At 33.3% G+C, this 62,915-nt stretch overlaps 2 protein-coding genes across 2 annotated transcripts; both read left to right on the top strand.

The window, feature by feature from the left end:
* Window positions 1-8,924: 8,924 nt before the first annotated feature.
* Window positions 8,925-34,730, top strand: LOC127727753 (DBH-like monooxygenase protein 1 homolog). Its single transcript, XM_052234869.1, has 9 exons — window positions 8,925-9,206; window positions 11,001-11,147; window positions 18,797-18,970; window positions 26,625-26,727; window positions 30,920-31,086; window positions 32,301-32,492; window positions 33,024-33,083; window positions 33,784-34,059; window positions 34,613-34,730. Exons 1-9 carry the CDS (start codon window positions 8,925-8,927, stop codon window positions 34,688-34,690), a joined length of 1,479 nt encoding a protein of 492 aa, XP_052090829.1. The 3' UTR covers window positions 34,691-34,730.
* Window positions 34,731-47,687: 12,957 nt separating this feature from the next.
* On the top strand, window positions 47,688-61,365 carry LOC127727752 (DBH-like monooxygenase protein 1 homolog). The gene is made up of 12 exons (XM_052234868.1): window positions 47,688-47,706; window positions 48,455-48,624; window positions 49,478-49,624; window positions 50,944-51,117; window positions 51,922-52,005; window positions 52,259-52,429; window positions 53,147-53,249; window positions 55,515-55,681; window positions 56,627-56,818; window positions 57,343-57,402; window positions 59,063-59,338; window positions 60,893-61,365. Exons 1-12 carry the CDS (start codon window positions 47,688-47,690, stop codon window positions 60,968-60,970), a joined length of 1,641 nt encoding a protein of 546 aa, XP_052090828.1. The 3' UTR covers window positions 60,971-61,365.
* Window positions 61,366-62,915: the final 1,550 nt, after the last annotated feature.

Genomic DNA, 62,915 nt, shown 5'->3' with positions numbered 1-62,915 from the left:
ATAAAATGGGTATAAGGATGATCAGTTTTATCGAAATAATTTAATGATGAATGAAAAAGATAATTGTGGAACACATGACTAGTTCTTAGTAAAACGTGGAGAATTTATAAAAACTGATACAAATCAAACGTACTGGATCAGTAATGACGTGTATATTACTAAAATGGCAAAGTTAAAGGTTAGAAATCTGCAGTGTACTATTTCTAATAAGTTTCTCTTCGTTATTATAAAAAAAGTATGAGCTTAAAATATTTTCTCACGAATAGGACACATAATTGTCAATCATATATTATAAAGGTTTGAATACTGAAAAAAAAATACTGAAAGCATGTGCATTTGATATAATAAAAAAAACTATAGGCATGTTAGTTATATAGTAACTTGAAAACCGTCGCATGGCACTACCGCCTTTCGCGTCAAGAAAAATTCGTTACACGTGAATCTAATTGTTATCCGTGTTAATTGTCTGGTGTAGCAAACACATTTAAATTCTAGTTCATTGTATTGCAAGTATTTCTTGGTTTTTGAGAGAGAAAACAAACATTTGATTAAAGAACCTTCTTTAAATTACGGGTTCAGTTCTTTGACAATTAAACATACAACTAAATTCTGTGTACTGAATTAATTTTTATCTGTGTCCAATTTTAGGTATGGTTATTTTATTAAGTTTTTTCCATTAATAATGGATTTTAACATTAGATAAGGTCTCAGTTACTCTGTGCATCAAATGACTTACGTGTTTAAAACAACATATCTGGAAAATGTAAAAAAAAAATCTACCTGTTGTGCGCATGTCTGTAGCATATCTGTTGTAGTACTTACAGATGACCTAGAAATGACTGGTTTATTGATATTCAACAGCAATGCATGAATACATATATAACAACTTCACTACCGGTTCATGCAATGCAGAAGGAACAGTTTTTGAACTGTAAGGGGTACCAGTGGTATACTGTTCTTGCAACGATGACCAGGATGAACAGTAATTGTAAACGGATAAGAATCAAATGATAGTCTATTAACACGTTTCCTTGATTACAACGTTATAACTGAAACAACATCTTATACAGCAAAAACTAATCTCATTTATACATATATATGTCAGATGTACACATTCGTAGTATATAGACATTTCAGTAATTTTGATATGCATTTTTAACCGCACACATTTATTGTTTTAATCACCAATGAGAAAGCTTTCGATGATTATCTTTCTTTTAATTAAACAGACATATTTTTTTCATTTAAATAATTCCAGTTTGAAAGTGGACCATTTAAACTGAGTAAAATTCTATTTATCGGCTGTTTTCTGTTTTGTAATAAATATTACATTTATTATATATAAATGCAAGGTATATTCTTACTTTTAGTCCTATAGAAACTTTCCAAAAAAAGTTACACACGGAAAGAAAGAAACGAAAAATTATTATCGAAAGAATAAGCCAGCAGAACTCCGTGTTAAATATTTCAGTATATTATGTATGGGACGAGTTAAACAACATATATATCATATAACTTTTGTTCCACTTAAAAACAGGATGGTTCTATAATCACAAAAAAGTTATGCATAATAATATTCAATCGGTGATAAATTTTCCAATAAGTGATTAAAACAAAAACTGACTTTTTGTCCAGCTACTACAATATCTGTATGATAAATAGCCTCGTAATATTATAATTAACATCGCGATTTTATTACTATATAATCTACCCATAAGAGAGACATTCAGCGTATTTTACGTTAACAAGTGCGGTAATCGGCAATGTAATGGAGTTTTTTTTATAAAATTCTGCATGCACCAATAGCAAAACATAAACTCAGCAACTACTTGCACATTTCATAGGAATAAAACAGAAATTTCTATGTCAATAAAATAACATTTCTACTGCTGAAAATTCACAGGACAGGGTTTCGAGAAATACCAATTCAAAGTTAAATTGTTGAACTTTTGTGTGATGTTGAACGTATTCCATATATTTTTAACCATAATTGCCGGGTATTTAATCTCGAAGAGTATAAAAGTTACATATCCATTGATTAAATTTTATATGCAGTCTCACATGTGCTAAGTTGCTTGCAATCGCTAATTATCAGTGAAATATCCCATCATTTACGTAGCCGATATCTAAATTTAATCTACAAGGTACTCATGTAAAGAAAAAAAAGTTAAATTTGACACCTGAACATATGTATCTATTTATTTAAGCTATTTATATAAAGGATACCACAGATTCAATTAAATCTGCTTCATATTTTGACTTCCATCTAGAAATTGACAATGATGATCGGTTGAGAACTAAACTTACTACAAAAGAGATTATTTCAATTATCCCATTATGGACTTTTCATTTCTCTAACTATCAACATTGAATACGCGTCTGCATATGTAGTATATATATCTTGTGAGCTCTTTTTAATTTTTCATTGATATCAGGTTGCTGCTTAGAAATTAGCTGTTGAACCAGGGATTCCAAATAACACAGTTAAAGTAATCCCTTCGACTGTTTTCCGCAAGCAATCATGTTCTGGTTGATCGTTTCGGAATATCGGTGTCACAAATGACCACGGATATATGTTCAACTTTTCGTACCCAAACGATCGATCCCGTCCTCTTTTCAAGGCATCACATAATACGACCGATCACTGAATGTTTATCTGCCTTGAGCAACAAAAAATGTGCCACTATAATGGTTCAGGAACTGCTCACTCTTCCGGAGAATCTGAGTTCAACAGGGGTCGTGTTAATCAATCTTTGATTTCCTCCTGCATGTGCAGCATTCTGTGGACATGTTTTATTTTTCGTCTTTTGTTTTGGCCATGCTGTTTTTTTTTTTTTTTTTTTTTTTCAATTTATGGGTTTTGATCAATATTTGCATTCCAAAGTAATTAACTGTGCATCACAGCTTGCAGATTTGTTCCTGTTCTATTAAAAAGAATATTGAAGAAAGCGATTGATTGATTGTTGCTTACTTAGCGCCAGGTGACAAACAATTCATGCATATTCAGGCATGCAGAGAACAAACTAACAATTAATACAATAGGTAGTTTCTGAAAGGTAAATCGACCAGAATAAAGGGTCGAACATTTGAATTGCCACTGGAAAATTAGGATATGTTAAATAGGTGCGTATTTATGCATCCCGAACAGCCAAACGGACGCAAACCTTTAGCAAGGATTTTACTGTCGAATGGGAGAAGTCCAGGGATGTGCATAATTGTGTACCTCAATTAACCCTTGCGTTTTGTAGAGAAAGACAAGGTAAGCACAATGCTCTAATATTTTGTTCCAATATCACACAGGGCATATTCCTTTCCTACTAAATTTACTTACATCTCCCTACCTTGGTTATACTGTTTTGTGTCAGATAAAATTGCCCCTTTGACAGATCAAAGTTATTTTCCCAGAAGCTACCCATTCGAGTTTATATCCTTAGACTAGGTTTGGGGGGTTTGTATCATTCTGGGAACATTTTTATGGTCACCATGCCAAACTCCATTACAACGATTACAAAACAATAGCAAACTTTTTGATAATAAAGACCTAACCAGTTCGTCTTTAACATCTCAAAGCCAAGACGAGAGGTTCTGGAATAGGTGTTAACTGAACAAGTAATCAATCAATCAATTAATTAATATTGTTGCAATATTCTCTAATTTTACGCCATATTTCCAATGTCGTAACTCCAAGGGTTGATAAAGTATAGAAATCTTATTGTCCCTGGACATCTCCTGTCCGACAGTAAATTAAAAGCCCTTGACAAAGTTAGGCATTCGCTTGGCAGTGTGGAATGCATAAATACGCTGACACCTTAGTTCGATACACCATTACTACGCTCTCTTCGCGTTTAGAACCCTTGCAACAAACCTCTGGGTGGTCGTAAGGCAAAAAATACCCCTGTACAGTATACCCTCATTTTGCATGCAGTCGCATCCAAATTCTCCCAGAACTTACCTATTTTATAAATAGTCCATTTTTTATGGTCCTATATATGCACGAAATATTTGCCACTGGACATAAAGCAAGCAACAATCAATCTATTAATCAAATGTCGTAAAATTATTGGTTATAAAATACATAAATGCTGCTTGAAATTATAGCTTAAAGTATTAAAAAAATCCAAGAGTCTTTTTGTTAAACTTGAGGCGCTTATTTTCTTATAACGGTTTTAGGATATATTCACTTGTTACTTTAACTTTATAACAGAGCAATATGAAGATCACTAGGGGTTATAAAATTCAATTTATATGACACTCTGTCATCGCTTATAATAGAATTACAACTGTTTGTCTAACCAGAAAGGTAACAATTTTATGTAATATAAAAAAAGAAGATGTGGTATGATAGCCAATGAAACAACTCTCCACCAGAGACCAAATAGCGTAGAAGTAAGCAACGTCCTTCAACAATGAACAAAACCCAAACCCATATCGCATAGCAAGCTATCAAGCTATAAAAGACCCCGAATTGACAAACGTAAAACAATTTAAACCAGAAAAGTAACGGCTTGGTGTATGTACAAAACAATAAACGAAAAACACATATGATATACAACAGCGAACGACGACCACTGAATTACAGGCTGCTGACTTGGAACAGGCCCATACAGAATGTAGCGGGTTTAAACATGTTAGCGGGCGCCTAACCTTTCCCCTAAACCTGGGACAGTGGTGCGACAGAAAAACACAAGAACAAACTGAACAAAACGATAAACGAAAAACAAATATGATTAACAACTAAAAAAACAGGCTCCTGACTTGGGACAGGCACATAAAGAATGTGAAGACATTTTTGGACCAACATTTAAAAAGAATAGCAGCAAGGCAACAGAACATTCGCAGATCAAAGTTACAGCTTTTGTCACAACTTTTTAATCTATCTATATCCCAAAAAAAGTCAAATGTTCTCTGAAAGAAAGTTTAGTTCCAGCTATCGCAGAAATCATATGAATTATGCAGATGAATACACACGCCATGTAAACTTTCTTATTCTGAAAGAATCGGAAAATGAAATTTGAATTTGTCTGTATCTTTTCTATAATAGTCAAATCAAGTTTACGACAGAGTTAAGATAGGATTAAAAGTTAAAGTTAGAAGTTGTATTTTTTTTTGTCGACTTTTAGTTTTTCAGTGTCCCTTAATAAACAGTTATTTTAGTTACACTGTAACAAAAGACATAATTATAAAAGTAAGAAAGAAAAACACATGCATAGTTATAGAAATACCCTTTCAATCATTTTTTAATTCACTAGTCCTTTAAACCAATGTTTGAACCCAAACGTTTAAGGTAGTCAGTGGCCCTAAATTATAAAAAAAAAAGTGTTAGAGTATACATGTCTAATTACTATAGCCATCAATCTTGTACTGATGTTATACCCGTCAAGGATACCATCCGCCAGTATTCAATGCATCGGAAGGAATCAATGCAAATAAAATTAATAAAAAATTATCGGTATTGGACGTTCTAAACACAGATCGACAAATTTGCTATAAACAGGTTTCGACTGAATTTGCTGTAGTTCCTGATTGTCTTCATGACCCCGAAAGGTTTTTTTTATAACTTTCTGACGACACGGTTTCGCTTTTTGATAAGTCTTCATCGCTTTAATCTATGGAGCACATCATAGGTGACATTGTGCAAATACACACTATAAAGATGTAACAATTTGAGTCTACATTTAAGTATATGACAGGAAAACGCAAATAGTGTGGTATAAATATTTTATTTTTTTACAAACTAAATTCTACTATTGTAAGCTGACTCTATCATGCATGTCTATACGCAGCCCTGGTATATCCAGGATACTTTTTCAACAGCAAACTATCATAACCCGAAAGATTATATTCTACAAACCCACGATAAGTTTATCACCTGATATTACGTCTAACAAGCAATGACTTGTCTAGAAAGCTCATAATGCGCATGTCAAACACATTTTCTGGAGGTGAACAGATGACCTATTATCAGGACTGTATTGATATTTTCGTAGGCCTACAGAAAATATTAGCTTACAAAAATCAATGGTTAATTGAGCTGTTACAAAAGCGCGTCTATATACCTGGAACTCAATTAAAGTTATAAAATTTGAACAAGTTATACCATAATTAGTTGTAAGCAGGAGAATGTCATGTGTCATTGGTAATATTTTTTGTAATATTTTGTCTCCATTTTTCCAAGTATTTGACAGCTTACTTATTACGTTTGAAAAGTTAAAGAATGACAAATGTGATAGCGCTGAATCAAATGATTAAACTTGTGTATTTTGCATTTTTCTGTTATTTAAAGCCCTTGTCACTTTAATCAAAGTATATATAGGAAGTCCTCTGGAAGTTCACTAAAAAAATCACTTCAAATACATTTCTTGACAGTCTTTAATTTGTTGATTTTTCCATTTATAAGACTATATTGTGATTAATGTGATTAATGTTTAGGCCTTAGCTATTATCTCCTACGTAAACACCCGAGATGATGAATTTTATAAAGTGGTCTAAAGACGTAGTGCAAGCCCCATTTTTTACACTGGGGCCCTTTTTATGAAATTTTTTTCAGTCTTTTCATAGGTTCAACGTATCATAAATCTTTTTGAGACCGTAACGACATGCCTGTTAAAAGTTCAGTATAGCTGGAAGGAGGTTTTGCACTCCTAAAACCGACGTTATCTATTGTTTTCTTGTTTTCTTGTTTTTGTTCGAAAGCCAGTCGTTGTCCAATATATCTCTAGATTATATCCGACGAAACAATATGGTACTAAGTTGTTCCATACTACAGACCTAACTTTCGTGCTTGTGTGTAACTGCCATTTAAGTTATACCACCATTCACACTGTATAAAGTGTATCTTTCAATTTTCCAGGTTTAAAGTGCTTACTAGTTAAATAACAATCTTCAACAAATATTAATATTTAATTTAATCTATACCAAGTAATGTGTTTAATAGTATAGAAGGGTAAAATACAATAATAAACAGAAAAACCACAAGTAATTATAAATTAGAGGTACTGTGAGCAAAGCTTACAAAATGGTAACCCGTCACTTGCAAGTTCAAGCTTTGGTAATGGAAACCCTAAAGATAATTGAAATCAAGGCAAAATAGGAGGTGCACTTTGGCATTGTTATATGGTGAAGTCTTCAAATTCTGATTAGGAGGAGAAGGGGATATAAATGTGTACCGTAGTATGCACATGATTTACTGAGGGAAACCAGGATAATGATTCTGATAAAAAAGGCGGTCCACAATTGCATTACTAGTACATGGTTTAAAACGTGAGAAATTTTAACATTTGCTTTTAAAATAAGGGGTTTAGGAGGATTAGCGGATACGAAATAGATACCATCACAAAACAAAGCGATTACAAAGTTCATGCATGGGTAAGGAAAATCCCCAAAAAATTATTCGGATCAAAATTATTGTAATAATTGAGGTGTTTAGGATGAGTTGCAGATACAAATGGGTACCCCGAAATGTGACCTTTCGTGTGCAGATATTACTTAGTCCATATCATCCCAGAATAAATCACAAAAATCATTCAGATGAAGAATTGAAATAGGTGGTGCAGCAGTACATTATGTGATCTTGGAATTATTATATTGACAGGGTAAAGATTCTGTGAATGTTTCATATAATTATGTCAAGCAATTCAAGCATAGTTGTGGATACAAAAGTAGGTCAAGACGGACGGACGGGCGGACGGACGGACGGACTCCACCATCACTATGTACCGCCGCCTTAGAAAGCGAGGTAAATAAACAAAACTATGAAATAAATTAAAACAAGATTTGAATCCGCCTACACGTTTTCTTTTAAAGTCAAAGAAATGTAAAAACGACTAAATCAGAAAAACGACTCCAATTAAAAAACCAAGTGCACCGAAAGACTTTAAACCGCTGTGAATGAGTCAATGGACCATACGATGTAGGTGTAAGGATATACAAAATCTATCTATAAATGCCCGAAAATTAAATGAAGTTCTTATAAAATAAATACTTAGTCATCATCAATTATACAATGTTAAATTGCCGTAATTTTCTTGTTCTCAGTGGGATTAGTATTATCTGATCAGAACGTTTTCGTACCTACCTACATTCATGGCGAAATATAGTGTTCAGGTTGTGAAATTTAAAAAAAAATTAGAACATTTTTAAAGATCTATTTGAGAGAAAAAAATCATTGCATTGGGATCAGAGCTATGCATGATTGTGATACAATCCCTAATTTCAAATAATTTACAGCAACCCCCCCCCCCCCCCCCCCCCCCAATAAAAAAAAAACACCTTAAATTCTTCTCGAAAATGATATTAAATGAAATATCTGAATTAAAAAAAAAAGATAAAATGGTTAGCTCAGGACTTTCATAACACACACACACACAGCATATTTAGTATGTCAATAAATGATTCAGCTCATTTTTTCAAAAAGATATTAAAAGAATACCATATTCATTTATAGTCAACTGTAGCTGGTCCAGTAAAGCGATGACATTCTAATAACACCATTACCGACGCGTATCTCTCCGGACGGATAGCAACCTCGAGGGCTTATCGACTACCAGTAACAGCAGACCTAGTGCTACTAAAGTAAGATATATAACCGATTTCACGAGTTAAGATTGATGTCAACAGTTTGATTTCCATATACTTTAAAGATTTATTGAAATGAAATAATAGCAATTTTGACCAAAGAATCCATTGAGAACTAGTTGGAGGCCAAATACAAATAATAGTAAGTCAAGCAGACAGTACAAAAAAGGGACTGAAAAGACGAACACATCAGTTTTCTAATATGAAGAAATGTCATATGTATATTGTGAAATATGTCCTAGATTCATAATATGATAAATTGTGAAATATGCATGCCCTTGATTCCTCTTATCAGTACTTCTTATTGTATATATAGGTAGTAAGAATTATTCTTTGTGACTATAAATGATATGAAGATCACTAGCCAATTGCTCCTTTTTCTGGCTTTTCTCTGGACAACGAAAGCTATTCCTCATCTAACTCCGATTCCGACTGAGCGTTTTCTGTTGCATGAAACTTTAGACCATCTGGGGAACTATCATGTCTTTTGGAAGTTTAACAAAACACACATAACATTCGAAGTACATGTAAAAACCAGAGGATATTTTGGTTTTGGAATTTCTCCTAATGGAAAAATGTACCCTTCTGATGTAGTTGTAGGTTGGGTGAAAGATGGAGTTCCACATTTTTCTGTAAGTATTTTCAAAATCAAGGATTTTTGTTATTTCGAATCGAAACCTTAAAAACATACTGCGTTATGATCGTGGTACTTATATGATTACTTTAGGCTAAAAAGAATTTCATATTTTTCGAAAACCAACACGACTGTCATTAAATAAGCACAAAACCGATAAGAAAGTATTACAATTGTTATCAAGGTCATTGAGATTTTTGTTTTATTAGAAATGGCCAACAAAAAACAAAAACAAAGTGCAAAATTAACCTCTAAACAAGTTGTAACAAAAACATAACAAATTACGAAATGTATGCAACTCTAAACCAACAATTCTTTCTTTGTCTTACTTTTTAAAATGGGAGAGACATGACATTCGACAGATGTACATAACGCAAAACTGCCATGAACTTCTAATTAATAACCAAAATAATATATATGTATTTACCAAAAAGCAACAATGTCTTTGCTATTCCCTATTATCTTGACAGTTTTCGTTACATCTTCAATTGGAAATTTAGATTATACCTTACTGTCAATATTTTATGCATCAGCATCAATATACAGGCGGCTCTAGGGTGGATTTAGGAAAAACTCATCGATATTGATTCATAACCGGTACACATACTCTTCGAAGGTACCCAAACTACAATAATCACAAATTACATCTGAAACCATAAAGAATTCCGTCAAATTCTAACATTTGTTGCCTGCCAAGACTTTATTGTAATGTTATACACATATGCACTTTAACAGTATTGCAATCTTTCGATACCTTTATTTTTGCATTGCACAAGGTCATGTTTTTCTTTTGAACATTGTTTTTATCGGTATAAATATTGATTTTGGTATCGGTAAATTAAAACCAAACTAAATATTATTATTATACACATATGTACATTATTCATGGTCCTACAAACTGTCGATACCTATATTTTGGCATTGCACAAGGTCATGTTTTTCTCTGACTGTTAATGACGTATTTACACTAAATCTATTGGATGTTCGATGTGTACTGATTGATATTTTAGTCTTAGATACATGATTTTTTTATTAGCTGTTATTGGCTTTGAACAAGCTGTCAGAAACTGAGAATACTCTCAGATCTGTACTTAGTGTCTTTTGTTGTTGTTAGTTGTTAGGGATGTATAAATACCCTGTAACTTCCGGTATGTGTTTTTGTTTGGTGTTTTTCTGCTTTGTATCGATCTGATGAGTTAAGCCTTTTTCTTCTGACTTCACCACTCTCCCAGGTTAGAGGAGGGGTTGAGCGCTCACAAGCATGTTTAACCCCGCCACATTCTTTGCTTGCCTGTCCAAAAGTCAGGAGCCTGTAGTTCAGTGGTTGTCGTTGGTTCATGTCTGTCATATTTGTTTTTCGTATATTGTTTTGTTATAAATCAGGCCGTTAGTTTTCTCAATTGAAATGTTTCACATTTTTGATGTCAGGGTACTTTATAGCCGACTATACGGTAAGGGGTTTTCTCATTGTTGAAGGCTGTACGATTGCCTATAATTGCTTACATCCACTTCATTTGAAGTTTGGTGGATTGTTGTCTCATTTGCAGTCATACCGCATCTCCTTATTTTTATATTTTTTCACCTTCAAACAAAAAGCAGAAAAATCACATGGTATTATCAAAACATTTGTAAAATCGCATTGAAATAGAAAAGTTGGAATGGATATTGAATACGGAGGACTGCGTGAATAAAATACACACGGCATAGGAAGCCAAATGCGGACAATATTAGTGTAAGTTATGAAAAAAAACCCAATTATAATTCATTTCAGTTCATTTATATTTACACACAGGATCTACACACTGTCGGTCACTTCCAACCAGTAAAGGATATTTCTCAGGATTGGACACTTCTTCATGGGGAAGAGAATAATTTTGGAACGCTGCTTAAATTTGAAAGACCATTGACCACATGTGACGATAATGACACGAATATCGTTGTAAGTAATTTGTCTATCCAACAATAGTACATTATGTTCAAATACTCAGAGTTAACAAAGTGCTTAATGAAATTGTAGAATTCAATTTCTCTTAATTGTGAAGGTTTAATGTAAAACGTGTTCTTACGAAATACCGTACTAACTGTATTGAACCAGATGTGCATTTCGGCAATTAATAACTCTTCAGTGATGTTCGAGGCCAAACTGTTAGAAAATTCAAAACCTAATACAAAGTTTGCAGAGCAGATATAACCGAAAGGACAACGAGTAGTGTCAATCAGAGCTATGTACGAGGGACACATTCCTTATTTTTAAGTAAGGGGTTGTCATATTTGTTCTTTACAGTTCAAACAAAGACTTATAATAAATGTGTTAGAACTGCACAGAAGGACATTTACTAGCTTGACAGGATTTCTGGTTTAAATTGATTAGATTAGAATTATATTTTTTTAAATTTAAATAAGGTGTTGTGAGATTTAACAAACTAACTCCAACTTTTATATTATATTATTGATTTGAGCTGTAAAACGATAATGTCCGATGATAAGTTGCATTCTTTCATAGTTATATTCGAGGAATGGAGGACTGAAATGTTTCTACCTTAAATGGAGTCTAAAAATTACGGAAGCCGATAAGGGCCATTCAAAAAAAAAAATTATGTCGTAATTACGACATAGCATGTCGTAATTTCGACATAACATGTCGTTATAACGACATCGCTATATCGTAATTTCGACATAACATGTCGTTATAACGACATCGCTATGTCGTAATTTCGACATAACATGTCGTTATTACGACATCACTATGTCGTAATAACGACATAGCTATGTCGTTATAACGACATCGCTATATATATATAAAAGAATATGTATTATGATTGCCAAGAGACTTAATGACACAGAAATTAACAACTATAGGTCATCATAATGGCCTCAATAATGAGAAAAGCCCCCGCATAGTCAGCTATAAAAGAGGGACGAAAGATACCAGAGGGAGAGTCCCCGACATGACAGCTGTTTAATAATTTAATTCAAACGAATGAAAATAACGGTTTTAATAATGTACAAACAAAGACCGAAAAACGAATATGTAACACAGCAAACAAATGACAACCACTGAATTACAGACTCCTGACCGCTATGTGATAATAACGGCAACCTTATAGTTTAACTTTCACCTTTTTGATGCGATAGGCATTTCAAAATGGTTGTCAGTAAAGGCAAAGTTTGTAGCGGAAACAAATTCATCTTTTTTTTTTTAGAATAATGAACACTATATGCAATCAAGCTTAATTAAAGTTATTCACTTGCACCTCAGACTTGCACATACTAGAACTTTATTTATAATCAAGTCAAATGAGACCCAGTTGAATAGGGGAGCAATTCAAGCTCCTTGGAGCCTCTAATTATGTTTGGCATGTACAGATTTGTGTAAATTATGAAGTCCTGCATTTTCCATTGCAGGTTCTGAATAAGATGAATTTTAAGCTTTTCCCAATAAAGACTATGTTAAACTTTGGACTCATAGTGCTCAGACCCACGGATCTCTGTACCTTCATTTGTACACACTTGAATCTTAATGTACAGTAACTACTGAGGCTTGATGCAAATTATTTCTGCATTGCTATTGTTGGTTCTTAATGAGATTCTTCATGCGTCCTCCCCATTGAAGCCCTATTAAAACTTTGTACCCCAAGTTCTTTTAACCACTGTTCCCCAGGGCAACTATTCCTACAAACTTAAGGGGAGGGTTAGGATTCCGCTAACATGTTTAACCCCGCCACATTCTTTATGTATGTGTATGTCCCAAGTCTTTAATTTACATATTTGTTTTTCGTTTATTTTTGTACATAAAATTGGCCGCTAGTTTTTCTCGTTTGAATTGTATTACATTTGTCATTTCGGGGCCTTTTATGGCTGACTATGCGGTATGGGCTGTGATCATTGTTGAAGGCCGTACGGTGACTTTAATTGTAAATTTCTGTGTCATTTGGTTTCTTGTTGAGAGTTGCGTTTTTGAACAAACCAGCGTATCCCAAGGCCTTGATAACCTCTGTAGGCCCCAAATAAGACGAAAAAAAAACATCAAAATTGGAGAGAAAACTGAAAAAAATTGTTTCTAACCTCAGGGATATTAACCCTTGGCTATCTTAGATTTAATGCAATCAGTATGCATCAGCATCAGGGTACAGCTCATTTGCATATCATTTGCATATTTTTACAAATACTCGAAATTTAGACAATTTCTGATAACAATTCAGCATGCCAAGGGTTAATATCCCTGAGGTTAGAAACCATTTATTTTCTGTTTTCTCTCCAATTTTGATGTTTTTTCGTCTTATTTGGGGCCTACAGAGGTTATCAAGGCTTTGGGATACGCTGGTTTGTTCAAAAACGCAACTCTCAACAAGAAACCAAATGACACAGAAATTAACAATTATAGGTCACCGTACGGCCTTCAACAATGATCACAGCCCATACCGCATAGTCAGCTATAAAAGGCCCCGAAATGACAAATGTAATACAATTCAAACGAGAAAAACTAGCGGCATATTCTATGTACAAAAATAAACGAAAAACAAATATGTAAATTAAAGACTTGGGACAGACACATACATTAAGAATGTGGCGGGGTTAAACATGTTAGCGGGATCCCAAACCTCCCTCTAAGTTTGTAGGAATAGTTGTCCTGGGGAACAGTGGTTAAAAGAACTTGGGGTACAAAGTTTTAATAGGGCTTCAATGGGGAGGACGCTTGAAGAATCTCATTAAGAACCAACAATAGCAATACAGTTATAATTTGCTTCAAGCCTCAGTAGTTCATTAAGATTCAAGTGTGTACAAATGAAGGTACAGAGATCCGTGGGTCTGAGCACTATGAGTCCAAAGTTTAACATAGTCTTTATTGGGAAAAGCTTAAAATTCATCTTATTCAGAACCTGCAATGCCAAACATAATTAGAGGATCCAGGGAGCTTGAATTGCTCTCCTATTCAACTGGGTCTCATTTGACTTGATTATAAATAAAGTTCTAGTATGTGCAAGTCTGAGGTGCTAGTGAATAACTTTAATTAAGCTTGATTGCATAAAGTGTTCAATATTCTAAAAAAAAAAAGATGAATTTGTTTACGATACAAACTTTGCATTTACTGGCGACCATTTTGAAATTCCTATCGCTTCAAAAAGTGAAAAGTTAAACTATAAGGTTGTCGTTATTATCAGATAGCGGTCAGGAGTCTGTAATTCAGTGGTTGTCATTTGTTGCTCTGTTACATATTCGTGTTTCGGTCTTTGTTTGTACATTATTAAAACCGTTATTTTCACTCGTTTGAATTAAATTGTTAAACAGCTGTCATTTCGGGGACTCTCCCTCTGGTATCTTTCGTCCCTCTTTTATAGCTGACTATGCGGGGGCTTTTCTCATTATTGAGGCCATTATGATGACCTATAGTTGTTAATTTCTGTGTCATTAAGTCTCTTGGCAATCATAATACATATTCTTTTATATATATAGCGATGTCGTTTTTACGACATAGCTATGTCGTAATTACGACATAGCTATAGTGATGTCGTAATTACGACTTGTTATGTCGAAATTACGACATAGCGATGTCGTTATAACGACATGTTATGTCGAAATTACGACATAGCGATGTCGTTATAACGACATGCTATGTCGAAATTACGACATAGCTATAGTGATGTCGTAATTACGACTTGTTATGTCGAAATTACGACATAGCGATGTCGTTATAACGACATGTTATGTCGAAATTACGACATAGCGATGTCGTTATAACGACATGTTATGTCGAAATTACGACATGTTATGTCGAAATTACGACATAGTGATGTCGTTATTACGACATTTTATGTCGTAATTACGACATGTTATGTCGTAATTACGACATAAATTTTTTTTTTTGAATGGCCCTTATCGGCTTCCGTATCTTGGCAATCATAATACATATTCTTTCATATATATAGCGATGTCGTTTTTACGACATAGCTATGTCGTGATTACGACATAGCTATAGTGATGTCGTAATTACGACTTGTTATGTCGAAATTACGACATAGCGATGTCGTTATAACGACATGTTATGTCGAAATTACGACATAGCGATGTCGTTATAACGACATGCTATGTCGAAATTACGACATAGCTATAGTGATGTCGTAATTACGACTTGTTATGTCGAAATTACGACATATCGATGTCGTTATAACGACATGTTATGTCGAAATTACGACATAGCGATGTCGTTATAACGACATGCTATGTCGAAATTACGACATAGCTATAGTGATGTCGTAATTACGACTTGTTATGTCGAAATTACGACATATCGATGTCGTTATGTCGAGATTACGACATAGCGATGTCGTTATAACGACATGTTATGTCGAAATTACGACATAGCGATGTCGTTTAAACGACATGTTATGTCGTTTTAACGACATGTTATGTCGAAATTACGACATAGTGATGTCGTTATTACGACATGTTATGTCGTAATTACGACATAAATTTTTTTTTTGAATGGCCCTTATCGGCTTCCGTACCAAGAGACTAAATGACACAGAAATAAGCAACAATAGGTCATCATTATGCCCTCAATAATGAGAAAAGCCCCCGCATAGTCAGCTATGAAAGAGGGACGAAAGATACCAGAGGGAGAGTCCCCGACATGACAGCTGTTTAACAATTTAATTCAAACGAGTGGAAATAACGGTTTTAATAATGTACAAACAAAGACCGAAACACGAATATGTAACACAGCAACAAATGACAACCACTGAATTACAGACTCCTGACCGCTATCTGATAATAACGACAACCTTATAGTTTAACTTTTCACTTTTTGAAGCGATAGGAATTTCAAAATGGTCGCCAGTAAAGGCAAAGTTTGTATCGTAAACAAATTCATCTTTTTTTTTTTAGAATATTGAACACTTTATGCAATCAAGCTTAATTAAAGTTATTCACTAGCACCTCAGACTTGCACATACTAGAACTTTATTTATAATCAAGTCAAATGAGACCCAGTTGAATAGGGGAGCACTTCAAGCTCCCTGGATCCTCTAATTATGTTTGGCATTGCAGGTTCTGAATAAGATGAATTTTAAGCTTTTCCCAATAAAGACTATGTTAAACTTTGGACTCATAGTGCTCAGACCCACGGATCTCTGTACCTTCATTTGTACACACTTGAATCTTAATGAACTACTGAGGCTTGAAGCAAATTATAACTGTATTGCTATTGTTGGTTCTTAATGAGATTCTTCAAGCGTCCTCCCCATTGAAGCCCTATTAAAACTTTGTACCCAAAGTTCTTTTAACCACTGTTCCCCAGGACAACTATTCCTACAAACTTAGAGGGAGGTTTGGGATCCCGCTAACATGTTTAACCCCGCCACATTCTTAATGTATGTGTCTGTCCCAAGTCTTTAATTTACATATTTGTTTTTCGTTTATTTTTGTACATAGAATAGGCCGCTAGTTTTTCTCGTTTGAATTGTATTACATTTGTCATTTCGGGGCCTTTTATAGCTGACTATGCGGTATGGGCTTTGATCATTGTTGAAGGCCGTACGGTGACCTATAATTGTTAATTTCTGTGTCATTTGGTTTCTTGTTGAGAGTTGCGTTTTTGAACAAACCAGCGTATCCCAAAGCCTTGATAACCTCTGTAGGCCCCAAATAAGACGAAAAAACATCAAAATTGGAGAGAAAACAGAAAATAAATGGTTTCTAACCTCAGGGATATTAACTCTTGGCATGCTGAATTGTTATCAGAAATTGTCTAAATTTCGAGTATTTGTAAAAATATGCAAATGATATGCAAATGAGCTGTACCCTGATGCTGATGCGTACTGATTGCATTAAATCTAAGATAGCCAAGGGTTAATATCCCTGAGGTTAGAAACAATTTTTTTCAGTTTTCTCTCCAATTTTGATGTTTTTTTTCGTCTTATTTGGGGCCTACAGAGGTTATCAAGGCCTTGGGTTACGCTGGTTTGTTCAAAAACGCAACTCTCAACAAGAAACCAAATGACACAGAAATTTACAATTAAAGTCACCGTACGGCCTTCAACAATGATCACAGCCCATACCGCATAGTCAGCCATAAAAGGCCCCGAAATGACAAATGTAATACAATTCAAACGAGAAAAACTAGCGACCTATTTTATGTACAAAAATAAACGAAAAACAAATATGTAAATTAAAGACTTGGGACATACACATACATAAAGAATGTGGCGGGGTTAAACATGTTAGCGGAATCCTAACCCTCCCCTTAAGTTTGTAGGAATAGTTGCCCTGGGGAACAGTGGTTAAAAGAACTTGGGGTACAAAGTTTTAATAGGGCTTCAATGGGGAGGACGCTTGAAGAATCTCATTAAGAACCAACAATAGCAATGCAGTAATAATTTGCATCAAGCCTCAGTAGTTACTGTACATTAAGATTCAAGTGTGTACAAATGAAGGTACAGAGATCCGTGGGTCTGAGCACTATGAGTCCAAAGTTTAACATAGTCTTTATTGGGAAAAGCTTAAAATTCGTCTTATTCAGAACCTGCAATGGAAATGCAGGACTTCATAATTTACACAAATCTGTACATGCCAAACATAATTAGAGGCTACAAGGAGCTTGAATTGCTCCCCTATTCAACTGGGTCTCATTTGACTTGATTATAAATAAAGTTCTAGTATGTGCAAGTCTGAGGTGCAAGTGAATAACTTTAATTAAGCTTGATTGCATAAAGGGTTCATTATTCTAAACAAAAAAAGATGAATTTGTTCCCGCTACAAACTTTGCCTTTACTGACAACCATTTTGAAATGCCTATCGCATCAAAAAGTGAAAAGTTAAACTATAAGGTTGCCGTTATTATCACATAGCGGTCAGGAGTCTGTAATTCAGTGGTTGTCATTTGTTTGCTGTGTTACATATTCGTTTTTCGGTCTTTGTTTGTACATTATTAAAACCGTTATTTTCATTCGTTTGAATTAAATTATTAAACAGCTGTCATGTCGGGGACTCTCCCTCTGGTATCTTTCGTCCCTCTTTTATAGCTGACTATGCGGGGGCTTTTCTCATTATTGAGGCCATTATGATGACCTATAGTTGTTAATTTCTGTGTCATTAAGTCTCTTGGCAATCATAATACATATTCTTTTATATATATATATAGCGATGTCGTTATTACGACATAGCTATGTCGTTATTACGACATAGTGATGTCGTAATAACGACATGTTATGTCGAAATTACGACATAGCGATGTCGTTATAACGACATGTTATGTCGAAATTACGATATAGCGATGTCGTTATAACGACATGTTATGTCGAAATTACGACATAATTTTTTTTTTTTGAATGGCCCTTATCGGCTTCCGTAAAAAATCGTGTCTACATTAAATGGCGTCTAAAAAGTGTGTCTACGATAAATGGCATCTAAACATATGTCTTGTTAAATGAAATCTTATAGTTGGAGTCTAGAAATTGTGTCTAAGTTAAATAGAATTTTAAAAACTTAAACGTTTGTATTATTTTAATGATATTTCCGAAATATAAGCATAATAATGCACTTAATCCACAAAAATATGTATTATGCTTATTGTCGATTATTATACTATAGGATGCCACCATGCGAATAATATTTTCATATCACCCCGACGACCCAAAAGACTATGATCATTTGCATTGGCACGGTGCTACAAGAAGAGGCGCTAAAAGCATGATGTTATTATCGACATCAAAACAGTATAAACTTCCCGATGATAGCCAGACCAAAGATCTGGTCCATCATCAAGTAAGTAATAGTTTTAAGTACTAATGTTAACTAATGTTATTTTTCAGTCCTGATTTAAGCATAACAGTGAAACTCAAAAACCGTATTCACCATCATATCAGTAGTATTTAAATATAAAAATAAGAAGATGTGGTATGATTACCAATGAGACGATTCTCCACCAGACACCAAAATGACGTACAATTTTAAAACAACTAAGGTCACCGTACGGCCTTCAACAGGGAGCAAAACACATACCGCATAGTAAGCTATTAAGACCCCGAAATGACAAATATAAAACAATTCTAAGGAAAAAACAAACGGTCTGATTTATGTACAAACCAATAAACGAAAAACAAATATGATCTACAGCAACAAACGACAACCACTGAAATTCAGACTCCTGTCTTGGGACAATGTGGCGGGGTTTAACATGTTTGCTGGCTCCAAACCCTCCACTTAATCCTTGGACAGTGGTGTAATAGTACAACATAAAACAAACTATAAAAATCATTTGAAAAGGGATAAACTCATCAGATCGATATAAAGCACATAAAAAACCGAACAAAAACACAAAAGACACAAATTACAGATCTGAGAGTACTCGCAATTACTGACAGCTAGTTCAGAGACAATAACAACTAATAAAAAAAGTCATGAATCTAAGACTAAGATATTAATCAGTACACATCCAACATCCAATGGATTTAGTATAAAGACGTCATTAACAGTCAGAGAAAAACATGACCTTGTGCAATGCCAAAATATAGGTATCGACAGTTTGTAGGACCATGAATAATGTACATATGTGTATATTAATAATATTGAGTTTGTTTTTAATTTACAGATACCAAAATCAATATTTATACCGATAAAAACAATGTTCAAAAATATAATTATAGTGTTGAATTGGTAACCTTTTTAGAATAAGGGTATTTAAAGGATCGATAAGTTTACTCGTATCGTATCTAAGTTCGGTAAACAACATCACCTAAAATTATGAAAATTATGCTATGGTCATATTTTGTATTCCTGTCTTTCATTTTTGCATAAGGGCTTTGTCTATATGCCATTTTGTTTTTCTTTTGATGACGAATTGGTTTGTTTTTATAGAAATAAAGATTATAACACAATGTTGACTGCTGTATTTTTGACATTTTTACATATTAAGTCTGTTTGTTTTGTTCACACATTGTTGTCAATATAATGGAATTTTATGCGACTGTCATACAAGTGAGAGGTTTAGCTAGCTATAAAACCAGGTTTAATCCACCATTTTCTACATAAGGAAAATGCCCGTACCAAGTCAGGAATATAACAGTTGTTTTGCATTTGTTTGATGTGTTTGATGTGTTTCCTTGGAGTTCGGTATTTTTGTTATTTTACTTTTTATAGGATGTATTTTCCCGATTATAATAAGTTTTCTACAGGTACAGACAAACTTCCAATTCAAATCTTTGTATATATGGAATAATCTAGTAAAGGTTAAAGTATCACTAGGCTAAATATACACTCTACATCTATCCCATTATTAAGTATAGCAGAAATATCAATATAAACAAAGTAGCATTGCTGATAGTCAAACTCGATACCTGGTCTACTATCAGTAAGCAGTAGTTTAAATTTTCCTTTGTTTTTTTAAGTTTCACTGATGCTATACAGACTCTTGCCTTGGTTTATTGCCTAATAAATTGAAATTTCGATTAAAAATGGAATATAGTAAGAACAGAAACTATATATACCATTAAGATATTTGTGTGTATATAAGTGGCAATAGACTGATGGTAGCAATTCCCAAAAATCGTGTCCTAGTTATCTTCATATCAGAAACTAACACACGAGGTTGTCTTATCCTCAAATTAGAAGACGTACCGGGTATGCTCTTGGAAAGCATATCTTCAAACTAGAAGTGGTTACAAGTTTATATTTAGACTGTATTGACAGTGGACATGGCCCAACTTCATATAAATACAGTTGTAGTTTCAAGTATATATGTAAAAGAGAGGCGAAAGATACAAAAGGGACATTCAAACTCACAAGACGAAACTAAACTGACAACGCAATGGCTAAAAAAATGACCAACAGACAAACAATAGTACACAAAACACAACATAGAAAACTAAGGACTGAGCAACACGAACCCCACCAAAAACAGGGGGTGATCTCAGGTGCTACGGAAGGGTAAGCAGATTCTGCTCCATATGTGGCACCCGTCATGTTGCTCATGTTAGTACAAACCCAAGGATTAGTCTAATTCGGTAGGTTTACATGCGAGAAAAGGGGACGGGATTGTAGTTACGACATTAGGAACATATCCGCTATCATCTGTGAAACGGATATTCCATAACAGTCAACCAACTCGTTATGGCGTCCGTAAAATTTACAAATGGATGATTTCAACTTCACCACTTGGAACTCTTGGTTTAATAGCTTCCTTGTGAACACCAACTCTCTATCAAGGAAATAATGATAGGAAAAACAAGCCCTGGGATATCGTAGAAAATGGGAGATATATACTTCGTATGGAGGCGCTGCTGGATTGTTGCTAAGTTATAGGCTTGTTCACTATTAAAACCTAGTAGCTACATTTATCATAAAACTGATGATATCCTGACAAAAGTCCTTATAAGTTATAAGTACCACCAAGTCCATCTTTAAAAATGTGGTTGTTATTCAAACTGTATTTAGGGTAAAAAACCAAGCACAATTTCTCAAATTGTATTTGTGTAGAACTTGAGCTAGAGGTAAAAGTGATTTAATTATAAGTTTTTACATGAATTTATCGACGAGTCAAATCGGAATAAAGAGGTATCTTTTGGGGAAAGTGAACATTATATAAATAACACATAGCTGAGAGGGTAATAGAGCAGATTGTTACCCCGAGAAAACATTGTCAACTGAGGCGAAGCCAAGGTTGACAATGTCTTTTCGAGGGGTAACAATCTGCTCTATCACCCTCTCAGATATGTGTTATTTAATTTATTATGCTGAATGTTCTGTTATTACTGTCGATTAAATTTAAAATTCAAAGTAATAAACTATGACGTCTTGTACATAACAACCATCCGTATTTAATAAAACGCACACTTGATCAAGCGTCTCCGTGAAGGGTAATAGAGTATTTGCCATAGGATAGAGTCGTATTTAATAAAGCGCACACTTGATCAAGCGTCTCCGTGAAGGGTAATAGAGTATTTGCCATAGGATAGAGTCGTATTTAATAAAGCGCACACTTGACCAAGCGTCTCCATGAAGGGTAATAGAGTAAATTAACACCCTCGTATTAGCCAATCAAAATATGGCATTTTAACGTGAAGTATAATAAAAACTATTATGGTCTTAGAACTACAATATGAGTTTGATGGCACTTTCAAAATTCTGATATACTGATAAACTTACCATAGATAACAGGATTAGAATTTTGCACGCCAGACGCGCGTTTTGTCTACAAAGAACTCACCAGTGACGCTCGAATCAAAAAAATTAAAAAGGCCAAATACAGTACTAAGTTGAAGAGCCTTGAGTAACCAAAATTCCGAAAGGTTTTGCCAAATACAGCTAAGGTAATCTATTTCTGGGGTAGACATTGCATTGTATTTCGAAAAATTCCATGGTTTGTAAATAGTGGCATCGACCCAGAGGTTATACATAAACTCATCATGTTTTATTTTATGAAATAAACCCTCAAGTCGTAGACTTCATGAAATTATGTCTGATCTATATTGAATAATTTCCTCTGTCTTCATTTATTGTTTGCCACTGACCTCTTATAAGGTGAAGGAGAAGAGCTCCTTAAACCCTTAATACCGTAGTATCTGTATTTATACATTTTTTATTGAAACTGTATGATGACAATCCATACTCAATAACTAAAATATTTTTTTTACAGTTTAATGTTCCAATTAAGCGCACCACATATCAATGCAGAGTCTATTCGTTGGATGACATTACCACGAAACATCACCTGATAAAGGTAGGCAAGAGCGATTAGCTTTGCGAAAGCATGAATTTTTGGTATTTATCAAAACTAATTGAAAAATTGAGCTTTTAATTATTTTTGAACATTTAACGCATCGTTGACTTTGAGTAACAAAATTGCCGCTCTGTTTGAATATATAGGCATTATAACTTACCAGTCTTGTTATTTTTTTCTTGATTAACATTCCTTAATACATTTTTTTAAACAGGCTGAGGCTATAATACAAAAAGATCATGAACCATTTGTACACCACATGAATGTTTACAAGTGACATAATTATCCACGAAAGTACATTGGGAGAAATTTTGAATGTTACACTGTTCCTGTGGATATGATGCCTTGTGGAAATGTTGTAGCCGGCTGGGCTGTTGGCAGTGGCGTAAGTACATTATAAAATTTAAACCTGTTTCAAACAAAAAACAACAAAATATATGAAAGTACATTACAACATGGGTGTAATTTGCTCCGAGTATATACAAATATAATGAAATCAGATGCGTTGACATAGTACGTCTCTCCTTCTATGTTTTACATATTTGTCGTTCGAATTTACTTAAACTATTCTAATATTGATAAAAATATATGTGGGATGTACATCATTGCGATTGACATTCACGAACACCATAAAAAAACAGAAAAGAGACATAAACCTGCATAAACGGAATGTACGCGGTTTTCAAGAATATATTAGTGTTAATTTTAATATTACAAATAAGAAGATGTGGTATGATTGGCACTGAGAAAATTTTCTACCAGAGATCAGATGACGTAGAAGTTAGCAACTATAGGCCGCCGTACGGCCTTCAACAAAGACAAAATCCTTTACCGTATAGCAAGCCCCAAACATGACATATGTAAAACAATAAAAACGAGAAAACTTACAGTCTAATTTATGTAAAAAGCAATAAACGAAAAAACAAATATGATATACAGCAACAACAACAACCACTGAATCTGGAGGGTTTAAACTTGTTTGAGGGTGCTCAACCTTCACCCTAATTTGGGACAATGGCATAACAGCACAACACAAGAACAAACTGTACAAAAAACTAAATGAAAATATGATACAGGGCAACAAAAGACAACCACCCAGTTTGGCGCAGTGCTGTTACAGCACAACATAAGAATACACTATACAAGTCAGTTGAAATTGGCTTGACTTATCGGATCGAAACAAAATATATGAAAAAAATTGACAAAACGACTTCTCTGTTACTGAATTGTTACGAATAACAATTTATGTCGAAAATCGACCAAAAACCATCAAAACAACACCTGATACAAAAATTTCCCAAGTCAGGAACCTCTAGCCTTTAATAACACTTTTAAATGTTTGGATGATATTTTGGCTCTCAATAATGACGACTTTAGTATTAAAACAAAAGATATTTATCATGTTAAACTTACTTTGAATAAAGCTAATGATAACAATGAACAATGTCTTTTTCTGGATCTTAATATATATATCTCTAACAAAAGCTTTATACTTAAATTTGCGACAAAAAGGATAATTTTTTTATTACCCATTGTTAATTATCCTTTTTAAGATGGTGACGTTCCCTTGGTAACATCGTATGTTCTTTATATATCTCAACTTGTTCGAGTCGCTCGTATATGTAACAACGTATTTGATTTTAACGAACGAAACCTCTGTATTACTGAAAAATGATCACATTATTACAATGTCGTCTTTTGTGTACTATTTTTTGTCTGTTGGTCGTTTTCTTTTTTAAGCCATGGCGTTGTCAGTTTATTTTCGACTTATGAGTTTGAATGTCCCTTTGGTATCTTTCGCTTCTCTCTTTTACACCAGGGTTTTCGATATCACAAATATGTCAAAACTTTAACTAAATGTTTATCATCTGTACAAAGACATCATTCGTAAATATAAATATACGTGCAGACATCTTACACGTTTAGGTATTTCACATCCCATCTTTATAGGAATATTCTATACAAAGCTCAAAAATGTCGCCATTCACATCAAAAGCTAACCATACTTTTAAACAGATTTATTCGCAAGGAATATAGTTACGATACTGTTGTCAAGTCTTAAAGATGGCATTTTTAGGAATTGATTTTGATTCACTAATATTGTCATTGCATCGGAAATAAACAAATTTATTCTCAAACCAGTTGTTGGCATGATACGGGTGATGTTCTTCTCGTGTTATTTAAGATGGCATGATAATAAACCACTAACAGGAGGGATTGTGGTGGATTTTCATATGATGAAGACATAATCTTTCGATCAGTTTACAGCAAAATGACTTGAGTGGTAGGCAAAGGTAATAGCTTTGGTTAGCTTCCGTGAAATCATTATGAGTTAGGTATACTACCCTCCTTTAAGAGTAGAGAGAAAGTTGTTTAACCCAGCCGTATTTTTGCGTCTGCGCCTGCTTATTTTTAATTTTGGTTCATTTGTATCTTTCGGAGTCAAGTGTGGCGTCCATTTTGTTAAACTAGTATACATTATTGTTTAGGGGCCAAATGAAGCCCGTCTCCGGATGCGTGATTTCCAGCTGCGATGAAGACTTATTGGTGGCCTTGGGCTGTTTTCTGCTCTTTGGTCGAGTTTTTGTCTCTATTACACATTCCCCGTTTCCATTCTCTAGGCTATTAAAACACAAAGTACCGATTTGAGAGTATTTGTAGATACTGAATGCTAGTTCGAAGCAAATAACAACTAATAAAAAAATTAGTCTTCCCATGTGTTGACAAGTTGGTTGAGAATATTACTTTCTACATAACATCTGCTATCAATATCAATTTCTAAAATTTGAAAAAAAAAGAAATAAACGACAACCACTGACTAGATTCCTGACCTGGTACAATCACATCAGCATGTATAAAGTTGACAAACAAGGGTTATCTCCTTCTATGCCAATCCTCTTTGCTGTTCTATATTGTAATTCGATTATATGTCAATAACTATTGAAGACATCTTCCGGTAGTACTGGTCTCACGAGTTTATGTCACGCCTGTATAAGACCATATTCCCGCTATGCCATTTGTATCGTTGTATAAGTTGACGTATCTTTCAAACGGAGTCAATCGTTGGAGCTAGATACAACGTTCTCATTACCAGACTTTGCATCATTCGTACCTCTTGATTTTTTTTTAAATTATTACAATTCTATTCGGCAGATTTTTTTCATTAAACACTGAATTGATACACATATGAGGTGAATTCACTTGCTACGGGATAGGAAAATTAAAAAGAAAAGAAAAACAACCCTCGCATAGACTTTTAATTTGTATTCATAACATAGACGGTACCAATTTTACTGCACCAAATGCGCATTTCGACAAATAATGTTTTTTTCAGTGATGCTCGAGGTCAAATTATATGAAAGTCCAAAAACTAATACAAACGCAGAAGAGCTGATATAATAAAAAAGGACCAAAAGTAAAGCCAAAACCGGACAGGCAATCAGAGCTTTGCATGAGGGAGATAATTTCCTTAATTATTAATTAAATGATTTCGGATTTTTTTTATAGCAAATTTGAATAAAACAATATCCGTATTTTCATGCTAGTACCGTAGTAATTGTTTATAATATTTTCTGAAATTATATAACAAATATTGCATTTGTGTCCATTGTTCAAATCGCACTAATAAATGTACACAATTTTTTGTTAATTTACGGAATTTTATTTAAGATATTTAATGATTATTTCACCGTATTATTTCAGCCATTTAATTTTCCACCAAATGTTGGATTACCCATTGGTGAAAATGAAAATGAATATGCATACATCATTGAAATACATTATAATAATCCTGGGGCTGTATCGGGTAAGTTATAGATAATGAGGTGAATATGTTATAACGTATCACTGATAAGCTGACAGGTGGGATACACAAGGCTTTATTTATTAAAGCTGTTCATGACGAATAGTAGAATTAACGGTAACAATTTAACAATTTAACAGTACTAAATGCGCATTTGGACAATTATCGCCTCTTCAGGTATGCTCCAGTCCACAGTATTTGAACACCCAAAACTTAATACAAACGTTGAAAAGCTGCTAAAACATTTAACGGACAAGCTTGACCCGAAAAAGGAAATATGCATGAAGGAGATACATTCCTTAATTTGAACAGATTTCGAAAAAATTCAAACAGAAAATTTCAATAAATAAATTTACGGATTTTCGACTAGTGATATCCATTGGGACTAACAGTCCACCAGTAGAGGTATCGACCATGTAGGATGAATAAATTCCCGGATTTTCGACTAGTGCTATCCATTGGGACCAACAGTCCACCAGTAGAGGTATCGGTCATGTAGAATGAATGACTTTATCGAAAACAGTTTGATTGCACCAGATGTGCATTTCGACTGTTTTTGTCTCTTCAGTGATTCTCGAGGCAAAAATATTTAACTTCCGAAACATGGAAGAGATGATTAAAATCAGAACAAAGGACAACAAATATAAATAAACTCGAACAAGGAATGGAAGCTATACATAAGGGAAATACATTTCTTAATTTTGAAGGATTTGAAAAAAATTGACAGCATATTTCAATTAACAATATCCGTATTTTCATAGCAGGACCAATGTACTGACTGCTGAGAAATATATATTGATATCCTATGCAACTAACAATACCGACCCAGTGGTGGTAAAAAATTTAATTGTAACAAATTTACAGACACCAGATGCGAATTTCTATAAATAATGTCTCTTAAATCATGCTCTAGACCAATATATATAAAAAAAAATAAAAAACCTAATATAAACTTTTATTAATTAAGGACAATATTTTGTTTCACGTGGAGCAAAAAACACGAAAGATAACTCAATATCTTGTCTTGGTCGCTGACTATAAAAATTGGGAGATGTGGTATGCATGTCAATTTAATAACTATCAACCATAGACTAAAGGATATGGATGTTAACAATTATAGATCAACATTCGTTTTGTCGGCAATGAGTAAAACACATGATGAATTTAATTTCAATGCCGGTCCTGGTGTAACTTGAATTTTTTCGTCAGTAGTTCAAACAATAAGAGGACAGAATCTGCTTACCACGTTGAAGTGAATGTTGGTTCCTAGTTTATGATTATACCCAGCTGTGTAAAGCTGACTTTCTATAGAGCTTTTAAAAAGAACAAAAAGAAACTAGTTACCGTTAACGTCACTTTCAGCTATATAGGTGAATATTTCAAAATTCCATCAGCTATTTAGGTGAATAATTTAAAATTGGCTTACTATATTGACCGGACTAATCCCAATTAACTTTAAAAAAAAAACCTATATATACTGTTAAGTCTGCTTCGTATCCAAACTCATAGATATCATGCTGATGATAAGTTGTTAACTAAACAAAAGTTTCCATATATATATGGCTCCAATATGATGATTTTGATACGCTCTTTCGGTCACTTCAGTACCAGAATCTATGACAAACGAGACGAAATTGTTAATTTTCCCCACCTCAGCAGCAATATTCTAACTTCATTTCCCAACTCATTCGGCATTCAAGAGCTTGCAGCTGCTACTCAGACTTTATAGAACGTCATCAGTGTCTGAGCATAAAGCTGATAAAGAAGGGTTATGTCAAAGAACGTCTCTTCCTTTTTCTAAAAATGTTCATCGGAAGATACCAAGACATTTTTGATAAATATTCCGTATCAACTTCACAAATAAAACATGACGGTCTTAAAGTATAGATTTAAGATACTGACGTTGTTTATCATCTTAATTACGTGTTATAGTGTTCTTTTTATTGGCTTTGTGTTTATTAACCTTAACAGTTTAGGCTATTTTTGGTGATATCCTTTTGGCGTGGCAAGGTATTTATATATCCCGCCATTGTGTTATTGTGCTATGGTCATTTTAGCTCACCGGGGCCCGAAGGGCCCCATGAGAGCTTATGCAATCACTTGGCGTCCGTCGTCGTCCGTCGTCGTCGTAAACTATTTCAAGAATCTTCTCCTCTGAAACTACTGGGCCAAATACCTTCAAACTTTAACTGAACGTTCCTTAGGGTACCTAGTTTATAAATTGTATCCATCAACAAATATGGCCGCCATGGCTAAAAATAGAACATAGGGGTCAAATGCAGTTTTTGGCTTATATCTTAAACACTAAAGCATTGAGAGCAAATCTGACAAAGTAAAAATGTTCTATAGGTAAAGATCTATCAGCCCTGAAATTTTCAGACGAACGGAACAATCCATTGTTGGGTTGCTGCCACTTAATTGGTAATTTTAAGGAAATTTTGCAGTTTTTGGTTATTATCTTGAATATTATTATAGATAGAGATAAACTGTAAACAGCAATAGTGTTCAGCAAAGTAAGATCTACAAAAAAATTAAGTGACCAAAATTGTCAATTGACCCCTTAAGGAGTTATTGCCCTTTAAAGACAATTTTAACCAATTCTTTCATCATGTTTGCTAACATTTAAAAATCTTCTCCTCTGAAACTACTGGGTCTAATACTTCTAAACTTTAACAGAATGTTCCTTAGGGTAACTGGTTTATAAATTGTATCCGAAGTTTTGATCCATTAACAAACATGGCCGCCATGGCTAAAAATAGAACATAGGGGTCAAATGCAGTTTTTGGCTTTTATCTCAAAACTATAGCAGTTAGAGCAAAAGTGACATGGAGTGATGAATAAGTCAAAATCTATCTGCCATGCAATTTTTAGACCAATTGGACCACCCATTGTAGGGTTTCTGTCCGAAATAGTTTATTTTTATGAAATTTTACTGTTTTTGGTTATTATCTTTAATATTATAATAGATAGAGAGAAAGTGTAAATGGCAAAAATGTTCAGCTAAGTGGGATCTACAAATAAGTCAAATGATCAAAATAGTCAATTGACTCCTTTAGGAATTATTGCCCTTGAAACGTTTATTTTTTACATTTTTCCGTGCTAGTCTATTACTTTTTCAAAAATCTTCTTCTCTAAAACTACTGGGCCAAATACTTCTGTTATGAAATTTTCAGACAAGTTCGACAACCCATTGTTGGGTTACCTTTGGAAATAGTTTATTTTTTATTAAATTTTACTGTTTTTGGTTATTTTTTTTAATATTATAATAAATAGAGAGAAAGTATAAATGGCAATAAATGTTCAGCTAAGTAAGATATACAAATAAGTCAACATGATCAAAATAGTCAATTGACCCCTTAAGGAGTTATTGCCCTTAAAACGTTTTTTTAACATTTTTTGTGAAAGTCTAATTACTTTTTCAAAAATCTTCTTCTCTGAAACTACTTGGCTAAATACTTAAAAACTTTAACTGAATGTTCCTTAGGGTATCTTGTTTATAGATTGTATCCGGGGATTTGATCCATTCCAAAACATGGCGGCAGTTTCTAAAAATAGAACATAGGGGTCAAATGAAGTTTTTGGCTTTCATCTCAAAAACTAAAGCAGTAAGAGCAAAACTGACATAGGTGAAAGTGTTAAACAGGTTTAGATCTACCTGTCAAGTAATCTTCAGACCAATAGGACAACTTATTGTTGGGTTACTGTCCAGAAATAGTTAATTTTTAGAAAATTTTACAGTTTTGGGTTGTGTATTATCTTTAATATTATTATAAAAAGAGAGAAAGTGTAAATAACAAAAATGTTCAGCAAAGTAAGATCTGCAAATAAGTCAAATGCCTGAAAATGAAATTACAGGTGAGTGATATCAGACCAAAAAGTGCCTAAACTTCTAGGACACTCGAATTTATCCACGATTTTTAAAGGTGTTCCTGTTGATCCATCTTTTGGTTTTTCTAATCATTTACCTTTAGGTATGCTGTTATCTGTCCTTGGACTTAAACATTTGATATCCCATTGAAATCTTCTTACATTTTTCAAAAATGAAGCTGTGTAAGGAGAAACCTAGGATAAATCGTAACAAGAATACGTCATACAATCCTAATCTTTAATTATTGTGTTCCTGAAAAATAACCGGTGTTGACTTAAGTCCCTAGAAATTAATTCATTTAAATACTTTGACATCACGTTTTTATAGGCCTTGTGGACAGTTCTGGAATGAAATTTACATATACGTCACATTTACGCCAACACGATGCAGGAATATTGACAGTTGGAATGTACGAAAACAAGCAGCAGATTATTCCTCCACATTATTGCGACTTCAAAATACAGGCAGTGTGCACGAAAGAGTGTATATCTAAGGTAGTTGGTTTTGTATTTTATTTTATGGTCCGCTGAAGGAAAATTATAAATAACAGAAGTTATGATGATGCAGGCCATAAATGTGACAGATTTTTTTAAAATTTCATACATGAAGAAAATTTAGCATACACTACAAAGTACAAGTATAACTACCAATTGTGATTTTGTTTTTCATTTTCAATACTTTAAGTACAATCTCAACTCATAAAAGCACAGTTTGTAATAAGAGAAAAAGACAAAAATCAGCAATTATTAAAATCTAATTTTTTAAAAATTCAAATAATTTAGAGTTAACTACAATTTTGCTAATAATCTCAACATCTCAACTTTTGGGAGCAGATACAGTCGTGATATATGAATCTCATTTGGAGCTAAAAACGCTATCCCAAAACGAACCTGCATCAACCATTATCCAAACAATGCAAGCACAAGGAGCATATGATGCAATGAGTCACTGCCTGTCTACACTTAATAATCTGACTAAAATCCCAAATATGTAAAATAATATTAAAAAAAAATTTTTTTTTTCATTTATTATATTTTGTAAACAAAAAGATAAAGAACACAGTCGGATTACATTATTATTATTTTTACTCTTGTCTGACGAAAACCTTTGGGTATTTGATCTTCATTCTAGTTTTATTTATTGTTAATTTTTTTTTTAATCAAACAGAAACAACAGATATAGTAGAGTATTTACATGCACAATTTCGTTTTGTTAACACACAAAATTCACGAATCACAATGAATAGTTTTGCTGAGAAACTCTCTGTAAACATAAATTATTTTTCAATTAGGAGGATTATTTTTACCAGTTTTTGGGAACCCTATTAATGCAAAATGATTTACTGTATTATTTAAATCAAAACATTAGATATGCTTAAATGACATTACATGCATTAATTAAAATCAGCAGTTTCCAATAAAGTTTTTCAGACATATTCAAACATTTGTAAACAAATTTACATTTATCAAAATGTTGTTAACTCCTCTCTTTGTTTCTGTGGAAAAGTTACAAAAGACCATGCCTATAAAAATATATCTTAAAACCTCGGGCATTTTTAGCCTATCAACGGTGGCATCGAAGAAGTTGTAAAATAATATACAGGCAGTAAATAAAACCCATATCAAAATCTGTGAATTAAAATAACTCTAGTTTTGAAGGATGAAAAGTACTTTTCCTCCACTTCTACTTTTTTTTTTAAACTAAACAGGCACTAACTGATGCTTCCATAGACGAAATAAAATTGTTTGCAGTATGGCAGCATGCCCATCTACTAGGGAAGGGAATAACAACAAGGCATCTCAGAAATGATGTCGAACTGGAGCCTATTGCTGAAGATGAACATTATGACTTTGATTACCAAGAAACAAGGCTCTTCAGAAAGGAAATTACGATGAGAAAGGTATGTTTAAGCTGTGAAAGTGTGATTCGCATTTCACTTCAAAATATCAAAATATCATTGAGTTACTCTTTTCATATGCTATATTGAAAAATGTGTAAATTAGAAGCAACAACAGTTTAAGGATTTTCTACCCCAGGAATAGATTACCTTGGCTGTATTTGGCAATTTGTTATGGAATTCCTGGGTCTCAATGCTCTTAAACTTTGTACTTTATTTGGCTTTTAAAATGTTTTGATTTGAGCGTCACTGGTTAGTCTTTTGTAGACGAAACACTAGTCTAGCGTACAAAATTGCAATCCTTGTATATGATAATTTATTTACCAATGAACATGTATAGTTCTAAAAGAAAGGCGGAAGATACCAAATCATAAAAATAACCTATAAAATTATCAATCTGAATTTTCGGAATAGAAATTTTCCTAAATATGTCCGTATGAAGTCAAATCATCCGCACGTTCTAAGTAGTAAAACGTTATTGTTGTTTCTTTGATCTTTTCTATTGATATGATATTCCTTGAAATTTTCTTTCAGGGTGATAGTATCAGAGTAGAATGTACATATGATTCCACTTTGAGGAAAAACATAACATATGTAAGTATCGCCCTATAAGACCATGATTGCATTTTTTATACTGCTACTTTCAATTTTAGTTACTTATTTTTCAAAACAAACTTTGATTGGAATGTTTTTAAACACAAGCTACGCATTCCCCTTAAATCAACAATTCATTTGACAATACAAAATAAAACCAATACCATTGCAATAACAAATTATAAAACTAGGAAAAGACAAACACCACAAACTAAACTAAGTCTGAGCAACGATTTTTCTTTTGAGGGGGAGGGGGGTTGTGCTGTGGTCTCAAGTGCTCACGAACAAAAAAATATTCTGAATAAATAAAACAAGATCCCATCGAATTTGCATAACATCGTTATCAAAACGACATACTGCAACACATTTTGATGCCATGGACATATGCAATGCTGGTCCTATTATAAAATATTAATGTATAGGATAGTTACAGGCATCTCTTAAAGAAGTAAAATTCTATGTTGAATTGGGAAACCACATGTCAAATTGGAGATTTTTTTTCGATTATTCAAGTAATCAAGTATCCGAATGAGAACCGTGTGTTGCGAAGCCATTTCGGTAGTTTTGTTTTGAAGTGAAGCTGCAAAGGTTAACGATGGAAAGTGCTCAACCATCCCTCACTATAAAAGTCAAAAGTTCAGAGCTCTTTATTGCAAACAAAATATATGTCTTCAATACACACTTGATTTATTATTATTAGGGAGGATTTTCAACAACGGACGAAATGTGTTTCTCATTTGTCTACTATTATCCTCGAGTACCCCTTTTTATGACAATCCAATCTCTACTTTATGACACCATTCCTGGTCATACTTCATTACTGTCGTATACGTGGAAAGATCAAAGCTCTCTTGATGAATTAGTCAATCTGGTGGAAACTTCTGATTGGACAGATGACTCAGTTAGAAGTAAATTCCAACAAGATGTACTCAACAGTTCCATGCGCAGCCGCTGCTACTGGTTACAGTCCCCATATGTATGTTGAATTTCGTTATTTTAATATCCTTTTAACACATTTAATCATATTTAGCTATTTATTCGCAAATTATTTTGTACATATAACATTATCTTTTGAATGCTATACAAGATATTTATGTAAAGTACTTGTTTCATGCTTACAGGAGTTTTTTAAATGAATAACATAAACTAAAAGTGGCTTTAAAACCTGCAATTGATGATGATAATGATGATGCAAGTCCTTAATACATACATGATATATAGAGAGAGTCAAACAATTACAAAACAACACGACGCCGTTAAACTTGGATGTACTCATCACTTTAATTCGCAAACTGTTTGTACTTAATCAATTTAGCCAATGTTATAAAAATCAATCACAAGTTGTTCAAACAATGGTCGTTACAAGAAAACAATTTTCGACAATGTTCCGATTGTATATAAGGAAATCGATTTGTAAATAATTCTTTAAGATAAACGTGTGTTATCTCACTTGTTCACTGTAAGGAAATATTTTTGCATACATTTGGAAGACTACTCTTACACAAGACAAACTTCTTTTTTCTTTGAAGCGCACACAGGAAACTTTGAAACTTGAAGATCCAGCAGTTCCATATCATAAACAGGATACATCTTGTCGACATGGCTGAAACTGAAAATGTTTATGTGAAATAATGGTTCTACTATTAAAACAACAAAGACAATTTAAAGCTAATTTTGTCATATTGTATGTAACTAAATGAGCATGGCAGTTATTTCGGGTATCAACTCATTCTTATTCTGAATTGCATTCCGAAAAACATAAAAATAAATGTAGTATCCATCTTTAGATACCACATAACTTGCGAGTGATGGTCTCCCCACCCTTAAAACTGAGAGTAGAGTTTTAGAGTTTAGTTGTTCTAATTGTAAGTCTTAAATTTTTGAAACAAAATCGATTTCAAAGATTATTATGTGAACTGCATTTCCCATGGAAACAATACTGAAACAAATGTACTAATGAGATAAATATTTGAAATGCTGTTTTAGGTTGATCGAAAAAAAAAAGACTAAAATGGGGTCTTGAGATATGCTTTAAAGTTACGACATTGTTTGCTTCAACAATACATGTATTTACAGTCTGAATTGACAAATTTTATTTTTGTCTTAAATGCTCTTCAACATTTTGGTTAATTTAGCTTTTTATGTCTTTTTCGTTTTTTAAATTGAATCTTAATAACAGCACTTCTAAGAGATATACATTATTCTACTGTATATTCACCAACGCTCCCATTTTTTCCTCTGCTTAATTTGAGTTAAATTCATATTTATACGCCAAGCAGTCTCGTTTCGCTTTGACCAATATTTGAAAATAACTTTGTTGCATCTTACCCATTTTTCAAAACGTAAAGATCCTCATTCTATACAACTTTTAAAAAAATTCCACGAAATAGAAAACAAATAATGTGATACTTATATATACCACTTAATTTAAAGTATTTGAATACATTTATTGTTAATAGTTATCAACATTGCATGAGCAATTTTTGGTACTAACATTGATTTTACTTTAATTATTTAGTACCTCAGTCAACATTAAATTGAATATAGAAACGGAGAATGGGTCAAAGAGACAACAACCCGACCAAAGAGCAGAAAACAGCTCAAGGCCACCAATGGGTCTTCAACACTGCGAGAAAATTCCACATCAATAGGCGGTATTCAGCTGGCCCCTTAAACAATAATGGATACTAGTTCAGCGAAAATGGACGACACACTAAACTCCGACACATTTAAATGAACCAAAATTAAAAAAAAAACATACAAGAGTTATAAAGGCCAGAGACTCCTGACTGCGACAGGCGCAAAAATTCAGCGGAGTTAAACATGTTTTGTGAGATTTCAACCCTCCCCCTATGCCTCTAGCCAATGTGGAATAAACAAACACACAGCAATACGCACAGTAAAACTCAGTTTAAAAGAAGTCCGAGTCCGACGTTAGAATAAGTAACAGAAGAAACTAAGAAAAATGACAATGATCAACATAAATTAACAAAGGACTACTAGCAGTTAATCACATGCCAGCTCCAGACCTCAAAATAAACTGATTGAAAGATAATGTCTTCATCATATGAAAATCAAGGAAAATCCCTCCCGTTAGGGGTATAGTATCATACCATCATAAAATATACGAGAAGAACATAACCCGTATCATGACAACAACTGGTTTAAGAATACTTAGTAAATATTTTCATTTCCGATGCAAAGACCCTATGAGTGAATCAATATCAATTCCAAAAAATGCCATCTTAAATAACCTGACAACAGTATCGTAACTATATCCCTTCTGAATAAGTCTGTTTAAAGGTTTGGTTAGCCTTTGAGTTGAATGACGACATTTTTGTGCTTTGTATAGAATATTGTCATAAAAGATGTAAAATACCTGAACTTATAAAATGTCTGCACGTAGATTTATATTTACGAATGATGTCCTTGTACCGATGATAAAATTTAGTAAATATATTTGACAAGTTTGTGGTATCGAAAATTACCCTGGTGTAATAATTTTCAGTAATACAGAGATTTCTTTTGTTAAAATCAAATACGTTGTTATATACACGAGCTAACCGGACACGTTGAGATATATAAACAAAATACGATGGTGCCGAGGAAACATCACCATCTAAAAATGGATTATTAACAATAGGGAATGAAAGATCATCTCTTTTATCGTAAATTTAAGTATGAGGCTTCCCGTTAAAGATATAGATATCAACATTAGTGTTCATTTTTAGTATTAGCTTTATTTAAAGTCAGTTCAACAGGACAAATCTCTTTAATGTACATACTGAAGTCGTCATTATTGAGAGCCAATATATCATCCAAATATCTAAAAGTGTTATTAAATTTTTGTATCAGATGTTGTTCCGATGGGTCTTTGCTGATTTTACTCATAAATTGTAACTCGTAACAATACAGAAACAGGTCCACAATAAGTAGTGTACAGTTAGTCCACATTCGAATTCCGATAACTTGACGATATACGGAATCTCAATAGCGAATAAAAATGTTATGTAGTAAAAATTCAAGTGCAGTTATCGTATCAAAGCAGGTCTTTTGTTTGTTTTCGACCCAAAGGAGTTTGAACATATATATATTCGCATTCTGACTTTTTAGATATCCATTTTACTTAAATATGTGAATTTTTCTTAATGAGATTATGAAACAAAGTGGTATACAGGGTAGAAAAATCAAAGCTTTGAACAGATTCGAAATCCCCAATATGAGTATGCAATTTATCAAGTACTTCAAACAAATTTTGACACTCCCAAAGTAACTATTTCCGCTATTTTCAAAGGCCTTATTTGAAAAATTTATGACCAGGTTTTTGATTGTACCAAGTATACTAGTAAGTAGAATAGACAGTTAAGTAGTGGAACATGTATTTCATTAGTCCAGAGAGACTTTTCAGCAGGAGGTCGGCCGGAAATAAAGGCCAATCAATCTCTTCATCATTTTAATACAACCGCAGAATGTTTTTTGCGTTCAATTGAACGTGTGTTCTCATAAAAATCTAAAATTACTTAGATAAGTACTTATAAGATTGTTTTATCCATCGTTATTTATCAACATGGATTAGACGGAAAAGCAGAATGGCTCGATGTATGAAGAGTCGGCAACTGTTTTACCAGTGAAAGAAAAACGTTCTTTTTCATAGTCCAGCAAGGCCAGTGTTAGGACAAATTCAGAAGAAGAGAAGAAGTCAGCCAGTATAAAGAATACTAGGCATCAAAATCAGCTAACATGCAGGCTGAATATGATAAAAAAAAAATCCAAAATCTTGAGGTGAACTTTATCATAAATTTGACTAACTTATTGAGTTGTTTGTCTCTAGCAATCTGAATAGGGAAAAATGCCCAGATCTGAATGCATTTGTTATTGGTAAACTAGGACGCGTAGGCTAGTCATATCATTAGAACCAGACTTGGACCAAGATTTGGGGTCGCCAAGGGTTTCTAAAAACCTAGATATTGACAAATGGTCAGAAATATCTTTACATGTTCACCTATGTGAAAGAAATGATCTGGATATAAGGTCTGATGAAGTATTGTAGCTAAAGAGAACACTGAATAATTTGATACGATTAATAATCGTAAATGTGAAAAGTTAAATCACAAAACTACTGAACTCCGAGGAAAAATCAAAACGGAAAGTCCCTAATCAAATGGCAAAATCAAAAACACAAACACATCAAACGAATGGACAACATCTGTCATATTCCTGACTTGGTACAGGCATTTCCTTATGTAGAAAATGGTGGATTGAACCTGGTATTAAAGCGCTAAACCTCTCACTTGTACGACAGTCGCATCAAATTCCATTATATTGACAACGATGCGCGAACAAAATGTCACAAATAGTTGAACGGTTTTTAAAACATGTCTCTGTACAAAATTCAAATGTACATGGTTGTATTTCTCTTTCTAAAAAGCATGATAAGTCTGATCAAGGGCAGGCGAACAATAATGGAAATTTTTTATCCAAAATATTTAAGGAGGATATTGCTAAAGAGAGATGTATTATTTGTTTGGTTTTAGACCAAGCGCAGGTTGATATTTTAGAACATTCTTGGCGTTTAAAAAACCCAGAGATAATTTCTGCATATAAATAGGACTATAAGAATTGTTTTCCAATTCATGATAGTTCAGTCGAGTTTTTAAAAGTTCCAACATTAGAAGATTTATTGGAACCTATGTTAAGACAGACACACGGTCAGAATACTGTCAAGTCATGGGATACTCACAGGCAACTTTTACACAGCCTCTCAAACAGATTGAAAAATTAGCATTCCAATGTCAATTAAGTGCCAGGATGAATGTAATTTCTGTTTTATATGTGCAGCAGGTTCTAGGTTCCTTATTGCAGTCTCTAAATGGTGGAGATTATGACAAAAGATAGTCAGTCGATACAGGATGTTTTTGCTATGTGTCGACAAAAACTCTTGATCAGTCAGGTCGCACAGGTGCTGTCTTCCATTTGATACGCCGTAAAGCGGCAGCTCAAGGTTCTTGCTTGACTGGTTTAAAAGATATGCACAGTAAGTGCCAATATCTTCCACTCACACATAATGAGTTATTTGGCAAAGGACTTGAAACGTCTTCAGGAAATGCGTAAAGAACAGAAATATGTTTGCTTCATAACATGTTCTCATCGCAATTATCTACGTTTTAATTTACCTGTGCATATACAGTAACTTCAGTTTTAACTCGTCGTTCAATTGTGTGAACCAAAATTGGGGTTCTTTGATATGATGAATCTAACCGTGTATTTAGATTTTGGATTTTGGGCCCCGTTATCATATTGGTCCACATTTAGGTCCAAAGGGTCCAAAATTAAATTTTGTTTATTTCATCAAATTAAATTCTTGGGGTTCTCTGATATGTTGAATCTAACCTTGTATCTTAATTTTGGATATTTGACCATAATAGGTAAAGGTCAATTTTTTAAGTTCTTATACCACATTCATTCTGTGTCAGAAACCTATGCTGTGTCAAAAATGTAATCACAATTAAAATTCAGAGCTGTATCAATCTTGTTAGTGATTGAAATATGAATTGCACAATTAATATAAATTGTAGGTAGATTCATAGTTGAAAATGGATACAGCATCAAATTCTAATAATGTTTAAATAAAGTTTGAAATTTACTATTCATTATCAAATATTTTAGAAAATAATAAAACGTAAGTTTTAAAGATTTTTTAAAGACATTGTATTAATGATGAATGAGATTTTGGAATTTTCATTTTTCTTTCTCTTTGTTAAGGTGTCACGTGTCTTTTTGTCCCAAATACTGAATGGATCTGATGTTTGCCATTTGTGTTTATACGTGTGATCTTTATGTAATCTTCCTTTAGCTTGGTGCAATGCAACGTTCTTTCATCTATCATTAGAACATTAGAAAATATAGTATCATTAAGGTTTAATTATATGCTTATAAACACGAACCTATAACTGTAAATACTTAAACAACGTACTTCGAGTTATCTAATGCAATCAATATTGAAAAACCGTGCTTAATTGTATCGGATGGTTAGCCCTCGTCATGACGAGGGATGTTGGTACACCAACAAAAGAAAAATAAAGATAAATGAAAGAAAAAAAAACGCTAAAAGTTCTGAAAGTCAAATAGAAATCAGTAGAGCGTAAATGAAAAGCAGCTGATGTAAATTATGTGAAGGTGTTTGAATATTGGTTATAACGTGTTTGGTTTTGTTTATATGACAATAATCCAGAAAAAAGTATGTTTGCGCTAGAAGTAGGGACGAATGCCAGCCTTATCAAAACCTTTTTCTACCAAAAGCTTTAGATGGCCTAAGATAGATAATCTTCCTCCTCCTCCTCCTCCTCCTCCTCCTCCTCCTCCTCCTCATCATCATCATCATCATCATCATCCTCATCCTCCTCCTCCTCCTCCTCCTCCTCCTCCTCCTCCTCCTCCTCCTCATCATCATCATCATCATCATCATCATCATCATCATCATCATCATCATCATCATCATCATCATCATCATCATCATCATCATCATCATCATCTATTTTGCCCTCCAACTAATTTAATTCAAGAGCTACTGGCGAGTCTTACGTGGACGAAATCTTTTGGTCATTTCTTTTTGTGTGGTCGCCGTAGCCACCATAGAGCATTATTCAATTAGATATATTGCAACATCTTCTTGCATTAATTGAAAATGAAATCCGTGTATATATATATAAAGCGTTTTCGTACACGGAATAATAACAAAACTCAGAAAATATTAATACTTTTTGAACAATAAAACGGTTTACACGGAGAGATAAAACTTGTTCAAGAAAAGTAGTAAAATAAACTGACAACGCCAGGGAAAAAAAAGAAAAAGACAAACAGACATACAACAGTACACATAACAACATAGAAAACAAAAGACTGAGCAATACGAACCCCATCAAAACCTGGGGATGATCTCAGGTGCTCCGGAAGGGTAAGCAGATCCTGCTCCGTATGTGGCACCCGTCGTGGTGTTGCTCATGTAAGTACAAACCCAGTGATATGTCTTATTTGGTAGATCACATTCGGGGGAAGAGGACGAGATTGTAGTTACGTTAATTGGAACATATCCATCGTCATTTGTGAAACAGATATTCCATAACGGTCAACCAACTCACATTAATAACATTCACGTTCATACGATAACATAACTTTCAAACAAGGAAGCTATTAAACCAAGAGTTCCAAATGGTGAAGTTGAAATCATTCCTTCGTAAATTTTACGGACGCCATCACGAGTTGGTTGACCGTTATGGAATAACCGTTTCACAGATGATATCGGATATGTTCCTTATGTCGTAACTACAATACCCTTCCCTTTTCACGAATGTGACCTACCGAATTAGACTATTTACCGGATTTGAAATAACATAAGCAACACGACGGGTGCCACATGTGGAGCAGGATCTGCTTACCCTTCCGGAGCACCTGAGATCACCCCCAGTTTTTGGTGGGGTTCGTGTTGTTTAGTCTTTAGTTTTCTATGTTGTGTCATCTGTACTATTATTTGTCTGTTTGTCTTTTTGTTTTTGGCCATGGCGTTGTCAGTTTGTTTTCGATCTATGAGTTTGACTGTCCCTCTGGTATCTTTCGTCCCTCTCTTTTCCAAAAGTTATGAAAGCCAAACACTAAAATGGTACATGAGCTTTCAAACCAAAAAGGCAAATAAAAAGTCTGAAATCGTTTAAATTGTCTAAGATAAACATTGCGTAAGGAAGTTCCATCCTTAGTTTTCGTAAAATGATTCTTTAAACAACGGAGACCTTTTACAATATGGCCAACAAGTAACAAGGCACCTACTACTCAGAGTGAGTGGTAACTTTAAGGACTAAAAGTTTTAAATAGTAAGGGTACTAGTATGAAACCTACGTGAATGACACTTTTATCTTAAATAATTGTCCTATGGAAAAAGAGGCGGAAGAAACCAAAGGGAGAATCAAAAGTCTTTATTCGAAGAGAGACCGACAAAAGCATGGTTTAAAAAATAAAAGCAAAAAAGCAAACAAATCTACAAAACATTAAATAAAAAATAAAAATTTAACACTGGTGAACACAAACCCCTCCAAGCTCGACATACAATATTAGAACGACACATACATCAGACGTTTAAGAGAACACAAACCAAGAAGGGCATGCCCAATCGTCCAATATCATTTTTACTGTTCTCAAATCCTTAATTCATAAAATAATAACAGTATCGATGAACTGGATTATGGTCGGATTAGAGAATGAAGTCTAGTGTCGATGGTACTAAAGTTGTTGTAAAGTTATCAGTGAAATTTGAAAAATCTTAAATAAACAGCAAATTTTAGTGATTAGCCGTTCCGCGGAATTCGTAATTGGACAGATAATAACCTCAAGACAAACAGTCGGTTATCATTGGTACCGATCAAGTGGTATATCTAATTTAGATAACCGTATAACTCCCATTTTTATATATATACTAAATCATTTTTTTTATGAAAGATTCCGGAGATAGCTCGATACCAAAATAAATAAGAGGAAGGAAAACATTTCCACTGTTTAGAGAACGAAACCAAAAGGGACATTAACCGATCATAAAAATATTGCTTGTGGTCAACATTGTTTGGGTGTTTTAAAACTTGTATAAATTAACAATCTTTATACACTGAATAAAAAGTATAACACTGACTACTGTTAGAACGGTGTACTCTTCATTGTTTTAATACTTTTAGAATGAACGCTCAACACTGATAGATATTGAAGCAAATAAACCGAACGTTTAGGATAGGTTGCATAAATGAACTTAGATAAGGAAAGTTCATTATATTGATGTATTATGAATTATGTCCGTGACTTATCTTATCAATATATATTGTTGTATATGCAAGTAACAATTGAAACATTGCATGTGTAAGAGATATGAAGATCACTTCTCACTTGCTACTTTTTCTAAATTTTATTTTTATTGCAAATGCCATTCAGAAATATCTTTACATGTTCACCTATGTGAAAGAAATGATCTGGATATAAGGTCTGATGAAGAATTGTAGCTAAAGAGAACACTGAATAATTTGATACGATTAATAATCGTAAATGTGAAAAGTGAAATCACAAAACTACTGAACTCCGAGGAAAAATCAAAACGGAAAGTCCCTAATCAAATGGCAAAATCAAAAACACAAACACATCAAACGAATGGACAACATCTGTCATATTCCTGACTTGGTACAGGCATTTCCTTATGTAGAAAATGGTGGATTGAACCTGGTATTAAAGCGCTAAACCTCTCACTTGTACGACAGTCGCATCAAATTCCATTATATTGACAACGATGCGCGAACAAAATGTCACAAATAGTTGAACGGTTTTTAAAACATGTCTCTGTACAAAATTCAAATGTACATGGTTGTATTTCTCTTTCTAAAAAGCATGATAAGTCTGATCAAGGGCAGGCGAACAATAATGGAAATGTTTTATCCAAAATATTTAAGGAGGATATTGCTAAAGAGAGATGTATTATTTGTTTGGTTTTAGACCAAGCGCAGGTTGATATTTTAGAACATTCTTGGCGTTTAAAAAACCCAGAGATAATTTCTGCATATAAATAGGACTATAAGAATTGTTTTCCAATTCATGATAGTTCAGTCGAGTTTTTAAAAGTTCCAACATTAGAAGATTTATTGGAACCTATGTTAAGACAGACACACGGTCAGAATACTGTCAAGTCATGGGATACTCACAGGCAACTTTTACACAGCCTCTCAAACAGATTGAAAAATTAGCATTCCAATGTCAATTAAGTGCCAGGATGAATGTAATTTCTGTTTTATATGTGCAGCAGGTTCTAGGTTCCTTATTGCAGTCTCTAAATGGTGGAGATTACGACAAAAGATAGTCAGTCGATACAGGATGTTTTTGCTATGTGTCGACAAAAACTCTTGATCAGTCAGGTCGCACAGGTGCTGTCTTCCATTTGATACGCCGTAAAGCGGCAGCTCAAGGTTCTTGCTTGACTGGTTTAAAAGATATGCACAGTAAGTGCCAATATCTTCCACTCACACATAATGAGTTATTTGGCAAAGGACTTGAAACGTCTTCAGGAAATGCGTAAAGAACAGAAATATGTTTGCTTCATAACATGTTCTCATCGCAATTATCTACGTTTTAATTTACCTGTGCATATACAGTAACTTCAGTTTTAACTCGTCGTTTAATTGAATATTTTCAATTGTGTGAACCAAAATTGGGGTTCTTTGATATGATGAATCTAACCGTGTATTTAGATTTTGGATTTTGGGCCCCGTTATCATATTGGTCCACATTTAGGTCCAAAGGGTCCAAAATTAAATTTTGTTTATTTCATCAAATTAAATTCTTGGGGTTCTCTGATATGTTGAATCTAACCTTGTATCTTAATTTTGGATATTTGACCATAATAGGTAAAGGTCAATTTTTTAAGTTCTTATACCACATTCATTCTGTGTCAGAAACCTATGCTGTGTCAAAAATGTAATCACAATTAAAATTCAGAGCTGTATCAATCTTGTTAGTGATTGAAATATGAATTGCACAATTAATATAAATTGTAGGTAGATTCATAGTTGAAAATGGATACAGCATCAAATTCTAATAATGTTTAAATAAAGTTTGAAATTTACTATTCATTATCAAATATTTTAGAAAATAATAAAACGTAAGTTTTAAAGATTTTTTAAAGACATTGTATTAATGATGAATGAGATTTTGGAAATTGTTATTTTCATTTTTTCGTTGTAAATGTTTTGAAGAACTTCCTGTTAGGTTTGTTTGTTATTCTGTTTATATTAATTTCAGAATGATATATAAATATATTATTTTTTATGAAGCGAACCCCTTTAAAAACTTCTCTAATATTGTTCATTGATAAAGAAATGAATTAAATTCTTTGTGTACATGGATATGTTGAATCTAACTGTGTATTTAGATTTTGGATTAATATTTTTCAGTTCTTTGACCACATTCATTCTGTGTCAGAAACCTATGCTGTGTCAAATATTTAATCACAATCAAAATCCAGAACTGTATCAAGCTTGAATCAAGTGTCCATACATGCCCCAACTGTTCAGGGTTCGACCTCTGCGGTCGTGTCAAGCTGCGTCCCGCGGTGCATTTTATTCTCTTTGTTAAGGTGTCACTTGTCTTTTTGTCCCAAATACTGAATGGATCTGATGTTTGCCATTTGTGTTTATACGTGTGATCTTTATGTAATCTTCCTTTAGCTTGGTGCAATGCAACGTTCTTTCATCTATCATTAGAACATTAGAAAATATAGTATCATTAAGGTTTAATTATATGCTTATAAACACGAACCTATAACTGTAAATACTTAAACAACGTACTTCGAGTTATCTAATGCAATCAATATTGAAAAACCGTGCTTAATTGTATCGGATGGTTAGCCCTCGTCATGACGAGGGATGTTGGTACACCAACAAAAGAAAAATAAAGATAAATGAAAGAAAAAAAAACGCTAAAAGTTCTGAAAGTCAAATAGAAATCAGTAGAGCGTAAATGAAAAGCAGCTGATGTAAATTATGTGAAGGTGTTTGAATATTGGTTATAACGTGTTTGGTTTTGTTTATATGACAATAATCCAGAAAAAAGTATGTTTGCGCTAGAAGTAGGGACGAATGCCAGCCTTATCAAAACCTTTTTCTACCAAAAGCTTTAGATGGCCTAAGATAGATAATCTTCCTCCTCCTCCTCCTCCTCCTCCTCCTCCTCCTCCTCCTCCTCATCCTCATCCTCATCATCATCATCATCATCATCATCATCATCATCATCATCATCATCATCATCATCATCATCATCATCATCATCATCATCATCATCATCATCATCATCATCATCATCATCATCATCATCTATTTTGCCCTCCAACTAATTTAATTCAAGAGCTACTGGCGAGTCTTACGTGGACGAAATCTTTTGGTCATTTCTTTTTTTGTGGTCGCCGTAGCCACCATAGAGCATTATTCAATTAGATATATTGCAACATCTTCTTGCATTAATTGAAAATGAAATCCGTGTATATATATATAAAGAGTTTTCGTACACGGAATAATAACAAAACTCAGAAAATATTAATACTTTTTGAACAATAAAACGGTTTACACGGAGAGATAAAACTTGTTCAAGAAAAGTAGTAAAATAAACTGACAACGCCAGGGAAAAAAAAGAAAAAGACAAACAGACATACAACAGTACACATAACAACATAGAAAACAAAAGACTGAGCAATACGAACCCCATCAAAACCTGGGGATGATCTCAGGTGCTCCGGAAGGGTAAGCAGATCCTGCTCCGTATGTGGCACCCGTCGTGGTGTTGCTCATGTAAGTACAAACCCAGTGATATGTCTTATTTGGTAGATCACATTCGGGGGAAGAGGACGAGATTGTAGTTACGTTAATTGGAACATATCCATCGTCATTTGTGAAACAGATATTCCATAACGGTCAACCAACTCACATTAATAACATTCACGTTCATACGATAACATAACTTTCAAACAAGGAAGCTATTAAACCAAGAGTTCCAAATGGTGAAGTTGAAATCATTCCTTCGTAAATTTTACGGACGCCATCACGAGTTGGTTGACCGTTATGGAATAACCGTTTCACAGATGATATCGGATATGTTCCTTATGTCGTAACTACAATACCCTTCCCTTTTCACGAATGTGACCTACCGAATTAGACTATTTACCGGATTTGAAATAACATAAGCAACACGACGGGTGCCACATGTGGAGCAGGATCTGCTTACCCTTCCGGAGCACCTGAGATCACCCCCAGTTTTTGGTGGGGTTCGTGTTGCTTAGTCTTTAGTTTTCTATGTTGTGTCATCTGTACTATTATTTGTCTGTTTGTCTTTTTGTTTTTGGCCATGGCGTTGTCAGTTTGTTTTCGATCTATGAGTTTGACTGTCCCTCTGGTATCTTTCGTCCCTCTCTTTTCCAAAAGTTATGAAAGCCAAACACTAAAATGGTACATGAGCTTTCAAACCAAAAAGGCAAATAAAAAGTCTGAAATCGTTTAAATTGTCTAAGATAAACATTGCGTAAGGAAGTTCCATCCTTAGTTTTCGTAAAATGATTCTTTAAACAACGGAGACCTTTTACAATATGGCCAACAAGTAACAAGGCACCTACTACTCAGAGTGAGTGGTAACTTTAAGGACTAAAAGTTTTAAATAGTAAGGGTACTAGTATGAAACCTACGTGAATGACACTTTTATCTTAAATAATTGTCCTATGGAAAAAGAGGCGGAAGAAACCAAAGGGAGAATCAAAAGTCTTTATTCGAAGAGAGACCGACAAAAGCATGGTTTAAAAAATAAAAGCAAAAAAGCAAACAAATCTACAAAACATTAAATAAAAAATAAAAATTAAACACTGGTGAACACAAACCCCTCCAAGCTCGACATACAATATTAGAACGACACATACATCAGACGTTTAAGAGAACACAAACCAAGAAGGGCATGCCCAATCGTCCAATATCATTTTTACTGTTCTCAAATCCTTAATTCATAAAATAATAACAGTATCGATGAACTGGATTATGGTCGGATTAGAGAATGAAGTCTAGTGTCGATGGTACTAAAGTTGTTGTAAAGTTATCAGTGAAATTTGAAAAATCTTAAATAAACAGCAAATTTTAGTGATTAGCCGTTCCGCGCAATTCGTAATTGGACAGATAATAACCTCAAGACAAACAGTCGGTTATCATTGGTACCGATCAAGTGGTATATCTAATTTAGATAACCGTATAACTCCCATTTTTATATATATACTAAATCATTTTTTTTATGAAAGATTCCGGAGATAGCTCGATACCAAAATAAATAAGAGGAAGGAAAACATTTCCACTGTTTAGAGAACGAAACCAAAAGGGACATTAACCGATCATAAAAATATTGCTTGTGGTCAACATTGTTTGGGTGTTTTAAAACTTGTATAAATTAACAATCTTTATACACTGAATAAAAAGTATAACACTGACTACTGTAAGAACGGTGTACTCTTCATTGTTTTAATACTTTTAGAATGAACGCTCAACACTGATAGATATTGAAGCAAATAAACCGAACGTTTAGGATAGGTTGCATAAATGAACTTAGATAAGGAAAGTTCATTATATTGATGTATTATGAATTATGTCCTTGACTTATCTTATCAATATATATTGTTGTATATGCAAGTAACAATTGAAACAGTGCATGTGTAAGAGATATGAAGATCACTTCTCACTTGCTACTTTTTCTAAATTTTATTTTTATTGCAAATGCCATTCCGCATCTAGCACAGATTCCGTCAGAACATTTCCTTTTGCATGAAATTTTAGATCATCTCGGGAACTATCATGTTTATTGGAAGTTTAACCAAACACATATAACTTTCGAGGTACATGTAAAAACAAGAGGATATGTTGGCTTTGGATTCTCTCCTAATGGTAAAATGTACCCTTCTGATGTTGTTGTTGGCTGGGTGAAAGATGGAGTTCCCCATTTTTCAGTAAGTATAATCATACATATCCGGAATTTTGGATATTTTGAACGGACCTTAACATATAATTTAATTTCTTGTTTGCAAAAGTAGGAAAATTATGAAACAAATCGAATGATGTTCTTTTTCTTGGTGGTTTCTGGAGGATCTTCATGGGTGAAATAAAACTCAGTTGACAAAAAAGTAAACTAACAAAGATACCTAACTCCAAGGAAAATTCAAAACGGAAAGTCCCTTATCGAATGGCAAAATCAAAAGCTCAAACAAATCAAACGAATGGAAAACAACTGTCATATTCCTGACTTGGTACAGGCATTTCCTTATGTAGAAAATGGTGGACTAAACATGGTTTTATAGCAACTTACTGAAAAATGGCCTTAAGGTCAATCTGTGTGGTACTTTTTGTGATTTATGAATTACCACTGTATTTGTCCTTAAAGGGAAGAATACGGAAGTAAATATTTTGATTAAATTGTATATGAAATTCTAGTGAGTAATGTCTTCCTATTATTCGTTGTAAGACTTTTTTTTTAATCTTTCATTAAACAAACAGTAAATAACAGGACACCAGCAAACGAAGATTCTTTATTTTTTATTTAAACCACAACTATATGTTATTTGAAAAATGAAGTAAAACTATGACAAATTGAATAATAAACCTGAAATTTCTAATAAGCAACCACAATAATACAGCACAGCAATAATATATGACAACAATGAATTTACACTTTTAGTTGATATATAACGTTAATGCAGTATAAATGTAAAATGTTGTGTGTGCTATGGTTTGCTGTATGATACTCCATATATCCTTTTACATTCACATAAAGTCTAATATATATACGTTAATTGCTTTAAATAGGACTGTCACACTGTCGGTCACTTCCAGCCAGTAAAGGATATTTCACAGGATTGGACACTTCTTCATGGGGAAGAGAATAATTTTGGAACTGTGCTTAAATTTCAAAGACCATTGAATACGTGTGACGACAATGACACTGATATTGTTGTAAGTATTTTGTCTGTCTTAAAACAGTGCCTGCACTTTCGTGATTTTCGAAAGTCTCCCATGTGTTATCACCTTTGTTTCTTCTTTTGATTTCTGAAAAAAAAAGTACTAAAAAAAATCATAAGAAATTACTCGTTAATCTATTTTGCATTTCTTTTAGCTTCAATAATTGACGAATTTGCCTAATCCATTATTGTATCCATTTTTCAAAGTTAACTGTCCAATATTTACTTTCTCAGATAATTATTTTACCGCGAGCTGTTCATTAACTTGTGGAAATATTAGGTTTGCAACCGTAAGTATGACATGCGAATGGCTACTCAAGATCTTTATAATATGTAAATCCGAAAAATAACTTCCTAGTCAAACGGACGATAACAACAAAGTCATAACAGAAGACCTTCAAAACGAATATAAAACGCAAGTAGATGTTGTAAACTTGGAAAGGTATCAAATATCAATCAATGACCAAAATTCATGCAACTAATGATGGCCTCCAAAAGGTTACTGAAGTAATTTTTCAACCCAAGACGTAGAAAAGGAAAAATGTTTAAAAATAATTTTCAGAAAAATATAATTAAACTCTGAAATACTTTGATAAACCTTTGAATAAATTATAAAAAGGGAGATATGGTAAACTTGCTAATGAGACAAATATCCATCAATGTCAAACTGATATTAGAAACATTACTCTGCTTCATGCAGCTTTGCTATCTGTAATATCGATTAATTGCTAATTTCATATGCTTGTCCCAAATAAGGAAAATCAACAGTTACTTTTTGTTACTTAACCCTTTCTTTCAACACCGTCACAACTGACTCGTGAACCAAGTTTAAGGGTGAAATTTGCTTTAAAATTGTCATTATTTGTCATGTTCTACCTATATCTGTGCTATGGGGTTCAAATTAACCGATAACACTAGCTATCTATGTCATCAGGAATAGATTATTTCGTTTCATATAGTACATAACTGAATCGACATTTTTCGATAGATGCAATATAACGAGTTGATAATGCCCGTTCCCTCATTTGTTTTCAGTTGCATATCAAAAATGGTTTGAACATCGGTATACTAATGCTGTCTTATTTGGTATATTCTTTAACCTTTGTACAGAAGTTTAGAAATGTAAAGTGTGAGACTTTAACAATAATAACATAACAGTAAACACTTGTGCAGATTAGAAAAATATATATTTAAAAGATTTAAAATACAAATCTAAAGCTCCATTGCTGTTATGATTTTATTTCAGTTGAGCAGAAGATAAATCAAAATATCAATATTAACTATAATATTCATATTCTTATTATTACATTGTAGGATGACACAATGCGAATAATATTTGCGTATCACCCTGACGATCCAACCGACGATACTCATATGCCTTGGCACGGTGCAACAAGAAGAGGCGCTAAAAGCCTGTTATTATTATCGACGTCAAAACAGTATAAACTTCCGAATGATAGTCAGACTAAAGATCTGGTCCATCATCAAGTAAGTAATTAGTATCACTTGATTAATGATATGCTATGGACATGCTCCTTCATTAAGACAAGAAAAACATATTTTTATTCCAGACGCGAAAAGTCCAAAAATATATACTAATCACAAAATATAATGTTATTACAGGATATTATGTTAAATTATTTACAAATTATTTTATATTAGTGCGAACAAAAATTTTATATACAACTCTTGATCATACTAATAACAATGGTAAATAATACAATGAATCAGTCCTGAGAATTACATTTACCAAATACTGTCATTTGCAGTCAAAGCAGGTGAAAGACTCTTAAAATACTATAACTATGTATTTTTTAGAGAAGAGTAAAGACTTTTACATACGCGTTATACTAAGTTGTCTAAGCTGCTTACCCTTCCGGAGCACCTGAGATCACCCCCAGTTTTTGGTGGGGTTCGTGTTGCTTAGTCTTTAATTTTCTATGTTGTGTCATCTGTACTATTATTTGTCTGTTTGTCTTTTTATTTTTGGCCATGGCGTTGTCAATTTGTTTTCGATCTATGAGTTTGACTGTCCCTCTGATATCTATCGTCCCTCTTTTGTTTTGAAACATTCAAGGGCTGTAATAACGGATTTTTGTCGTCACAACTAACGATTATAATATCACTAAAAAAGAAATCGATCGTCTCATATTGGAACTTGCAATGAACAGAAGCAACTTCTTGCGTCTCTCCAGTTACTACTATGACATTATCGTTTTTTTTCTAGTGTTATATCTTTATATTTATTTGTAGGCAATCCATATTCATACAGTAACTATTTTGTTTTAACAGTTTCATATACCATCTAAACGTACAACATATCAATGTAGAGTTTATTCGTTGGAGGATATTTCCACGAAACATCATACGATAAAGGTAAGCACGAACGATTTCCATTGTTATGGAACGGAAATATTATAAGGGAGGGGATGGGGTATTTAATTAGATCATTTTCAATTATTCTTTTTCAAAAACCTTTTTTTTCAAATTTAATAAGCTTTTTTTTTTTTTTACAATTAATGGCTATCTGATAAAAAAAAACTATATACATTTTAACTTACTGCTAAAAGTAGTTGTATATTAAATCTAAAGTTTGATACTTTTAACCAATTTAATTTTTTATCAACAGTTTGAGGCTGTTATACAAAAAGGCCATGAACCATTTGTACATCACATGAATGTTTACAAGTGCCATAATTATCCGAGGAAGTACATTGGACGAAATTTTGAATGTTACACTGTTCCTGTAGATATGATGCCTTGTGGAAATGTTGTAGCCGGTTGGGCTGTTGGCAGTGGTGTAAGAAAATTAAAATAATACTGGCCAAAAAGCAATCATCACCACTTTAAAAAATCAGACATAAAAAAAACCAAATAAATCACATTCAGGTTCCAACATTCATTCAATGTCCTTAACATTATACACAAGTGTCACAGGCCTAGTGCTTAAGTCAATCTAGGTCTAGGCAAATTGTAAATAACTTCAACAGAGATAACTAAAGAATATGCCAGCACCATCAAATATAATTGAACGAAAAAATTAAATATACAAACAACAACCGGTTATGTTCATAACTTTGGACAGTGATTTGTCAAAACCATAATATTTAAAATAAAATCCATCGCCTTCTATGTTAGCCTGGTCTGTCGATCTACCTCTTTGAAATCAAGAATTGATCGGACAAGGATATCAAACACTGTTCAAATATTACTCGTCCTACGAATTTATATAAAGTCACAATCAGTTGAACACGTCGTACGAGTGAGTTATAAAATCAGGGTATATAAAAGCTTCTTCTCCTATACCAGCCTTACTCTTGGTACAAGGAAATGTACTTGTGTTAAATCTAGATATTTGTTTGAACTGTATATCACGTGTTCACTAGACATGGAAAAGGGTACACACTCTTAAAGTTTCTTTATTTTACATACATTAGATTGATTTTATTCGAAAGATTTTTCATGAAAACATACTGATACATTTGTCACACTTCACATAAATATTCTGTTTTTTCAGCCTTTTCATTTTCCTCCAAATGTTGGCTTACCAATTGGTGAAAATGAAAAAGAATATGCATACGTCATTGAAATTCATTATAATAATCCTGGGGCTGTTACGGGTAAGTTATAGATAATGTGTCGAATGTTCACAAGTTCATGATGTCTTTTAAATAACCTGACCGGGTGGACCTTTCGTGAATTATATTTAATACAGAATTCTTATTGTTATTATCAACTTTGACAATAATCACATAATGCAATCTGATAAATGTAAAAACTTGGCCATTTAAAAAAAAATATAACTGTAACGTATAACGAATATGTATTTGCACGTATTCTAAATAGTTAGATGCTTGTCTAGAGTACAAAACCGTATGCTGAGCATCAAAAGTTTTATATGATGATACGCGCCACAGTTTATTTATATCATTTTAAATTTCAGCTTCATGCCTTATCTTTGATTAGTATAACAAGCAATTTATCATAAACAAATTCCCGCAATTTAGGTTATTTTCAGTTAACATGCCATATATATGTCCAGCTTCCTCATACTTGTGTATCGTTCGGCCTCACTAGTTAAATTTATCTTATTTGTGTATTGAAAACAAACGAAAACGGCTAGGCCTAAAGATTTCATTCGAATGTAAATAATAGCAGCTATGTCCTTTATTGTTAAAACTTTTGATAGTTATTATCAACATGTCTATTGATTACAAAAATTATAAAAATGTATCTTGATGGTCTTTTTAAATTTTTAAAAAGGTCATGGTTGCTTCATAGTTGGAGACGAGGTATGAGTATGGATTTATCCTTTCCCCTGTGAGAATGTTGTATTATTAGACCGACCTGATGATAAACGTAACATATTTATTGTTTGGTTATTTAAAGTAAACATTTCACAGAAGACAATAACTAGAATATTTGACATTACGTCTCTCAAAAAGAAACTCCCTCTTAGTCAATCAGTGTGTCACAAATGTTTTTCCTTTCTAAAAAACAAACAAGTTTCATTAAGGGAATCCCCTATACGAAATTAATCGGAGTATTATGAAATATTCTGTACCGTCTTTATAGAAGATGAGAGATGGATTGATATAAATAACGGGCATTGTGTGAGAGTTTGTATAGATATATGTTTAAAATAAACGGTTGACACAGAGATATGTCTTGCGGTTTGTAATTTTGATGGTATAATGCAAATGTTGAAACTAATAAAGCAATGTTTAACATGTAAACTATGCATTTCATTCAAAGTCAATGAACAATGACTGAAGATGCAGGGCCAAATAACCTCCATGGAAATGAGAAATTCCAATGCTTAGAAAACTGCATACCAAATACCATTGCCATAACATAAGTCGCTAATCTTAAACTGACCTAATCACAAACTAATGCATGTAAACTACGCAAAATTTTCAAAGTCAATAGACCATGACTGAGGGGGCAGGAACATGATAATCTCCATGGAGATGAAAAGTGCCAATGCTTATACAACTGCATACCTAATATCATTGACCAACCACAATGTTTCCCTTTAGCTGACCTAATCACATACTTATACATGTAAAGTTAGCAAAAGTTCCAAAGTTAAAAGACCATGATTGAGGGGATGGGAACAAATAATCTCCATGGAAATGAGATGTGCCAATGCTAATATAATTGCATACCAAATATCATTAACGTACCACTAGTGGTTCTCTATAAACTGACCTAATCACAAACTAATACATTGTTGACGCCGCCGCCGGAAACAGCACGCCTAAGTCTTGCTTTTTCGACTTGGTCGACGCTAGACAAAACTTTATTTTTGATCTTTTAACTGTTTTTATTACCATCGTTCTTTACCCCTTTTAAATCCTTTGAGATGTCTGAGTGATGTATGTTTGGTCGGAATTTCAGAAAGTTTTACGGCTGCTAAAATATAAAGAAAAAAATTGAAAAGCGACGTGAAATCCATTTATTCTATTAATTTCTTTTGAAAGCGTCGATCGAAGTCGGAACAATAAGATTGGTTTTTACATCGTTCAACAGTATTTTTTTTTCACGTATAAGTATAATTTAATCTTAATTGACATTTGGGAGATTTCTAGAACGGATAAAATTGACAATATCTAAGCTCGATTGCTTCAGAATGTGTCAATTTTATTTTTGAAGTGTTGTAAAATTTATTTTCTTAACTTTACATGCACCATTCTAAACGAATCAATAAAAATCAAATAAAGAGAAAGATGTTTTTCAAGTGAAATTTGCTTCTAACAACAATATTTGATAAATGTTGCGAGGTCATATAATGTGAAATTCCAATTATTTAGTTATGCGTAATAGTTTTATTTTAATTCAAATAGTATAAGAAATTTCCATTTATAAAATTTAATGTTTCTAAGACCTTGTGGACAGCTCTGGTATGAGGTTCACATACACGTCACACTTACGTCAATACGATGCAGGATTATTGACGGTTGGAATGAGGGAAAATCATCAGCACATTATTCCACCTCACTATAACGAATTCAAAGTACAAATAGAGGCCACGAAGGAATGTATATCAAAGGTATTTATTTCATTGTTATCTTCTAATTTGTAGAGCGGTTAAAGAAACCGAGAAAATAAATAAAAAATGACTTCGTGCATCAGTCTGATTAAAACAAGCCCCCACTATCCACTTGCGTTTGGGGCTGGTTTTAATCAGACTGCTTCGTGCATAGGCAAATTAACAAACTAGCCTAATTTCTATTTTGTCTAATCAGTGGTGCTTTAGTTTGCCGCCTTCATACACTTATTTGGTAGTATTACGGTTAATAGGACGGATGACGCTAGTGGAACAGGAAGTAATAAACCCATTAGAACACACAGGTTCCCCACAGCAACCCCATTTTTTTTTTTGGGGGGGGGGGGGGGGTTCTTGTTTCTCAATCTTATGTGTACAGTGTTTTGTGGATTATTGTTTGTCTATTCATCTTTTCTTTTGACATGGTTTAACTCGGTCTTTCTCTAACCACTGTTTTTATTTTTGCTCTTCTAAACACGTTATGACAATGTTTTGACAAATCTGAAATAATGAAACACTCAAAAGCACTAAGCCTAAAATACCCTTCACAAAGTTTAGAAAAAAAACATTTATATTGGTAAGAAAGTCTTGGATTATTTATATATTTCTGTCAACTAAACATTTTTAAGTATTGTTAAAACTATTATCAGGACAGTTTTGTGGTATTCTTGGAATCATGCACTGAACAACAGTGGAATCGACCCCTTGATAGCAAAACAGTAATGCAAGTCAATGAAAAAACTTAAGTACTTTTTTGCGTTCAATAAACTTTCCATCTGCATATGACTGCAAGATAATGACGTATGATATACCTTGAAACACCTAATAGTTATAAAAATATCAGTTGATTATAATCAACATTAAATCTGTTACTAGTAGTTAAGATCTAACAGAACTCATTCCGATTAAAAGCAACCTCAGTACTTTTTATGTTGATGAAAATTATAGGGTCTAACTGAAGCTTCCCTAGACGAAATAAAATTGTTTGCAGTATGGCAGCATGCCCATCTACTAGGGAAGGGAATAACAACAAGACATCTCAGAAATGATGTCGAACTGGAACCTATTGCAGAAGATGAACATTATGACTTTGATTACCAAGAAACAAGGCTCTTCAAAAAAGAAGTTCCGGTGAGAAAGGTATGTGAAAGCTGTGTAAGTGAGAAGTTGAAATGTTAGAAGCAAGAATCCGTAATTAAAGAACCAATTTCGTTTCTTTTTTCTTAAAGTCTTTTGGTCAAATTCTATAAAGAAAGTTCGATAATGATAGTTCAAAATTCAAATAAACCAAGATTTACGACAATTACAATATGTGGGTGTATAAAAGACAAATATCGTAGTTTGTCCTTTTTATTTTAAGCAATAATCGCTGAATAATTATACAACATAGATTACATAGATGTTCCATAAGGATTCCGTCATTTCAATTAGCACATAAAAATCATAGAATTTTAAGTGCGTACCATATACTCTATTTTTTCGGTAAACGCTTTTGCACACAAACAAACAAAAATTAAAAAAAATAATTAATATAAAGTGCTTCAGTGCATCACAAAAATGTGCTTCTGTCACCCCTTTTAAAGGCAAATAAAGCTGCTACACGTAACATTCATTTTTTAGAACCATCTTGTATAATATTGTTTCTACTATTCGCTTTTTTTCAGGGGGATAGCATCAGAGTAGATTGTACATATGATTCTACTTTAAGAAACAATATTACATATGTAAGTATCGCCCTACGCTTATAAAACATTAAACGTAATGCGCATACCATCTGTTGGTATGCAGTATACTCGAAGCTTTAATGTGATTTTGTATTTTTATACAGAAAAAAATGTTCTTCAAGGCATAGATAAAGTGGTAATAAGTAAGCTATCATCACTATGGGCAATTTGGCGCCCCGCAAAACTGATCAATCCACATCTTTCTCGTAAAATGTGGTTGGTGTTTTACAAAGTTACAACATATTTTCCCTTATTTTGCTGCTGATTTTATATATGGCTGTCCCAATATGATAACACTCTTCTGCTAACTATGTAGCCACTGTCCAGATGCTAAAAGTAAAAAAAAAACATGTCATGTAATTTACATTGGGAGGACATTTAATTCATTTGATACTACGATTTGCAAAGTATTTCCAAAGTAAACCGTAATGATTTTGATCAATGAAATGTTTGCCAAACTATATTAGTTTTTGCTCAAAAATGTTGATTGAATAAATTCATTATCTTCACCAACCGCTATCAAGAAAATTCAGATAAAACACGGGATCCTGATAACCCTAACATTTGAGCACCATTTACACCAATAGAAAGATACCAAGGGAGCAACCAAAATTGGGTGCGTCTTAAATGCAGCAGCAAAAAGCAAAACAAACAAAAAATTAAAAGAACAGAGTTCCAATGTCCCCCGCGTTGCACATATTTTATCTATCCAAGCTACAAGGGCAATAACTAAAACCAAAAACACTTTTTTTTTTGTTCTTTAAATCTTTTTATAAATATCTTACATAAATGAAGGCTGCAGAGCAAATGCAATGCGATTTCGGTTATGATTAATATTTCCAAGGGGGATAACTCCTTAAAATAATTGATCGGCACTGATTTTCGAATTTGTCCGAGACATTGCTGATATAAACCTATATTATAAATTTATTAAAAATCTGGCAAGAATTGAACACATGAGAGCGCTCACAAGGCAATTTTCAATATAATTATTGTTTCCAAGGGGCATAACTCTTTTAAAAATAATTGATCGGCACTGATTTTCAAATTCGTCCAAGACATTGCTGATATAAACCCATGATACAAGTTTCATAAAAATCTGGCAAAAATTGTACACGTGAGAGCGCTAACCAGACCAGAAGGGCGGACGAACGAACGGACGCCCGCTATTTCTATGTCCCCCCGCAACGCGTTGCGCGGGGACAAAAAAAATGACAATAGCAACATAGAAGTCATTTAAATTATTTTTTCTTACCATTATAGTCAAATATAAAGCTACTTGCAAAGTATGAAGTTAACTCACTTCATACTGTCTATAGTGTTCCCTTTGTGCATGCTAATCTAGGATTGACGTATGACACGGTAAAAAACACACGCGCAATGTTTTGTAAGATGTCGAATACATAGAAGAAAGGAAAGAGAGGGCTCAAATGCAATTTTCAGTGATTCTGTTTTACTGTATAATGTAAATTAAAAATTAAATTGATTTATTTAAGGCACGATGATTACATCAAACTAAATGTTTTCATACTACATGCATATACAGGAAGTTAGTTTCATCTTTATTTGTTTGAACAGTGTAGATGTTTTAAGTGTTAAAGAAATAATTTTTTAGTTGAACGAAATAAATCTTTCATACACATTTGGTTTTATTTTGTAGGGAGGATTATCGACTGCGAACGAAATGTGTTTCTCGTTTATCTACTATTATCCCCGGTTTCCATTGTATATGACAACCCAGTCTCTTCTTTATGATACAATTCCTGGTCATTCGTCATTACTATCGTTTTCATGGGATGATCAAAGCTCAGTTGAAGAATTGGCAAATCTAGTGGAAACTTATGATTGGACAGATGACTCAGTTAGAAGTAAATTCCAACAAGACGTACTCAACAGTACCCTGCGAAGTACCTGCTGCTGGAAACATTCACCAGTTGTATGTTAAACTAATTTATCTTTCTATTAGTTTTAACCATATTAACATATTTGACATTTGATATAGTCTTGCATCTGTTTGTATTAAATGCTAGGTTCCATGCTAACTAGAATCCTTTTCATCCTATCTCTGAAATTTTTATTATTCGTACCAATTTTCGTAGATTTCTTGGTTCCATTTAATTACAAATATTTGCTATCGTGAACTGTCTCAGATTGATAGAAAACCCTGTTTAATTTAGGATTATATTTCAATTTGAAGGTCATAACTTAACCTTTATATGTTTACTTTTCTAAAATGGTGTGTTGTCTTATGTTTTTCCTTCAAATCGATTTTCACAATTTTTTTTACTCTGAAAATGCAATGAAAACGAATGTTTCTCTATTGGCTTCTTTTTATATCATAAACAAATCAAAACGTCACGACCAATGACTTAACTAGCCTAAATTTTGTTATAAACAAAATGTAAAGGTTGGTCAGACCAAGAAAACGGGGGAAAATTACCAAGGGGGCAATACAAAACCATAAGTTGGGGAAAAAAATACATTATCGTGGTCAAATACACATATAACAAAAAGAATAAGGTTCGTATACAGTACAGCACAGAATGACTACAGCACACTATAAAAACAAGATCACTTCCATATGTTAAATGCATGTACCCTGTCAGGATTATGAAAATCTATCCCCAATTTTTGGAAACCAGATAGTCTGATGGGTAGTTCCCACTATTTGGCCAGTAAATTGGAGAATATTAATTACATACTAGAACACACCCGCGACATCGCGGGTCCGTGACTGAATTACAGTATCTTATTATGTATAAGCCTTGTTTTTAGCCTCGATTTTTAGTATTGGTATTGTCATCTGATAAAGTCATGCTGATTATAAGATGCACGGTTTTCTCTGCTTTCAAAATATTTATGTTTGAACCCGTCGACCTGGAACTTATTATTGTACCTACGCCTTATTTTAAGTCCGGATTTTTAGTATTCGTACTGTCATCTTATAAAGTCATGCTGATTAAAATACTACAACTGGAAACAATGTTGCAATGAATGAACTTAGTAGTGTCAACCCTGTATAATGACGAAGTTTATGTGTAATTATGACCCGTGTATATAGCAAATCCCAAATACACCGTTTGGTGGTGCTCCTGACAGATGCGGAACGTGCAGATTAGGTAATAAGTAACAGGTAACATATACTATCGGTATCGGTATCGGATTCGACCCGGAACTTGTTAATTATTGGTAATATTAATTATGTGGAAAACAAAAGGGTCTAGAATGATGTAATTTTTAATCAACACCATTGTCCTTTATTAGTTATATATAAAGTTGAATTCTTTGATTCGTCGTTTTTACCCCATGCCGGCTAACAAATTGAACCTCGTTATTTAAGTATTATAGATGAGTGTTTAGTACATTTGTTATTCTCTATTGAATTCATTCTAATGTAGTAATTGTTCATGAGTTTTAGAATATTCATCCAGTTATAGATATAGTGAATAGTATTGGGAAACATTCTAAACACGTTTTCGTTCTTTTGTAGTATACAACCACGACACTGAAACTTACGGATCCAAGTGTTCCATATCAACCTCCGACTTCAATCTGTCGTCAGGGCTGAAACTGACAATTCCATATAAATTCATACAAAATAAAGGTTAATTTCACTAACTAATATAAAAAGACCGTTTCCCCAAAAAAAAGGAAGAAAAAGAGGAAAACCCTATTCAATCAATTTATTGTTCGATGTATCAGTTTATGCCTATTGCTTTGAAAGCCAAAAAGAAAAATTTGAAGATATTAAATAGTAAATTTGTATACAACATCAAACAAAATAAAGAATTGACGCCACCAAAGTTCGAACTTTATCTGTATTTTGTGGTAATAAGCATTTTTATAAGTTTCATAACATTTGGTTTAGGCAAACTTAAGTTAGAGAACTGAAACCAGTTTAGGACGTACTTACGGACGGACAGGGATAACACTTAATGCCCCCTCCGATGACGGAGGGGGCATAAAAAAAACAGAAATAATGAAACATAAAATTTACAGAAAACCTAACATTTTATAGTTTATTTTCTGAAAACAAGCTACCAATGAAAGAGGTTTATAGGGCATAAATAACGTTAAGAAAAACTATATACTATATTGGTTTGTTATTACTATTAGTGTCTTTTGTCCAACCAGATATAGTAACGCATTTTTGAAGCAAACAAAGTGACATAGTTGTAAATCCGAAGAAAGTGTTTTCCCTATTCAGATGCCAGACAGGAGACAAGGGTATCACTGTCTGGTGAATGGCAAAGTCAAAACGAATGCACCATCCAAATCATCTTTGAAACGCATGATAATACAGCTTATTCAAATAAATATGTAAGCCACTAAGAAAGATTGGAGGTTTTACATTATAGTTATGTTATTTCCATCTTTACTAAGTTTCTATTTCGTCTCAAGTTAAAAAAAAAGAAATCACAACAAAGGTAAGTGCCAGTTGTTCAATGTTTTAGTCAAATGAAATTTGGACAAATACGATTTCAAACATAAACCATAGATTATCCAATCTAAACAAAACCGATATTGATGCTACCAAACCAATCGAGGTATAAATTAAGAAATGAGGATAGATGCTCAGTGCAAAAAGCCTTAAACCTTTAAAAAAATCGCTTTGATCAAAATTCTTTTGTGGTTTTGCCTCTGCATTCTTAAGTTGAAGGCGAAAATTCACACATACACACACACATCCATATATATATATATGTATGTATATATATGCAAGTCTAAATTGAAAACAACGTTCAAACCTATTATTGCGTTGAATAAAAACCGCAATTTTTATACGTGTGCATGCAAAACAAATTTCTTGGTAGAGGGGTCTAAATACAGCACAAACAACATTTTCCAAAAGACCAAAAAGTGAAAAAGCATATTTTAACAAAACGCATTTGACTAACAGGTCGAACAACTGATGTTCTTAAACCCTGCCGACTGCCATGGCGATTGCCAAATAAACGTATCACAAGATGTAACAAAATGGATCTTAACTATGTATATATATGTATATATTATAAACGTCTAAATATGTGACAACTGTACGACAGACGTTCTCCATCGGATAACCTGTGGTTATACAGGGCTAACACCATAATTCAAATATACTTCGTCTCAAACTTAATTCAAAAATGTTAGATATGCAAATTTGCTATCTTTTGGATCTTCCCTCAGTGGGATTCGAACTCCTACATCTGAGACTTTGTGGCAACACCGCCTGTACTGTTTCCAACGTCCTAGACCACACGACTAATTGGGCTATATAAAAATATATCTTTCGTTAGTCGAGTAATGCCATTCCTCAGATGCAATATCAATAAAAAAAAAGTCCAATATTGCCGGATCATATATATAAAAATTTTACTAACTCGATGAATATCTATTGACAAAAGGATTGGCTTGTTTTTTCCTCATAACAACAATTTTTAGGAATATATGTCTTTGTGTAACAAGAGTGTGATGTTTTTTGATTCTGCAATTTACTTTAAATTTAGGAAAACGGGGAGGTTTTGGGAACA

The sequence above is a fragment of the Mytilus californianus genome, unplaced genomic scaffold, assembly GCF_021869535.1.
Source record: "Mytilus californianus isolate M0D057914Y unplaced genomic scaffold, xbMytCali1.0.p SCAF_2, whole genome shotgun sequence".
Classification (NCBI taxonomy): Eukaryota; Metazoa; Mollusca; class Bivalvia; order Mytilida; family Mytilidae; genus Mytilus; species Mytilus californianus.
The sequence above is the reverse complement of the archived record's forward strand: the minus strand, read 5'-3'. Positions and strand labels throughout refer to the sequence as shown.

Excerpts from the sequence above, each read along its gene's own strand:
- LOC127727753 (XM_052234869.1), top strand. The coding sequence starts at position 8,925 with ATGAAGATCACTAGCCAATTGCTCCTTTTTCTGGCTTTTCTCTGGACA. Across the intron at positions 11,148-18,796 it reads ATAATGACACGAATATCGTT|GATGCCACCATGCGAATAAT; the intron begins GTAAGTAATTTG and ends ATTATACTATAG. Across the intron at positions 33,084-33,783 it reads TGAGGAAAAACATAACATAT|GGAGGATTTTCAACAACGGA; the intron begins GTAAGTATCGCC and ends TATTATTATTAG.
- LOC127727752 (XM_052234868.1), top strand. Across the intron at positions 48,625-49,477 it reads ATGGAGTTCCCCATTTTTCA|GACTGTCACACTGTCGGTCA; the intron begins GTAAGTATAATC and ends TGCTTTAAATAG. Across the intron at positions 51,118-51,921 it reads AAGATCTGGTCCATCATCAA|TTTCATATACCATCTAAACG; the intron begins GTAAGTAATTAG and ends TTGTTTTAACAG.